The sequence below is a fragment of the Hemicordylus capensis genome, chromosome 2 (assembly GCF_027244095.1).
Source record: "Hemicordylus capensis ecotype Gifberg chromosome 2, rHemCap1.1.pri, whole genome shotgun sequence".
NCBI lineage: Eukaryota > Metazoa > Chordata > Lepidosauria > Squamata > Cordylidae > Hemicordylus > Hemicordylus capensis.
In genome coordinates, this window is record NC_069658.1 from 343637572 (window position 1) to 343708910 (window position 71339).

General features: G+C 43.4%; 2 protein-coding genes across 11 annotated transcripts in view; one reads left to right on the top strand and one right to left on the bottom strand.

The window, feature by feature from the left end:
- HNRNPH1 (heterogeneous nuclear ribonucleoprotein H1) overlaps positions 1–5830 on the top strand; it is a 17276-nt gene extending 11446 nt beyond the window's left edge. For 6 of the 8 annotated variants that reach the window (XM_053293779.1, XM_053293780.1, XM_053293785.1 and 3 more), the window contains 9 exons: positions 1207–1345; positions 2229–2404; positions 2496–2567; positions 2625–2758; positions 2881–3016; positions 3233–3316; positions 3435–3485; positions 4435–4527; positions 5084–5830. In XM_053293779.1, coding sequence (XP_053149754.1) covers positions 1207–1345; positions 2229–2404; positions 2496–2567; positions 2625–2758; positions 2881–3016; positions 3233–3316; positions 3435–3485; positions 4435–4527; positions 5084–5202 — 1004 coding nt within the window. In that variant the 3' untranslated portion in view covers positions 5203–5830. The remainder of the gene's footprint in view (positions 1–1206; positions 1346–2228; positions 2405–2495; positions 2568–2624; positions 2759–2880; positions 3017–3232; positions 3317–3434; positions 3486–4434; positions 4528–5083) is intronic. The other 2 variants (XM_053293781.1, XM_053293784.1) reach the window with 2 other exon arrangements.
- A 4648-nt stretch (positions 5831–10478) lies between these two features.
- RUFY1 (RUN and FYVE domain containing 1) lies at positions 10479–42023 on the bottom strand. Of its 3 annotated transcripts, none has more exons than XM_053300816.1 (18): positions 41494–42023; positions 35786–35959; positions 34476–34593; positions 33179–33280; positions 32848–32971; positions 31401–31462; positions 30450–30515; positions 29925–29994; positions 27722–27823; positions 26375–26491; positions 24366–24533; positions 19302–19399; positions 18384–18503; positions 16648–16777; positions 14856–14950; positions 14127–14175; positions 13611–13688; positions 10479–11266 (listed from the first exon to the last, which is right to left on the bottom strand). In XM_053300816.1, exons 1-18 carry the CDS (start codon positions 41765–41767, stop codon positions 11123–11125), a joined length of 2091 nt encoding a protein of 696 aa, XP_053156791.1. In that variant the 5' UTR covers positions 41768–42023; the 3' UTR covers positions 10479–11122. The 3 variants fall into 3 exon arrangements, with proteins under 3 accessions (XP_053156791.1, XP_053156792.1, XP_053156793.1); XM_053300817.1 differs by lacking the exon at positions 41494–42023 and adding an exon at positions 36615–36705; XM_053300818.1 differs by lacking the exon at positions 41494–42023 and adding an exon at positions 36147–36374.
- Between the last annotated feature and the right edge of the window lie 29316 nt (positions 42024–71339).

Here is a 71339-nt window from a genome sequence, read left to right on the forward strand (position 1 = left end):
AGCTGTATTGGTAAAGATTAGAATTCTAGTGGCACTGAGACAGTGCCCAGTAACAACAATAAACCATTCTTAAACTGCCAATCTCGAAACTGGTTGTGCTTTAGCTATTTTGTTAAAAACAAAATAATAGTTTAAGCTATTCTGTAGTCTGGAAACTTCCTCCAAAATGTCAAATATCAACTAACTCAGTTCCACTCCAACCCTGCAAAGGTTTAGAGCTGGATAGTAAAGCAGATACTGAAACTGGAGGAAAGTTACCATTTTAACCTTCCCATTCTTAGCCAAGTATTTAAAATGCTTGCCTAACTTTGACATGAATGACTAGAACACCTGAATAAATGTTGTGATAATGCTTAGTTTGTGTGAAAGGGTAGAAATGAAATGCTCTTAAATTAGTGGTAGAATCTTTTTTATTTTCTGACATGTACAATAAGAGTCCAGAAGATATGCATCTTTCCTGTTTACTGTAAATATGGAATAGCTTTAATATTTGGCCTGTCTTAACAGTTTTTTGCTTCATAAATGACTTTGAACTGAAGTGCTGTTTATTCATATGAGAAACAAGGATTAGTCTAAAGCAGAAATATAGAAGTTAATTCTATACATCAGAATGTTTGGAATGTGTTACAGTGGTTCAGATAAGTTTGAATGTACTCTTTGTTGAATTGTGATGAGATCAACTTGCATAATCTTAGATTGTTATTGAAAAGTGCCTATTCCTAAGTTTTTTTCTTTTTCAAATCTTGATTGTGTACATATGCAATTTCTTAAAATGAGTGTGTCTATAAATGCAAATCCTTGATTTCATTACTAAAGTTGAATATTTGCATGAAGTTGTCTTTGAGTTTAATTAGATTCTTAAGATCTATAGATGTGATCTTGCTGTATTTTTTAGGAATTTTAATTGATAAATTGAATTTTTTTGTAAAAATGGCTGCTTTAATGTTTTCTTAACACTTCCTGCACTACTTAAGAGAATATTAATTTTAAGTGCTGCAGAAATGTCCTTAAACGAGCAGGCTGAGTTAAGAATCTGTCTTATGTGATGTATTGACATGTTTCTGTTATAGTATTAATAAGAATGGTATGCTGATTCTAAACTTAAAGTATAACTTCTGGTGTATTTTAAAGCTATAAGAAAATCATGATTGGGCTTGTGATGTTAATATTACCCCCCTACTGGGGTTATTTGTCCTTGGGTTGAAGGGTTGGAAATCGTGCCAAATGGGATAACATTGCCGGTGGACTTCCAGGGGAGGAGTACGGGGGAGGCCTTCGTGCAGTTTGCTTCACAGGAAATAGCTGAAAAGGCTCTAAAGAAACACAAGGAAAGAATAGGGCACAGGTGGGGATGGATGGTTGGTTGGATATGTCGCTCTTCTTATGGTAAACTGTAATTAAATCCATATTCTCTCTTCTCAAGTGCTCACCTCACTATGTAATATGCCCTACTAACATCTCCAATTTAATCATAAATGTTATGCTTTTTTTAGTTTTGTATTTTTTTTGCAAATATGCAGACTGGATAAAATACTAGTTCTGCTGTTCTTCCCTGAATAACTCAAGGCTGTTAAATAGCTAAACTGTTCAGAATTAAAGTTGAGAGACTATGGCTTTAAATTTCTCTAATAGCACCAATTATGCCTCTAGCTCTAAAGACACCTAGCATCTTATTACCATAAGAAAATGTGATTTCTAAACTTGTTCTATACATTGATGTAACATTTTCTTGTATAATTTTTCACTTAAGTATAATTTCCAAAAATGTCACAAAGGGTTTTTTTCTGTTTTGTGACTTATTAATTGGAGCATGCACTTTATGCCTATGCTAACTTGCCATGCAAATGCATAGGAAGGGCTAGTGAGCACACAAAGCTTTTGGAGTGTATTGATGGGTTAAATTTCTGGCGGAGGCTGGTTTTATAACCCTCCATGTGTATATTGCCATATGAGCAAAATGTGGGTGCTGTTGAGTGGACATGTTTCCCTCCAGAGTGTTCTGATGAATCAGAAGCTACATTAGTTTGCTCTCCCTAGCCCTTAAGGTCGGGATATCTTAATGAGCACACAAGTCCTCACCTATTTTATTGTATTCGCCTTGGAATATCTGACTGTAAAGTAAAATTCTGGCTTAAAATTGCCAATTCCAAGGCTATGGTTTAGAATGTATTGTGTGTCTAGTGTGCAAGCTTAAAAAATACTCAACTAGCTTTGTGTAAACCTTCTAGGTACATTGAAATTTTCAAGAGTAGCAGAGCAGAAGTGCGCACCCACTATGATCCTCCTCGCAAACTAATGGCCATGCGACCAGGTCCATATGACCGGCCTGGTGTGGGAAGAGGCTATAACAGCCTTGGTAGAGGAAGTGGTTTTGAAAGAATGAGACGTGGCGCTTATGGTGGAGGTAAGTGTGCAGTGTTTTTTTTCCAACTTTCGAAACATGTTCCTGTAGCAAGTATACTATAAGTTTCACTTCAATGTGCATTGGTTTTCAGGCTATGGTGGCTATGATGACTACAATGGGTATAATGATGGCTATGGCTTTGGATCTGATAGATTTGGAAGAGGTAAGGATTCTTAATTGGGGCAAATGATGCAATGCTTTCTACATTCAAAAGATTTAGAATGGACTCTGCTTTCCACAGGGATGTCAGATCACAGATATGGTGATGGATCTTCCACTTTCCAAAGCACAACTGGTCATTGTGTACACATGAGAGGATTACCTTACAGAGCTACAGAGAATGACATTTACAATGTAAGTAAGACTATCTTGGCTTCCATATTTTTGGTAGACTTGACTGTTCCAAAGTTTTTAAAGAGAACAAAGAGTGAGAAATGTCATATGAATTAATGTCTGTCTTACGTTCTCTTATCTAGTTTTTCTCGCCTCTTAATCCTGTACGAGTGCACATTGAAATTGGACCTGATGGCCGGGTAACAGGAGAGGCAGATGTTGAATTTGCTACACATGAGGACGCTGTTGCTGCAATGTCCAAAGATAAAGCAAATATGCGTAAGTCAAGCTGCTGCATAACAAACAAAATAAATTTATCTAGTCTTTCCTGTAAACACTGCTGGGGAGACAGTAAGTACTTGCTATCATTTGGCATTTAATAGCGTTCAGTATTTATCTTAAGGAACCTACATATATTGTACAAGAACTTGATTAACTCAAACTGGCCTTTAGTGTGCGTGTGTTCAGAGTATTACTACCTTTTTGTTTCCTTAGAGCATCGATATGTAGAACTTTTCCTGAATTCTACAGCTGGAGGAACTGGTGGTGCATATGGCAGTCAAATGATGGGAGCAATGGGTATGTATAAGCAATTCAGTTTAAGTGCTGACATCTAGCAAAGCTTCATAACTATACAGCACATGCTTATTCTAAGTGTCCTAAAACTGAAATTCAACACTTTTTGTCTTAATTGCAGTCAAGGAAACGGAAGGGGTAGTTCAAGATTGGAACACTAACACATTGGCAGGTATATACACTTTCCAACCATTAGGCTATTCAAATGAATCTATGAGTGGTAGCTCGAGTGGTTTACAGGGTGGCAGTGATGGTTCTTTTGTAGCAGTATTTTTAAACGGGGGAGGGGGATTGAGGTGATGGGAATAAGGGTGGTATTACATTTTTGTAATTATTGCAACAGTGGTCATGGCTACTGTTAAGTAACTGGCCCAAAACTTGTTCTACACTAGTGAAAGTCACAGATGGAAGTAAAAACTGCAGAGATTTTGGCTTACTACTTTAAACTGCTTGTTTTCAAAGTGGTGTGCTGTGTATGCGCGTGCACACATGTACTGCTTTTATTGCAGTTCTCAGAATGGCATACTCAACCGCAAAAAAGTATTTCAGAGATGTTGAAATAGGTCTGTAATCAACCATATCCCATGTGTAATTGTTTGTAGAAAGCTCTTTGGGATGGAGTATGTTAACAGAACTTCAATAGTTGATTTGGAAAGCTGACCTTTTTTACAAGTTAGCGTCTCTCCAAACAACTGTTGCATGAGTTCTGAATTGACATAAAGAGGCTGTGCAAGCACCAAACATCTAGTTTCATAATGCTACTTAAGATTCATTTAAAGTATTGTGAGCCATCCTGAGTAGTAGTGTTCTTGGATGTGCAGGGCATAAAATTTTTTAAATAAGTATTCACCAAATCCAAAACCTTTCATGAATTCTGATTGCAACAAATAAACATGGCATTCCTTTTAATCATATAACTGCAAAATTAATACCAAAAGAACAGGTAATTGGAACAATGATCTTTCCCTAGCTACAAAAGGAGAATTTGGAAGAATCTGCACATTCTTTAAACTGCATATCTTAACTCTTAAGAGCAGATCTTTCCTTTAGGTAGCATCTAGACACTCTCTGTAAAGGTGGTAGTAGTCAAGGTCTTAACATGTATATCCTTAACTTGAAAGGAAGCCAATCCAGTTATGGTGGTCCAGCTAACCAGCAGTTGAGTGGGGGTTATGGAGGAGGCTATGGTGGTCAAAGCAGCATGAGTGGCTATGGTAAGATTGTTTTTGTTGATCTTAAACTGGTGTGTTAATTGGCTAGCCATCTTATTCAGGGATTATAGCTTTGGCAAACAATTTCATTGTCAAAGTTCAGGAAACGACGTTCTAAATCTAGAGGAGCAAAGGAATGAACAGTCCCTTGATTACCACTGATCAAGCATAGACTTAATAAACTAGATTGTGCCTGTACAGTAAAGCTGTATTGGAAATCAGTACTAAAAATGGGTGGTTAGAGCTGAACCCAGTCTTTATGGAGCTAGTTCAGTGTGTCATAGTATGAAAAGTGCTGATGTGTGTTTCCCTCTGTATTAGAATGAGGACAGAAAGTTGTTTCAGGATTTACTTCACAAAAAATCTGGGGAAAATGTTCGCAGTGAGCTTTATAGACTTTGTAATATGCAGTTACATAGAAGGCAATTTTGTCTTTTTAATTACTATTCAAATTATGCAAGATGGAATAATGAGGGTGGGTGAGAAAGCAGTTAATGTGATGACATTGCTGTGAAAGTTGTGTATTTCTGTATTAAATTATCTTAATTTTGTTCATTAGGTAACCAGAGTGCAATGAACAGCAGCTACTACAGTAGTGGCAATCGTGCATCCATGGGAGTTAACGGAATGGCTGGCATGTCTAACATGTCCAACATGAGTGGTGGCTGGGGAATGTAACTGGTCACCTAACTTTTGGTCAACCTTTTTTAAGAAAATAAAACAAAAAACTAAGTTTAACAGTTTTGCAATACAAGCTTGTGATTTATGCTTTACTTGTAAGTGAAATCAGGATCATTTAAAAACATCTGGGTTCAGTATTTTTAAATATGCTGAAACATTCATTTAGGGTGTAACAGTCAAGTAAAGAATTTCCTGTTAAAACAACTTTCAGCTTTTTTCCAGTTTTTGTTGTAGGAGTGTATTTGAGCAGTAAGTGTATTTAGGTTAAATCTGTTTCAATTATGTTAAGTGTTGCTCTTATACCATATAACACCAAACCGTTTTCAGTGCATGTTCAGGAACATGCTTTTTTGTACAAATAAAGATATAGGAGCTGTGTTGGAAACTCAAAAGTGAACATTTGGCATGTTAGTTCTAGTTTTTTCTTTTAATATCCTTGTAAGGCACGTTTAAGCTTTTAAGTTTATGGGGAAACGTGAGATGCAATACAGCTACCTTTAGGATTTTGGTCTTGGTGTTCGTATGAAATTTGAGGCCTTGGTTTAATCTCATTGTATTGTGATTTATTTTTAGATGTATTGCGCTAAGTGAAACTTGTTAAATAAAAATTCCTTTTAAAAACTAACTTCTCTTGATTTGAGTGACAAGTAATAATTCTGATGTACTTTCTCCACCAATTTAATAGTTGTATCTACTAATGCATCTGAGCTTGTTCGTAACCTATGAAAAGGCACTTGATCCAGAGTACAAATTCAGTTTCTTTTCGGAGAATGCCGGCAAACCATCTTTGCTCAGCATAGTTTTTTGCATTGGGGAAAAACTGGTGTGTTAATCATTCCTTCAGTTTAGATTTAGGGATCCTACAAGTGCAGCTTTCGAATGAAGCAAGTCAAAGGCAGTCCACTTGGATTAGGCTGCTGTATTATGTCCCTTGTGTTGAGCAGGCATTCTGTTTATTAAAATAAAGCCCCTTGTTTATTTCTTCTCCCTGCTGTCTAGTCACTAGAAACAAGCTGTGGTGAAAGCTGTTCTGGTGGCTTCCTGTAAGCCTCCCAGAAGTCTTGAGTTAAACATTATGATTTCAAAGGAGAAGCAGAGGTCAGTTTAAATGTATGGAACCAGCTTAATCTATTAGTGCCCACAGCTTAGCCAGTATTCTGTCAAGTGGACACCATCAGACATTAAGAACAGCCCTGCTGGATCAGGCCCAAGGCCCATCCAGTTTCACACAGTGGGCTACCAGATGCCTCAGAAGCCCACAGGTAAGAGGTGAGAGCATGCCTGCAACTGATTTTTAGAGGTATCTTGCCTCTGAGGCTAGCCTATCGTCAACAGACTTGTAGTCACTGATAGACCTGTCCTCCATGAACTTGTCTAAGCTCTCTTTTAAAGCCATCCAAGTTAGCGGCCATCACATCCTGTGACAGAACTCAAATTATGTGCTGTGTGAAAAAGTACTTTTGTTTGTCCTAAATTTCCTGGTTGTCATGGGATGACCCTTGGTTCTAGTGTTGAGGGAGGGCGAAAAGGTCTGTCTACTCTCTACTCCATGCATAATTTTATATACCTCTATCATGTCTTAAAACAGTTAAAATATATAAAATATATATAAAAACCAGATTAAAACTAGGTACTAAAAGCCAGGCCAAACAGATGGGTCTTTAAGGCTCTCCTGAAGGTCTCCAAAGAAGATAATCCAGAGAAGTCACAGGGAGCACATTCTACAACCTAGGGGTGACAACTGAGAAGGCTCAATCCCAGTTTACCACCAGATGAATTGGTGGCATCCAAAGACAGACCCATCCTGATGGATCTTAAAGTGATGTCATGTATCTCAGCCTAGTCATGTATCTCTCAGCCTAACCTACCTCACAGGGTTGTTGTGAGGATAAACAACCATGTACAGTTTCCCCAACCTGCAGCCCTCCAGGTGTTACTGAACTACAACTCTCAGCATACCCAGCTACAATAAATTGTGGCTAGGGATGCTGAGAGTTGTAGTTCAGCAACATCTGGAGGGTTGCAGAGGTATAAATGTGTGGTGGTGTCTTTTAAAAGGGGGTTATTGTAGAGAGTCACTCTCTCAACAAGTAATGCAGACCTAAGCCATTCAGGGCTTTAAAGGTGGCTTGGACTTACCACTTCTGTATCAATGGCTTTCTTGTATTACAGTGAGGAATATTCAATAGCTGAGAAGTTTTAAAATTCATTTCCAGTATTGGTGGGATATCAAATACACACCTTACATTTGTAAGGTGACAATTCTACAGTACTTCAACACCCAGTTTTCAGTTGTAGCTCCCAATGTCCCAAAAGGATCATTAAATGAACATCTGAATGGAGAACATGATCTCTGGTATAGCTGTAGCCCACTGAAATTAGGTGGGCTACAGCTGGATCCATAGGCTGGGAGTGGAAGGAGTAACAAGCATATACACAACCCTCAGATATTTTTGGGTGAGATAAGAGTGCTTCTGGGATAAGGGGGATATTGAAATCTACACAGACTAGTCTTGCTACACTAGGGTAGATTAATCATTTACATTTAAAAATAACATTTAGATGTTTAAAATACAAATTTTCCAATTTTCATGTTAAAAAATAACATGGTTAAAGTTGAAGCTCATCACTAATGCTGCAAAAAGTTTCCTAAAAATGTCTTCTCACACAATTACCTACCAAACATAGGCTTTCATTTTAGGTTCAGCTCATGTAAATAGCTCTTGCCTGTCCCGTAAACTAGCTTTTGCTTTTGGAAATTTCTGAGCTTTCAGTTTCTAAGCCTGCTTTTCATGTGCAAAGACACAGGCTGAATAGGGTGGTGGTTTTGTGGTGGGGTGGACCAAGGCAGAAGTGTTAAGACAGCTACAGTATAGGAAAAGAGGTGAAACAGAAAAAACAAGCTAGGAAAGGTAAGACGACATTCAGTGGAGAGTTTCATGAATTGCCCCATAGGTTGCTAGTAAAAGGTTTCTGGGTGCAGGAGACACCTTATCTGTGAATATTTTGAATAAATATATTCCCTTGAGAGAAAGCGTCAAGTGTTAGCAATGCAACAATACTATAAACTGCCCACAGATGCAGGTTGTGGGCGGTATAAAAATAAGTTAAAAAAAACAAGGAGCTGTAGGGCAGCTTGACAAAGCTAATGAGAAAGGTATCAATAGTGTCTTATGTACTACTTCCTACATTAGAAGAAACTAAACTATCTAAAAAATTACCCAAAGTATATTCTCCTAGATGTTGTAAATGTTCTGTTGAGTTGTAAATTGGAATGTTTTAGTGATCAGATTTGCATCATGGTTTTAAGAAATAAACAGTAGCAGTGGGAAACTTGATTAAAACTGAGGTTTTCTTGGTGACTTAAAATCCACCCTGTGCTGCAGTGGTGTTTCCCACATTGCACCAGTGCTTCATTGGTGAGGATGTCAGTCACTGAAGTCACACTTTCTTCACTGCCAAATCTAAAACGTTACTACTCTGTCTTCATTCTTTTTGAGTTCTGCTACATTTACTAATCTTCTTTGCTCTTTCACGCATTATCAGCTGTTTCTATCATTGGGCCACTAATTTCCCCTCAACAGAATGTTCCTCAAAGAGCTCATAATATACCATGGTTTTAAGTGACACTTTCATACTGACACTGCTGTATCTATCTAAACCAATATTTCCTCTTCTGTCTAGTCCCGCACTCTCATTTTGATGTCTCAGTCTGAGATGGTGATTGGGTGTCCAGGTACTGTCTCTCACATTTTCCTTTCCTTGTCTACTAGATGTATTCACTTACAGCATCCAGGTACAGAATTACCTTCTTCTGTCTTACATCCATATTCATCCTATGTAACTTTGCAAAGTACCATGGCATATCAGATAATACACAACTGAGCAACCTCTCTAAAATGTGCAAACCCTGCATTTTTTGCTTTTAATAATGAAGTTTCCCTCACCCTCCTTCTCCATAATCTTAGCTTGACTATATTAGCTTCTTGCAGACTCCTTGCAACTCAACAAGATAGTGGCTGACATGATGTGCTTTGTTTCAGAGCTCTAATGCTCTGCTTCAGGGCTACAACCAATATTTATATACTGCTTTTCAACAAAAAGTTCCCAAAGTGGTTTATATAGATATAAACAAATAAATAATGGTTCCCTGTCCCTAAAGGGCACACAATCTAAAAAAGAAACATTAGACACCAGCAACAGCCACTGGAGGGGTGCTGTGCTGGGAATGGAGAGGGTAAGTTGCTCTTTCTCTGCTAAATAAAGAGAACCACCACTTTAAAAAGGTGCCTCTTTGCTCAGTTAAGAACAGGCACTAGCACAAGCAATGCTTCTATAGTTGTTCTCATTTGCACTGCCTGCTTTAAAAAAACAACACACCTTTATTTATGACAACTTTATGACAATTTCATCAGGTTGTGGTATCTTCCCTAAATGCCTGCCTGGAGGCAGTGATGGGCTGAGGGATAAACTGAAGTTGAATCCAAATGAGACAGAGGTACTGGCTATGGGGAGCCAGGACCTGAGAGATAGTTTAGATCTGCCCGTTCTGGATAGGGTTTCACTCCCCCTGAAAGATCAGGTATGTAGCTCAGGAGTACTTAGACCCAAAGCTCTCCCTGGTTTCTCAGGTTGAGGCAGTGGCCACGAGTGCTTTTTATCAGCTTTGGCCAATACGTCAGCTATGTCAATTTCTAGAGGTGAATGACTTTAAAACAGTGGTACATATTTTGGTAACCTCCAGGCGTTTGTACACTGCCTAGAAAGGTACATATCAGGCAATATTAAAATATGATTGAGAAATAAATATTTACCTTCAACATTTTTTAAAAAGATACATTGTAACTAATGTAATAAACAACAAAAAGTCTCAATGCATCAGGCCCTCCAGTGGTTGGATTACAACACCTATCAAACCCAGCCAAAGTGGTCAATAGACAGGAATTATGGGAGTTGTAGTCAACAGCTGGAGGGGCTGAAGTTGTGTAGCTCTGGCATAAATAATATTTTAAATTAAAAAAAACAACACCTTCCAAGGATAAACTATTACCCGCTCTTACCAACATCAGGGCTGACTTAGGATTCTGTGGCAACCCCCAGGTGCAATGTTACAGCTCGATCACACTGCATGTAGTGGCAGCCATTATACTTTAAAGCAGGTACTGTGTTTTTTGGTATTGCCTCATAGGTGACTAGAACCTAAAATTTTGCCACACTGCTTTTACCAACATGCATAAAGTCATATGGTTAAATTATTTTCAAGAAACATCATATGAAGGTGCAAATCAATTTGTTTAATGCTTTTTAACAGTATTTATTGCATAATCACTATTTTATAGGTGCTTTAGAAACACAAGAATCTATTTACTCTTTGAATACTCTATTTACCCTTTGAAATATAGTGAAGGCACATTCATTTACACATTCCTTTAAAACATTTTCCATAGGGACAAACTGTAAGATGACATTTTCATCTGACTAAATACAAATCTAGCAGAATATTTAGGTGCAAACATTTACAGTAGGTAAACATATGAGGAAAAAAGTGTTCAGAAAACTAATTTGTTTAAAGATCAAATGTACAAATGTAAAGTACAAAGTTAAATACAAACAAAATAGCTTTTTATATTTAAAAACAAAACCAGGAGTGTGACTGTGCACCCCAAAGGTGCGGCACATTGAGCACATTTTTAGGGTATGAGTTTTTCTGGCACTTGATCAATGCAAGATATTTCACTTCCATAATTTCTGTAAGATTCATTTTTATACATTAAATCTTCCTTGTCCCATTCTAACATGGCAAAATTAGTACCATAGCTAAAGTTGTATGATACATCAAGAATGGCAGCATTTTAGATTCCTGGAAAGCCTATTAAATGTTCAGTCTTACATAGTTCTCCTGAAACAAAGTAATGTCTTAGGAAGAATTTGATGAACACCTCTGAAGCAGTAAAGTGTGGCAAGTATCACAAACTCGTACAGGCTTTGGATAGGATGGAAGTGCAAGTTCATTACTGGAACAAGTGTTGCAAAAGATGTGACCGCAGTTTCGACAGTGGTGCTATAAGGCAATTAGATAGGATTAATTAAGATAACTGCCAACTGGTTTGAGCAAAGCAGTGAATCCTGCCTTCAAAACAAAGAAAGTCAGAGCTTAATCCCATTAACATCAATCCCACTAACATCAATGGGGCTAGCAAGTCATAACTAATGCCTCATTCTCAAGTGCTACTGTCTCTGGATTGAGGCCACTGGGAGTGGAAGGTCTGGGAGACACAGGAGCACAAGGGGCTCAGGTCAGGGATTGCAATCAAAGGCAATTTCTGAACAAAAGATTTAAGGCCTCAATCTTCAATCCATATATTTCCAGAGGATTTCATCTAACATAAGGAAAGTTATTCTGCCTCAGGCTAAAGGCCCATCTAGTCCAGCATCCTGCTTCACACAGTGGCCCACTAGGTACATCAAGGAAGCCCACAAGGAATCTCCCTCCTAACTTGGCAAAGAGACAACTTTTTAATGTGGTGATTCTCTTTATTTAGCAGGGGAAGAGTAACTGGCCCTTTCCACCCCCAACACTGTACCTCCAGTGACTGTTGCTGGTGTCTATCTTATGTTTCTTTTAGATTGTGAGCCCTTTTGGGACAGGGATCCATCTTATTTATGTATTATTTCTCTGTGTAAACCACCTTTTGAAGGGTGGTATAGAAATTGAATAAATAAATGAATTGGGGGGGGGGGAGAAGAGAAACTGCCCCTCCCATTGGTCTCTCTAGCACCTGGTGTTCAGGAGTATGTCCCCTTTGATGGAAATATACACCTATTCAGGCTAGTGGACACTGATAGCCCTAGCCTCCATTAATTTGTCTAACTGCTTTTTTAAAACCATCTACTGTAGATTGGTGGCTAACACCACATCTGGCAACAGTGAATCCCATAGTTTAACTACACATTGTGTAAAGTACTTCCTTTTGTCTGTCCTGAATTGCCTAGCATTTAGCTTCATCAGATAACCCAGGTTCTAATATTACGAGAGGGAGAGAAACGCCTATCCATTTGATCCTTATCATGCATAATTTTATACACCTCTATCAGGTTGCCCCTTACTTGACTTCTTTCTAAACTAAAGAGGCCCAAACTTTGTAGTCTTTCCTCATAGCGGAGTGGCTCCAGGCCTCTGATCATGATGGTTGCTCTTTTCTGCACATTTTCTAGCTCTACAATATCCTTTTAAAGGTTTATTTACACAGAACTGTACACAGTATTCCAAGTGCCATTGCACTATAGATTTATATAGGGGCATTACTATATTGATTACTATATATTTCCAATTGCTTTCCTAATGATCCCTAGCATGAAATTAGCCTTCCTTACAGCTGCCACTGCCACGCACTGGGTTGACATTTTCAGTGAGCTGTCCACCATGATCCTAAGATCCTTTTCCTGGCTGGTCACTGCCAGCTCAGACCCCATCAGTGTATATGTGAAGTTTGGGGGGTTTGCTCCAATGTGCATCACTTACACTGAACTGCATTTGCCATTTTAAAGCCCCTTCACTTAGGTAGGAGAATTCCTATTGGAGCTTTTTGTGATGCTGTTCTGTTTTTATCACACTGAATAACTACTAATGAGAAGTTCTACTTTTCTACTAATGAGAGTATTCCAAAGCTGCGGATTGTACCCATTTACGCAGTTGTAGATGCCCTGGCTTAACAAATAGATAGGGAACCAGGCTGTTTGTTCCTGTTGTAGAGCCTGAATCTTACTACAGTTGCAACTACTGACTTTGTACATCTGAAACCCAATACCATTATTTACTAAGGGCAGATTAAAACATGACATACCCTACACAAAGGCTACTGAGAATATTTCTGCCTTGCAACATTCCATGTCCCAAAATGCATCATTTGAATTGGGCTCACTGCACGAGTCGGCACAATCGTGTGGCAGTGGCTGACCTGGAGGGAAGTCATTCCGTCAGAGAGGCTTGACTTGCTGATAAAGCCCCACTGAGTGGACTGTTGCTATGCAGCAGGATTTTTGATGGCCTCAAAGACCATAAACATCTTGCCTTACTTTTCCTAAGACTGTGTGTCCACTGAAAGACACACCTACCCATATACTATAGACAGGCACAGGTGTCTGCAGACAACTGCGAAGCCCCATCCTAAGAACTGCTTTGCTGATGCAGTCTGTCTCAGGACTGAACAGGAATGCTGCAATCCTAAATTCCACAGAAACAAGCCATTAGTAGAAATACAGGGGGTGGGCCCAGGTCTACTGTTGTGCGCTTCCCCATCCCTAGCACTCTGTGTTGCAGTGCTATGAAGGGAGCTCTGGCTTTACAGATCGTCCTGCCATACTGCTTTATTTAATACTGGTGGCTACTAATCCACGGACATTACCTTTCTTCTTGAAATGGAGAACTCTTTCTCACATTGTTTACAGTGGGTTGCTTCATCATCTTTCAGCCAGGTATGGCCCTAATATTTAAACAGCACAAAACATTGATTCAGTACTCAGTGTCAAAGATCTGGGGGGCAGCAATCAGACCAAGACCTGTGTGAGCAGGACACTCCCTCTCCTATACAGAGAGAAGAGTGATTTTTGCCCATCCTGCCCTCCATAGTCCTTTGTGCCTATGGAGCCCCCGCCCATCCCCCACTTATAAGGCAGCTTCCCAAATAGATTTACAGTGCAAGACTAGGCATGTTTACGCTAAAGTATGTCCCACTACGTTTTACTGGCAGAAAGCCATTGTCACCAAAGCTTCTATTTGGGCAAGTTAATACCAAACCCCAGATAACTCAAGCAAACTTTGTCCTAGGTTTCCTGGGAAGATGCAAATAAAGTAGCAGTAGCTGCTCGCTGAAGCTTGTTACACCTTATTGATTCGCAGTATATTGTTAAATCAGGCATACCTTTAGTGCTTTATTTACTTCTTTAATATCTTCCATTTTAAGCTTGGATCTGGGGAAAAAAATAATTTGTAATACCACTACTGCTTGAATTTATATAGTGCTTATCACAAAATCTTTACAATTACCCTGAGAAGTAGGCCAGTATAATCCCCATATAGCAAATGGGGAAGGGGGGGGGGCGGATGGCAAGGCAGAGAGGCTTGTCTTAAGGCCTTCTAGTGAGCACATGGCACAAGAGAGGTCTAAATCAGGGACTTCCCGATTCACAGCTCAGTCTTATGTGCCATGCTATACCAGCTCTCAATTTGCTGAAGTGTTTATGGAAGACACACATTCCAAACTTGAGAGAAAGGTTCCCTGCCAGCAGCCCATACTTCCAGTACAGCAGCAATGTTCTAGCTTACTTGCCCACTCTGCAGCTATCTTGTAGAAACACCCTCTGTGCCACTTTCTGCCTTGTGAGCAGCAGAGCTCCCAATGTGCATGCACTGTGTTTAGGGCTGCACATCTGCTCTTCACTCTGTTTGCTTCAGGAAACACCACTGCCACTGTGACAAGCACTACTCCCACATAAAGCAGTCATCTTGTGCAAATGAGATTGAGAACCCCACTTTAAATTTTTCCAGGATGTCTAGATCCACTTTCTGGTAATTGCATACCATTCTCTCTCTATTCCACAAGTCAGTTCAATAATGCAACCTCTCTAGAAATGCAAGAAGCCATGCTTACTGGCTAAGGTGAAGCCCCATTTCTTGAAGAGCTTGATCCTGTTCTTCACAAACCTTTTCCAACTGCTGCTTCTCTTCCTGCAGTTTTCGTAACTCCTATATTAAAAAAAGAAAAGAAAAAAAAAGACAGTGTGTGCTTTTCATTAGATATCCTGTCCCCCACCCCTCATTGTGAACTGGCCTTATAAAGTTGAAATAAGGGTGGAAAGAAAATCAGTTACCTCTGTTTTCAGAAGCACATGGCTTTGCTGTAAACCTAATCAGCTCTTGACAACGATTCCATAAAGCAGTCCTGTTCCATTTTAGAGGATTCTTATCAAAAAGGCAGCGCTTGGCCCAGCATGCACTCTGAGAACAGTACTCTGAGATGCTTGTGGAACTGGTGCATAGAATGGCTCCCTAGCTCTCAGCTCTCTAGCATTGCAGCCAAAGTCAGCTTGAATGGGACTAAAAAGGGTGCATGTGACAGCACTCTTAACAGCTAATTATGCCTGAAGTTATAGTTTAGTGTGGCTAGAGAAAGACCTGTGACATTTCACAGGTGAAGGCTGAGGTGAAGGGAAAGATCAAGCCCCTTGCCAACCATCCCTTCACCCCTGCTCTCCTACACGTCTTTCATATTCTGGCCTGTTTGCTCCCCCTCCAGCAGTCCTCTGGTGCTGTCATTCTCTCCCCACTTCTACTCCTTAGCTATCTCCCTTCCCCTCCCTACTGAAGCCCTTGCACTGGCCCTCCCTCCCTCCCAATACTCCCCTGGGTCCCTTCCCCTGAACTCCAACTCCCTGCTCTTTTTTTAACTTCTTACCCACATGTGCAATGCTTTCCCCTACTGGAATGAATGGCAGTCAACCAGTAATGTAAAAGTAAGTAAAAAGGGTGAACATGGAGACAACATGGCAGTGGGGGAACACCTGTTTCCTGCACCAATAACCCCTGCTATGAAGACGCAAACCTACTCTTGCCTCCATAGTCCATTTTGGGAACTAACTTACACGTGTATGCACATGTGCACACGAGTGTCTAGCACAGACTACATAAGCAAACTTTTGCTAATAACTAATAACCCACCCCCAACCCCTGAAAACAAGTACTGGAGAAAACAGCATTCATTTATTCTTTAATTGTTCATTCTTGTATTACACCAAGTTACATTCATTTTAACATTTGTTTAAAGATGCACATCCAAGGCATGCGTGGAAACTGTCTGGATCACGGCATTAAGTAGCTGAATTTGGTATTGAAGATTTTAAGTTTCCAGAAAAGAAGTTGAAGTATTTAAAATAAGCACACTGTACATCCTAATTAAGCAATGGTACAATGGGAGATGCACCAGTGCTTTTAAAGAGTGTTCCAGACTAATACTGAACTGGTGCATATGTGTGTGTAATTTCAACAACCTCCCCTTCACCCAGAAGCCCTCTGTCACCTTAATATATGTCCCTGAGGGCTGGCCAACCCTCAGGGGCATATTTTTGGGTGGTGCAGAGTACTCCCTTGGGAAAGGGAGGTCATAAAAATTTCCCCGCACTGGTGAGCCAGCAGTGGAGCTCAGTTAGATGAACTTTTCAGATGTACCAATGCTTCTCCCATTGTACTGGTTAGTCAGGATGTCAGCCACTGATCTGATCATTCACTGTTTCAAAATTGTTATTGTTACAAACAAAACTCTAGCAGCTCTTCCCTTTTCCTTCAAAGGAAAATAACTTTCTGAAAATTGCCTACTAGCTGAAAGGCACCCAAATAAGTTCCCCATTTCTTCCCCTAGATGCAAATGAGGTTTCCAACTCACTTACTTTTTTCAGCCCTTCCACTTGCTGCAGTTTTGTTTTTAACAAAGCTGTCATGTCCTTCTCTTGATGCAGCTCTTGTTGCAGAGTCTGCCTCTGTTCTTTCTCAGATTTTAACTCTTTCTCAAGAACCGAACTGTGAACAAAAAAAGTTTGTTTTCCAACAGTATTTGCCTTATCAAAAATTGTGAACAAATTATTGATGAACGAGAGTAGTATGCCCTTTTCCTGAGGTCACATAAGGAGTGGTGTGTATTTATTTCTGTATATATTAGATCCACAGCCTTGAGAACTACTTTAAGCATGCTCTAAAGTTTGCAGGCACCCAATCAAACTTTAGGTTATATTTTCTTTATACAGCACCTCCTCATGCCATATCACATTCTTTCGGAGCTTTCTTCCATTTCAAGAGTCCCCCATTTCAAGAAAGGATAAACATACTGTGTTTACCCAAATGGAAGAGGACTCTGAGGCAGTTCTCATGAGCAACCAAGCCCAGGCTTAGGTAGCCAAGCCTGGGCCGGTGAGAACCGCTGGGATCCATGTGGATCCCGGTGGGGCTGCGGTGCCAAACCCAGCGCTGAAGCCCAGCTCTTAGCTGAGGTTAAGAGTGCAAATGTGCCCTTAACCCAGCTGCCGGGATTGTAGTATCAGAATGAGCTGCTTGCAGCTCAGGGGCAGAGCCACCATTGGGTGAACGGGTTCAAAGAACCCGGGTCATGCCCAATCAGGGGCCGCACCTCACGGCCCCGACACCCCCCCCAAGTCTGACGTCAGATGCGGGGGAGCTGGTTTAGCTCCCAAGCTGGGGCCGCGCGGCCCCTTCGGGAGCTAAATGGCCAGTGTTGCATTCATGGCGCGGCCAGGAGTGGCTCTTTCCTAACTTAAGGCAGGGAAGAGCTACTCCTGGCTGCGCTGCAAACGCAGCGCCAGCCCCAGTCTAGTTCCCAAAGGGGCCACATGGCGAACGCAGTGCTGGCTGGACTCCAACTGAGTCCCAAACAGCTCTGTTCGGGAGCCAGACCATGCCCCCTGCATCTGACGTCAGAAGAAGGGGGCAAGGTGAGCAGGGCCACCGCCGCAGTCACACACGGGCCGCTGGCGGTCAGGCTCCGCACCTGTTGCAGCTCATGCTGACACAAAGATGGGCACAGAGAGCACCTGTCCTCTGGTAGAATCCCCCAGTACACCACACTCGGTGTGCAGCAGTGTTCCCTCTAACAGAGATTTCCAGCTGTTGTTGATTACAACTCCCAGCATCCCCAGCGGCAATGGCCTTTGACTAGGGATTATGGGAGCTGTAGTCAACAACATCTGGGAATCCCTGTTAGAGGGAACACTGCTGGGCAGTGTACTGTGGGATACCCAGAGACTGGAATAATGAGTTCCAGCCTCAGAACGATCCGCTCTGCTCCACGCTGCACAGAGCAGTGCAGATCATGTGAGAGCGCACTCCACACTCCCACCAAGCACAGGACGATCATCTGGGGGGAAGGCAAGGTTTGTGAAGCCTTCCCCTACACTCACCCAGAAAGTTACGTGAATGGCCCCTCTGAGTTAAGACAACTCCCTTAAAAACAGAGGTTTAATTCAGATTCTGCCTGTATTTACCCAAAAGGAACAAACCTCTGAATTTAGATGACTCCTCAATTTCTAACATCAAAGAACTTGGAAAAAACGTAGTTCTGGATTCAGGTAAATATGGTATCAGTTATTTCCAATGCTATATAATGCAAGAGTACCATTTGTTATCCAGTTGGATTAGTTGTTGCTTCATGGTCTCAATTTTACCACCCAGCTCTTGCTTCAGCTTGACATTTTTCTCTTCTGCAGCCTTCCTTGCCTTTTCTGCATGTTGCAATCTGAAGCAAAATAATATCTTTTACACACACACACACACACACACACACACACACACACACACACACACGTTTGACTGTTTTCCTCCTTCACCTATGAACACTCCCTTATTGTACATCATCATAAAGATGACAACTATTGTATTTTATATCAGGTCAAAGATTACTGCAGGGAGGTATAGTAATTGCTGCAGGGAGGTCAACATGCTGACCCACAGATGTGCCACAAATACTGCCCAATATGGTAAGGTGCTCAGTCTACCAATCTTGGCCCAAACTCCCACCTTACCCACAATTCATGAATTCTCCCTCCTTCTTCCAAATTCACAGGTCTCTCTTGTTCCAGGTCAGGGATTTTTAAGTCCTGTGATTCTCTTACTTTATCTCCTTGATTTTCTACTTTCTCCACCTATACCCAGGAACTTGACTGCTTCTCCTCAGTCCCTAGTTGGCTGAGAAGAAAGCAGGCAAGTGGTTCTGATGGAAAAGTTTGCTATATAGGCAGTTTGTAATTCACAGGATGCCAGCTAGTCACACTGAATTACTACATGGCATTTCTCTAATCTGCACATGCTTTAGAGTGGTAGGTGTAGTACTAAAACAGATCAGGAAGATACTTTGTCAGGTCTTTCTTTTCATACTGCAACAATTTTTTAAACAGATTGTACACAGGTACAAGAGAAGGGTCAGGGATTATTTACACCTTTCCAAGTCACAGCCTGTGCCCTTAGTAGGATGGTCAATCTGGAGTTTTGGAAAACTGGGTCAGTTACAGGTTGATCATTGCTGTAGATGAATTACCTGTCCTCCATTTGCATCACAGAAGACATCATCTGATGCGTTTTGCCCTCAAAGGATGATATTGCTTCTTCTTTCTGTTGCAAAGAGCTCTCTGCATTCTGAAGGAAAAAGAATTCAAGCAGCTCACTTCAAATTAATTATTCCTCAAGACTTCAAAAACCAAACCACTAAGCAAAAGGACAAAACGGATCCAAGACACACTTTGTCAGGTCTCTCTTTTCATACCATTTGAATAATACATATACTTGGTTCCTCACCCCTCAAAAGACAGAGTATAAAGCTGCCTTACTTCTGAAAAACTTCAGCAGGTAGATCTGGTGGCAAGAATCAATTTACATGTTTTAGTGACCATGGTTTTAAGAAAGATGTGAAATAGTACCAGTGGGAATCTTGATTTAAATCAATGATTTAAACTGAGATGTTTTCTTGGCGATCTAAATCTATCCATCCTGTGCTACAGTGGTGCTTCCCCATTGCACCGGTGCTTCATTGGTCAGGATGTCAGCCACTGAAATAATACTTTCTTCACTGCCAAATCTAAAAGGCAAGGAGCATGGACCAGTGATGGCCCAAGATCTCAGTGCACCTGAGACAGGGTGCCTAATGCTTCCCCACAGGCATTCTTCTCCCGCGCCAAATCCCACTGCCACCCCCACTTGCGCACACATCTTTGTTTCAATTTCTTCCCTTGTGGCAGCAAAAGTTGCCATGCAGCATGCCTCCTCCCTCATGTGCTGCTGGACTGCTAATGAAAAAGGGAGAGGAAGTGGAAGAGGAAAGGGCAGTAGAGCATTGACGATACTCTCCAGAGCCTCTCCAGCTCTTTCAACAAAGCACTGTAGATGGCTTGTCAAGTGATTCCCAGGGCTGTCCTTAGGGCATGGCAAGCAAGGCAACTGCCCCTGGCCCCGGTCTTTTGACCCCCATTAGAATTAAGTGGAAGGGGCCCCCGCACAGGTTGATTTGCCTTGGGCCCTGCACCCTGCCAGGGCTCTCTAAGGACAGCCCTGGTGATTCCAGTACTCTACTGCTCTTTCCGCTTCCACTTTCTCCCCCTTTCATAGCCAGCTCAGCACAAAGAGGTGGTGGCAGCAGAAGCAGTGAAGAAGAGGAAAAGGGTGTTTCAGCTGTGGCTGCTGGTTCTTGTAGTAGTGGCAGGCTTGATGCAAGTAGCCCCTGATGTAAATAGCCTAGTGGTGATTCTACATTGTAGGACTGTTGTGAGGACCCCATAAGCTAATGATTGTAATGCACTGCACACATTCAAGCTACTATACACATTGGTCAGCATCCAAAGTAGTCAGTCGTAAGTTATTTAAATCTTTCATTCAATGAGACTTAGCCATGACTAACTTAAATCTGGATACAGTACATGATTAATAAATTGGTTACTTACTGTGAAGGCTTCTTCTTGTTGCTGGATTTGAGAACATCTCGACCCACTCATGCGGTGACCCTGGTCTACTGAAAGGAGGAACACTTAATTTTATTTCCTTTCAGTAGACCGGGGTTGCCACATGGGTGGGTTGAGATGTTCTCAAATCCAGAAGGAAGAAGCAGCCTTCACAGTAAGTAACCAATACTCCTTTCTCTGCTGCTGAAGGAGGACATCTCATGTGGGACATACCACAGCCTAGAAGTCCCAGGCGGGAGCACCCCAATCTACTGAGGACGGACCTGCTGTAACACTCTTCTGCCAAAGGATGCAAGAGTGGAACAGTCAGAGTCCAGCTTGTAATACTTTGTAAAAGTTGATGGCGAAGACCACGTTGCTGCCTTACAGATTTCAGATATAGGTTTGATTGCAGAAGGCGCTGCTGAAGCTGCCGCCACTCTGGTGAACAGGCTGTAATGTTAGATGATGGCCGAATACGCTGTGTCTTTGTATGCTAAAGAAATACAAGCCTTGATCCACCGGGTGATAGTGGAAGTGGACACTTTTAGGCCCACGGAAGTGGTCAAGTAGAAAACAAACAGTGCATCCATGGAATGGAATGAATCAGTGCATTTTAGGTAGGCTTTCAGGCACCTACATAAGTCCAGCTTGTGCCAAGCTTGTTCTGAGGGGTGAACTGGCTTAGGGCAAAAAGAGGGCAATATAATGTCCTGCAACTGGTGGAAGATGGAAGGCACCTTGGGAATGAAAGATGGATCCGGAATGAAGTGAACTGAGTCAGGAGAGAAGTGTTTGCTGACAGACAGAGCCTGTAACTCGGACACTCTTCTGGCAGAAGTGATGGCTATTAAGAATGCTAACTTGAACAAGAACAGCCTGAGACAGATTGATCGAATAGACTCAAAGGGAGATGACTGAAAGGCTCTTAGAACCATATGATGATTCCAGGTTGGGAATCGATGTACTGTCAGAGACATGAGAATAGCCTTTCTGACGAACCATTTGAGGTGAGGGTGACCAGATAAACTTCACCTGTTGTGTATTGATAAAACGCTTGTCAGGGAGGCTGCTTGAGCAAAGAGGCACCTTTTAAAAAGTGGTGATTCTCCTTATTGAGGGGGAGAGTAACTGGTCCTATTCAGCCCCAGCACAGCCTCTCTCAAGTGGCTGTTGCTGGTGTCTATCTTATGTTTTTTTAGATTGTGAGCCCTTTCGGGACAAGGAGCCAAATTTATTTATTTTTATTTCTCGATGTAAACCTCTTTGGGAACTTTTGTTGAAAAGCAGTATATACATATTTGTTGTTGTCATCTCTTTAGGGTATTGGCTTTTAATCTCTTATCCAAATTCTCCTTGAGGAAAGCAAGAAGTTCTCTGATCCCTCATTTCTTCTTTTGTATCTGATGCCTAGAGCAGCATCTTAGGAAAGCCCTCCATGGGTTAGTAGACTGCTTTCTTGACACTAGGATGGTATCAGTTACCTTAGAGGAGTAAGCATGTTGACTCAGGAGGTTCTGCTCAGTCTCCAGGAGGCTAACTTTAACCACGCTGGATTGTGATGGAGAATGGGACCTTGATGGAGGTGGTCTGGAGTGATCGGTAGAAATCATGGTTCTGATATCGCCAGATGTAGAAACTCTGGAAACCACACCCTCCTTGGCCAATATGGTGCTATGAGGATTATCTTCGTTTGACGAGATGTACTTTGTGTAGGAGACGGCTGATTACAAGAACTGGAGGAAATGCGTATAGCAGAACTGGTGGCCATGGTGCTAACAGGGCAAAGACCTCTTCTGCGCCTTTGCAGGGGATGCAGGCGAAGAATCTGTTCAGCTTGGCATTGTTCAGGGCAGGAAAAATATACACATGTTGCTGACCGAAATGTTCTATGATTAGCTTGAATGTCTGTTGTTTGAGCCAATCTGCCTTGGTGTTGAGGGCTCCCATGTCATGGTGTGCCCAAAAAACTCTGGAAAAGGATTATTACTGTCCCTGGTATTTAATTTTGGAAATACTAATGCCTTTTTAGTTGTTGGCTGTTCATCTGGGGAGTAGAGTAACTGCAACCCTAGTGTGGAAATAGCCTTGTTCAGAAGAGTGGTGAAGTCCTCTGACATAAATAGCCTTTGGGAACAAGCAAAGGAGTCATTGTTATTTGACTATTGCTCATCAGAATCATGTCCATGATCTGCATCTCCCAGGGGAGAATCTGGAATAGGGTGGGTATCTACAGGGTGCTCTGGAATGCGAGGGTCTGGGCTAGAACCCAGATACAGGTTCTGCATTATCTGGGACCTCAGGAACTTTGGGGTGGGGAGTCATAGTTTGAGATTTTCTGAGGAATGAAGCTTGGAGTTATCCTTTCCAGTATTTCTGGCTCTAGCTGTCTTATGAGATTTTGATGTATGTCTAGAATGCTTCTTTCTTTTAGATTTTTTTTGGAAGCAGGGCTGGAGGAGGATGAGGATGAGGATGAATGCCTCCTCCTCCTTTTGCACTCTGCAAAGACTGAGATAGCATGGTTTTAAACCATGTCTGCCAGGCAAGTGGGACCTCTTTGCTTAAATCTCAAGGGGGAGGGGCTGGATTAGGCCCAGGGGGAGCAGGATTTGGCCCAGAGTTTGTCAAATCTATCTCTACAGGAGAGGGACTGAGCGGCTCAGGTCTCACCAGTACTACAGGTGCCTCTGTGGAATGGCTTTCTGCATCTACTGGATCACGCTGTTCCTTACCACTCTGGCTTGTGTGGAGAGAGTGAGAGTTCCCTGCTCATTTTGCATGGTACAGGCCTCGTGGCTCTGGGCAGTGTGGGCACTGAGCTGGCTCTGGTTTCTTTCTTGTTGTGGCAGCCGCTCTCTGCCTTGCTCCTCAGTCAGCCGCTTTTGACCCTGATGTCCTGGTGGCTCTGCAGGATGCTCTTGGGCCTGCTCCCTTGCCGACCGCACAGGCCCTGGGTGGAGACCAGGCCCAGTCAGGGCCTGACAGGAGAGGCTTTGAGGGAGAGACTGAAGCTGGAGCCTCCACTGAAGTGCAGCATTCTGAAGCTATGGCAAATGTCCCTTCTATTTGAGGGGGGTGAAAATCAGGCCTAGGCCTAGATCACTGGGCCCTGCGTCCACAAGGCGGGAGGCTTAAGTATCCCTCTTTGGGACTGGAGAGTCCAGGAATGTGCAGTGGCGACGAGGACCTCATGGTGCTCGGCACACAGAGGGTCTTTTGGGTGGCGAAAACAGTGGGATTCTTGCCCTTAGGGACAAGAACGTTCATGATTTTTGGCCCCGGATGCTGCATCTTCTTGACAGAGCTGTTAAATAAAGGAAAGTAGTAATAGGGAATAATGAAGAGCAAGAAATAAAGATCTTTCTCTCTCTTTTTAAAAAAAGGTTGGAAGAATAAGGAGGACTCAAAATAAAAAGTTAAAGTTAAAGAGAGTAAATAAGAAAGAAAAAAATATAGGCCTTGGACTAGGAACAAGAGAAGTCTGTCTCTGGAGCTGGATCACAGGACTAAGGAAACTGGGTTAGGCTATCCTCCTCAGGCTCTTAAAAGCTTCTATCTAATTTATATAGTCCTGCCTCTGGAGCATGTGGGAAGGATAACTCACATGAGATGTCCTCATCCAACCGTAGAGAAAGTTCAGTTCTTTTCATTTAACTTCACATGTTTACCTGAGATTTGTTAAACATCTGCAAATTGATAGCTTTAACTTCCTCCAGCTGTTGCCGCAGGGCAACCAATGAGTCTTGTTTTTCATGAGTATCTTTCTCCAGGAGTTTCATAGCAATTTCCATTTCTGTTTTCATTCCAATCTGCAGTTCCAGCTCTTTTTCCAGCTCCTTAAAAATCACAATGCAAAGCTACATAAATAAAAATAATATCTGCTGTGCTATGTAAAACATGAGCCATGCTTTGGCCAAATAAATAATAATAAGATGTGGCTTTATAAATAAATTATGTAACAGATTTTTTTGAACAGATGCACAATGGCTGAGGTTGATTATGCATGCATAGGGGTACTTTCCAAGCTCCCACTTGCCAGAACAGACCCCTCAATTATGGTGGCCAAAGACCCTCCAGGGCAGAATCCAACCACGGGAGGAGTTGCAGCTGGAAGCAAAGTGTTGGGATGCTGCCTTACCTGGTTGCCTGCATGGCCCTGTGGAGTCCAGCAGACAGCGTGGCATCCCTCCTTTGGGGCTTCTGTCTTCCCCCAAAGGGAGCAGGGGCGAAATGGTTTCAGTCTAGTCGGGTCCCAGTGGGGTCGAGCAGGCAAGGCAGGGAACAGCTCCAGTGGGGCAGCCATGTTGGGTGCAGCAGGAAGCAGAAGTTTGACCAGGGAGGGGCAGGGTTTAGAGTAGACTTTAAGCCCTGTCAGCTCTGCACTGGGGCATTTAAAGCCAAGGCAGCAGTTGATGAGGGCTGCCCTTGAGCATGGAAGTCGGAAATTCCCCTGGAGAGGGAACTGGCTGGATGCAGCAAGACATTAAATGCCCCAGTACAGAGCTGACAATAACCTCCTCCCCTGGCCTGCAGACAAGGCTGACCTTGTCTGTTCCCATCCTGTAATTCTGGGTTTAAGAAAGGCCAGGAACACACCTCCTCCCACTAGGAGCCTTCCACGAAGTCAGCAGAAGCCTGTGTGTACATGAAAGCACAGCATGTACAAGCAAAGGGTTCTATGGATCCTGCCCAATTGGTACGGCTCAGCAGTATATCCCCCCGCTGGAAAATCAAAACCTTCTTGTTTTCAGAGTCCTGCTAGAAAAGTTAATTAGCTATGTGCACAATCAGTTTCTTACCTCTCAATGCACAGCAGTCTAAAAAGAGTTGAGTCCAAAAACTCACTCCTGATTCATTATAGATATATCCAGCTCCATAAAGCAGAAGTGTGATGAAGTGGAGAACATAGTATGTGCACACACATTAAATGCAGCTCTGTGCATTAGGAGCCCCCTCCCACAATGTTCATCCTACCTTCCAGTTGATCCTTCCCCCAAAGCTGTACCAGGCTTAGAGTACTCTGTGCCTGGTACATACTGGAAAGGAAGCCAAGCTACTTTTTGGGTAGCCCTTCCGCCAGCTGGGCTGGGTTTAGAACACCCAACCCAGATCCTGGTGTACCTGAAGAGGGGTGTGTGTGTGTGTGTGTGTGTGTGTGTGTGTGTGTGTGTGTGTGTATAGACAGGCACCTCTTAATCTTAGGAGAGTCCTTGCCCATGTTGATGCTACATGTGGAAATGTAATAGTTAAAGCTCTTTACCACATTTACAGTCCCAACTGTGTGTAGCATTTGCCTGCCAGTGCTGCAAGCTATATGCCTGGGGGTGCTGCAACTGCTATATGCCTGGGGGCTGTGGGCATGGCAAAGTGCTTTTTAATGTTATGCTCCCCATGTGTAGCACTGGCACACTTAAGGGCTTTCTCTGTGAACACATTTATGTCAAGGCTGCAACTGGCCCAAGGTCACCCAGTGGACTTAATGGCTGAGTAGGGCACATGAACCCAGGTCTCTCTCATCCATCACACTGGCTCTCACTTAACGTCTAAACCTGTCCTGAGATTTCTATTTTAAAAACTTCCATTGTGCAATCTAGACCTTTCCTTCCCCTACTCATGGAACTTACAGGATTCCAGGCTTGAAATATCATCAGTTTGTCAACAAAATATGGTATCTCACCATTCGGATTCTTTTCTCTTCCTTCAGTTGCTTCCAGACATCACTGTACATTTCATCCAGGCCTTGGCGTGACTGCTTATATGTTTCCAGTTCAACTTTGGTGTCCTGTTTAGTTACCTGGAATAAAAGGAGATTTGAGAAATTTGCCTGCTAGTACCGTAGGTAGGAGGAGAAATGTTTCTACATATGCTTTTTCTGAGAACACTCTCCTTTTACGCCCAATTAGAAGTTATTTTATAATTGCAGAAAATATTAGCATCAAGACAGATTTTCAAAGATGCTTATACCACAATTGGACAATAATTTTCAAAAGCTAAAGTTTTAAAAATTCACTCACTGTAAAAGAGACAGAGCTGTAATAATAGGTGACTTCAATTATCACCTATTATCACCTAGACTGGGCAAATTCATGTTTGGGTACTGACAGAGAGGCCATATTTCTAGACATGCTAAAAGATGTATAAAATTATGCATGGAGTGGAGAGAGTGGACAGAGAGAACTTTTTCTTCCTGTCTCACAACACTAGAAATGGAGTCATCCCATGAAACTGAAGGCTGGGAATTTTAAGATGAACAAAAGAAAGAACTTCTTCACACGGCATGTAATTAGGATTTTAAAAAATAAATAATAAATAATCTATGGAATTATCTGCCATAGGAAGTGGTGATGGCCACTAGCTTGGATGGCTTAAAAGGGGCTTAGACAAATTCACAGAGGATAGGTCTATCAGTGGCTACTAGTTTGGTGGCGATAGGCCACCTCCAGCATCAGAGGTAAGATGCCTCCAAATACCAGTTGCAGAGGAGCAACAGCAAGAGAGAGGGCATGTCCTCACCTCTTGCCTGTGGACTTCTCAGAGGTATCTGTTGGGCCACTGTGTGAAACAGGATGCTGGACTGGATAGGCCTTGTGCCTGATCCAGCAGGGCTGTTCTTATGTAATCCACCCACTTCAATGAAGAAAAGTCAGCTTGGCATACATACAGCCTTTCCACTGAAGTGAATGGGAAAGCAACACAATGTCTGGATTTAGGACAATATCTGCAGTCTGCAATATGCAAGTATTTCAGGGTCCTGCCTGCATACTAAGACTTTTTTTTTAAAAAAAGTTATGTACATTTTAAAGAGAACAGTTTCTTTACCACAAGAATGCATCATAGTAATATTGCCTCATACAATAGATAACATATTCTTAGATTTTATATATTGTTTTACACATATTACACATTTATTTTTATAGACGTGACCAGTTTTTCTTTTGAAGGAAAAGTAATTAACTGTTGTTGTTTTTTAGAGTCAGGTTTCCCAAATAGTCCCCTTACATATCTACTACATAGTATAGCTGACCTCAACATGCTTTTCACTTCGTTCCCGGATTAAATCATTTTCCTGCTTCAACTCCTGCTGTTCTTTCTGAAGAGCCCTGATCCGATCTGTTGCTGCTGTCAGCTGGCAAAGTGGAGGGGAGCAGGGGGAGAAGAGAGAAGGTAAAGAAACACAATGCATCACCTAGAGATGAACTTATAATCTGCCTCTCAGCTATGGAATGAAATTGTCACAACAAGGTTATATTTCATAACGCAACTGCTAAGAGAGATATACTTGATCACACTATTTCCAATACTGAAACTGGTTACCATGTTAGGTTTTTATATCAAGCTACTATTTCTGTCAGAAAGACCATAAGAGAGGCAGAATAGTCTTCACCTGTTTAAGTTATTTAGTCCAGATAGCATGCATGCAGCCTCAGCTTGTATTTTAGAGCAGGAGTAGGCATTCAGTAGCTTGGGAGCTAATGGTAGGCAGGCTTCCCTCGAAGGTGTGTGACAATGAACACCAACCCCCACGTCCCCATGCAGCCATTTCTGGCAGGCGCACAGTCTCTGCTGTGTGCGCCATCACCGCTCATTTCCTCCTCCCTGGCCAGACTGCTGCCACCACGCTGCCTCCTCCTCCCTCCCGCTGGTCTGCCACCACCACGCTGCCTCTGCCTCCTCCCCCTGGGCCGCCACTGGGCCGCCTTCTCCATCCCCAGCCGGGTCTCCTCCTCCTCCAGTCCTGGCTGCAGCAGAGGAGGAAAGAGGGAGGGAGGACAGGCGGCGGCAGTGGCAGCTCCCCCGCTACCCCCCAGCAACCCAGAGAGACTGGAGGTAGGGTTAAAAAAAAGGTTAGAGAATTTGATGAGGAATTGCCACTTGTTTGCTAATGTTTTACCAGGCATTTGCATGACATTACAAACAAAATGTGCCCCTCCAGTTTCCATCCCACACCCTAGTTTTCATCTATTGCTTTTCAGATCTGAGAAAATTCAGCTTCTTTTAACCCCTAGAACCAGTGTGCAAACTCTTCCATGTGTAGATCAAACATAGCACAGCTATCCCTCTGCTTGCTCTAGAGGCATTTCTGGGGACAGCACTCTGTATATCACTATAAGCTTTTCCAGTTAGGGCTGAGGCTGAAAAACTCAGTCGCAACCATCTGCTGGAATTCCAGCATTACAGTTGCAGCTGACAGTGGGTTGGAAGGAATCCCTGCAGCTTTTGTAGAGGGGTGTGTGTGTGACAAAAGTCACAATGGAATTTGAGGAGGGTAGGGGAGCTTTCCAAGAGCAGTGGTGGCCTACTTGCTTTTTAACTATAAAAAAAAGCTCTTAGGAGAAATGAACAGTGGCAGATGCCACCCACTTCCTTGCTGTTATCATTTCCTCCTTATCATTTCTTTCCCAGGTGCATTCCTTCCTAGGTTAAAAAAAGATTTTAAAAAATTGTGCACATTTTTTTGGCACATTAATTATTTCTAGGGGCCTGGGGAAATTAAAAGGCATTAATTTTGGGGGTGTGTGTGTGAGAGAAAGAGAGAGAGAGAGAGAGTGTGAGTGTGAGTTATGTGTGCACACTGCCTTGATACTGCCTCCCAGAGCAAAACTCTTTCTGCTCACTGGTGATAAAAATTAGTGGGAACATTGGTGGTAGTCTTACCTGAAGTAGCTCTTCAGGCATTTGGGCTGGCTTCTCCAGCCCTTTTAGTCATACTGCAAATCTGATTGGTTAGCTGAGTGGGGCACGGCCATGCCGTTTTTACTATCTCTCTTTCTGAGTAATCAGGTTGCTTTTAGTTTCTCTGATTAATTTCTTTCCAATGTCTTCTCTCACAAAACAGCCTCTTTGCTCCCGCCTGTCCTACAGGAAAATTCTCCTGGAATTCAGGGGTTTTGATGTTACAATCCCTTATTCTGTTGATTTAAATTTTTGCACAAGTTGCTATTTTGTGACTGAATCCACCTCCCCAAGTTGCCATTTTGTGCTGATAGCTTCCAAAGCACTGGCCAAAATAAAAGGCTCTAGAACCTTAAGTCTGCCTGCCCTTGTTCTAGAACAGGTGAATTGTATTGCTCTCCCTACCATCTTTTTAACTTGCACATGCATACAAGATTTCACTCTTGGATACTAGTCAGATACTTGGATACTCCTACTTTCAATTGCATGGAAGTTACTCCAAATTTACGTATGAAAAACTGAGAAATTAACATATAAATGTAATAATCACCAACCTCATCTTGGAGCTTTGAATTGTTTTTTTCCAAGCACTCTACCTTGCTCTGAAGGTCTCCAACAGTGCAACTATGGAAAAAATTTACAGCATCCATTTAACACTAATCACTCCATGTCAGCCCAGATGAAATCTAAGAAGCCAACATTTCTTATGTTTTTCAGCTCCATCTTGCCAATGTCTATGATTTTTCACTTTATTTATTCAACTCTAGAAGAACATAACAATATGTTTTTTCCAGGCACAGGGCAATGGTGATTCAAGTTTTTAATGATTATGGGTAGCAGATGTGGTTGGATGCAAAACAGTGCTATTAGGCATCATGCAGAGAGAGAATAAGGTATTGGGGAGGGGGAGGGATAGGAGGCTGGCAGAATCAGGTGCCAGAGGACAATCCAAGACAGGAGGAGAAAAAGTGGGAGATCCCTCAGAAGATAGTGATCTTTGTATTCATCAAGGTGACATTGCTAAATTTTGATCCTCATATAGTTGGGAAAACAAAGAAACATTAACCAACAAATCCTACCTTAGATGACGGTTAAGTTCTTCTACATAATGCTTCTGATCTAATACAGCAGTAATTCCTCCATCTCTGATTTAAAAAAAAAAAAAGAGGGGGTTTTCTTCAGTGGCAAATTGTCACTCAAAAGCTACACATACAATACAAGGTTGCATATGCCATTCTCTTATTTGAGAGTGTGGCCTTAACAAAATGAGACAAGATATTAAAAAAAAGAAAAGGGATGATTCACTTAAGTATTAAAATCAACATGACAAAACATTCTGGTCTTCAACATTAAATATTACTTTGTCAACACAGCTCAAAAAAACTTCCTTCAAAAACAAATCTGAGTTCTGCTCAGAGTTCTACCTCATGTAGAGCCTCCACATGGTACAGGGCCTGCTCTGTGGAAGTCTTAATGGTCTGGAACTTTCCCACAAGCAAGTTTTGCTTGATGACTCCTCTGTTTTGGAGACAACTAAAGACTTTCAAAGAGCCTTTGATCTTTTTTTTTTTTTTAGTTTAACAAGACCAAGAGGTGTGTGTACAGGTATGTAAGATTTCTAGGAAGAAGGACACAGAATATGCCCACTGCAAAATGACTAAACCCCAGTTCCAGCAGGGTGAAGAAGACACAGAATCCTGATGTTAGGAATCTTGAAGCTAGGACTGGTGTCCCATATGATAATACTACACCAATGACTGATTTTTCTTCTAGATCAGCACTGCACAACTTTGGACCTTCTAAAGATGTTTGACTAGAACCCCCATGATCCTTGACTAGTGGCCACTGTGGCTGGGGATGATGGAAGATGTGATCCAACAACAGCTGGAGGGCCAAAGTTGTGCAGCCCTGCTTTAGATCCTTCAGAGAGAACACCCTAGGATCAACTGTGCTCATCAACTACAGTTTATAGTTTCCCATTAAACAAATAAATCTATCGCTATAAAGAATGGAACATAAACCATACATACTCTTTGCCATCATCACTGCTTTGTGGATCCTTAAGGTATAAGGAAAAATCTATTACTGCAACCTGCAATTTGTTAAAAAACAAAGCAAAAACAGAAATTATATTTACCATCAATTTACAATCTAATTAACTTAACGATGTTGTGGGCTGCCCTGATATAGTTTGCTATGCTTTACTGACTTTCTTACCCCTCTTCTGCATTAAAATAAATGTAACCACATGCTTCCTTGGCAGGTATTATTATTTGAGACCCTTCCTGCAGCTAATTGATTTTCCAGGTTGAACTTAGTCACTGGGTTCTTTCCTTCCCCAATACCATCTGACACTGAAGGCTAAGCAAGCTGCCCTCTTCTTAATTCTCCCTGCCCTATCTAATGAGTTCTCCAAATATATTCAGCAACAATCACTAGAGGTTGCACAGATCAGTTAAGGACTGTGGATATATGATCAATCTTGGCAATAACTAGACTCTCAACCTTTCTATAGCAGTCCAATCTGCAACCTAGAGCTAGATTTTAATTGTATCTTGCGTCTCTGCACTAAGATTTTTAAAAGGTGAGATTTTCAGTTGCACATAAGATAGGCTGCCAATTTTAAATACAAAACAGAGCTTCTTTGCTTTTAACTACTGACTGCTGGAAGAGTTCACCAGGTGCAGTTTCTTCCATAACAGTCCTGCAAGGACAGGAAAAGCGATATGTTAAACCTCTCCTAGCCTTGCTGAGATTAAAGACCTAGGAGACTCTTTAGCATAAGTACCATCACCTCCTAAACCAAAAACCAGTTACACAGGGTAAATTCTCACTTTATATTTAGGACTTGGGTATGGACATGCGAGTACAAAATATATGAGCCTCACATTAAGTCTGAAGCACAACCCTACACCATTAAAATACTTAAAAGCAACACATAGGAAAGTATGAAGCCCATACTTCCGAGAGACACACACTGAATTTCATATGTTATCAGACTTGACAATATTTTGTACTTTGGTATAAGTACAATATGTAAAGTTAGAATCAGCTCCATTAATAGCACTTCGACTCTTAATTCACATAGGTGCTAAGGCCCAATTCTCTCACATACACACAATTAACGTGACTGCCTCTGCAATCACGTCACAAGCTGTTTGTGTACAGCCTCCTGCCACACTATTTGTCAGTTTTCACCATTCCAGTGAATGTTTTTCCTTGTACGTACTGACCCACCTCATAGGGTTGTTGTAACAAGATAATATACGGGAAGCACTGAACATGCTGACATTTTAGAAATATGCGTATATCTATATAGTACATATTATTTTTTCCACAACTGTGCAAACCTAAGGTGTTTGAGAAAGTTTCAGTCCAGCTGACTACAACAGGCTTGAGCCTAGTATAAATAGTTACTTCAGCTTCATGGGGTTGTGACTCAGAATCTCATTCCTTAGTTTAAACGGTATTTTTCACCTGGGAATCCAAATCTTCTCCTTTCAAGCAGAGATTTGCATCGATTACATTCAGTCCCACTAGAAGACCTACAATCACTGCTCCTTCCTCTTCCATCATCAAGGCATCAGGCTCATAAAATTCACTAGAGGGAGAAAAGGTAATTTAAGTAGTAAATTGGGAATATTTTGTCATCTACCATGACAGAAGGTACACCTAAGGATACATTTAAGAAATATTATATTCAGGTTAATACATCCTATCTACTTTATTTAAAATATATGCATTAGCTCAAAAAGATTCCCATTCAGTATAACAAAATATGTTATTCTGGGGGGAAAAATTAAGATACCTCAATAGATTCTTGTGGTCCAGGAGTACTTTCAGGTAGTCTGCCAGCTTCTTTTGCATAACGGCAAGATAAAGCCAAGCTCTGCCCCTTCCTACTGGAGTCCTACAGTTCCACAAAAACAGCAGTCAAATATGTTACACAGCATAATGACAAACTTTCTTTGGACAAATTAGCATAAACTTTGCGCCCCGCTCTTGAATAATTTCCCGGGTCATCAAGATGAATTTTATTTAAATTATCTGCTCACCAACCTAAATTCTGATGTTGTAGATATGGTGGCTAAATTTTGCTATATAATATGTCAAATGCGGACTCACATGGTGTAATGAACTTTTTATTGTGGTTCCTATTTTCATTTTTATCTGTTTTTATTTTATTTTATTTTACTGGTCTATGACCGAAATAAATATATACACTGCTAGCATGAACTTTGCTTACTAAAAAAGATGGGACAACAGCCACAGTGGCACATGTGGAAGGACTTTGTGGTGTTCCACAAAGTTGTGCTACTGCTAGCAGAAGAGGAGGAACCACTGAATGAATGTTGCACGAGTTCCCCATTTGCACACATAAGGGTGTCAACAAGAGGTTGTGCTAGAGCAAGGACCAGTCTGGGAAAGAGATGAATTTCTTTGCTCAGTGTCCTTATGCTCTTGCATAATATCAGTCTGGACACTATACATAGTACATATTTCCAAAAGGAAGTAACTACTTATTGGAAAAGAGCCAGAAAAAGTTAAACATTTAGGCCTGTAGCTTATTACTGTCTTATTTTAACTCATTAATTGGTTAATGACCAATTAATATAAATACAGTAATATGTTTAAAAGACTATTTAACAAAGGGAATATAAACCAACTGATAACTATTTGCTGGGGAAAAGAAAGCCATCTGGGCAGGGCTGAATAGTCCTTGTTTAGGCATGTATACTCTGAAGAAAGTCATACACAGCATTTTCTAATAGCATCTGACTAACCATTATTGGAAACTAATTAGACTAGACAGATTTTTGGTCATGTCAGCAACACAATTCCTACAGTCTTAAATGTAAAATAGTACTGTACCAGTAAATGCATCACATAACATAGGAAAACATATATAGGTTGCTACAATATAGAAGTATGGCATCAGCACTAAATACCCTTCACTAAGGGACAACAACATTGAAAATGTTATCTTTAACCTGAAATTAGCTAATCTTATTAATAAAACTAACCCATACTTTATTATGAATACTGGTTCCTTGTAACCCTAAAATGGTTCCTTGTAACCCCAATCTGTATCCGTTTCAACTCACCTTAACTCTGGTAGATTTCTGACACTTGTTGCTAAATCTGATGCTTCTGGACAAAGTTTTTCCACCAGTTCTAAAGGTCCAAAGAACGATTTGTTCTGACCCATAAAACTCTTTTTAGCTAGATTAATAAGAAACAGGCAATAGATGAGAAAATATTACTATTTTATTTCAATTCAATGCACAAAAACTAAATGTTTGAAAACAGAACAAAGAGCATTAAGGTGTTTTTATACCTGTTACTTGAGCTCTTTACTTTTAAAGCCTGTTACTTTTAAATACCTGTTACTTGAGCTCTTTACTTTTAAAGCCTACTGTAAAACCTATTGGCCAATATAACATACACTCCAATGCCGACGTTTCCAACCTGCAGTGGCAGCTGCAAATGTGAAGGCAAGCCCCTGGGCTGTTGCAGAGGTGGGCAGTTGTACAACTGCTTAAAGAGTGTGCAGGCATTTCTGCAGTGCTATTTATTTATCATATTTTTACATATATTTCCACTGGAGTTGATGGAAACTGCACGATGCAAGGGCTATATGCTGTTTTAAGTAGTTGAACAATACTGCAATATTGCAATACACTGCAATACCCTCAGGATTGACATTCATGTGTGCAGCAGCCCCAGCAGGGTGCATCATGTTGGCCAACGTGTCTAGAATGAACATTTAATTTAAAAGTGACTGTCTCCAATTGTGTATCCAGCATTAACTACATTCACATGTACACAAAAGTAGGAGAAGTTCAAAAAGCACCTTGTGTGTCATGTGAGACAAAGCGCTTATACTTTTCAACTTGCTCCAATTTCCACCATACAGCATTCCAGAAGAACTAGGTCCACTCAGCCAGCTTTTCCCATGCATGCAGAAATTAACTTATTTCCCTACCACTTCTGTTTCCTTGTCGAGCAGAGGTTAAAGTGAAGAACAAGAAGTCAAACCACTTCAATTTGCAATCTTCCTTCCTTTTTATCTATTACTGTACTATTTCTAAGCATTTTTGTATGAAACGTTTACAGAAGCAGGGCCCCGATTTTTGTTGATAACTGTTAGACATACCAGAAATTATTGTCCTGTTTACAAGAACATAATTAAGATTTAAAAAGACAGAAAAGCTACTCTTGTGCTGCAACCTTATGCACTCTTACCTGGGAGTAAGCCCCTAATGAACACAGTGGGACTTGCTTGCAAGCAAATATGCTGAAGATTGGGCTGTTAGCCTCCTAAACTTATAGGCTGATAAACTACTGTGAGCAATTTTATATTTGAAACAACACGATGGCAAAGTCTAAATGGTGGCTCTAAGCAAAAACTCACCTTTAAGCCCATGCTTGAGACAGTGTTCTGTCACCACAAAGAACTGTTGCAGGGGAGGAAAGTCAGAATCCAGAGTCCTACCCAAACTCAGAGCTGACTGGATCAAGACTTTAATGCTCAGCTTCATCATATTCATGAGATTTGCTCGTTCTTCCATTGTTTGATATTTGGCCGCTAAACATATTCAGACAAAGAAAGAGAAACTGAAGTAGATGTGTAAGATTTATTTTCAAAACACCAAACTGCACAGATAACGTACTGTTGTTTAAAACCTGATTAGGCAGTGTCTGAAGGAAGGGGGGAAAGCATTCTTGTAGAAAAACCAAAATGACCCAATCATTTTAATATTATATGCAGCCACCTTTTTAGCAATTGAGCATGAAACTGGGACAGTCTAGAGAGGTATGACATGCTGTGATTGGTGTGTGTGTTCATGGGTGCATAGCAGCTGTCACTGAGTTTCAATTTCTAAAATACTCTATAATCATTAAGGCAATGCTAAGTTCTGTCCCAGTCTCTGAAACACTTTGGTGCTATGTTTTAATCCCAGTCCCATGCCCTGTGTGCATGTCTGTCACAGCTCTTCATAGGGCATGGGATTAAAACACTGCATACGCTGAATGGCAGAGTTACTGGGCTCCTTATAGATGATTTGTCTTTTGCTCCCCTCTATAGTATCACACTAAAGCTATAGAGGTACTTGGTAGCTCAATCATTTCCCAGTGAGAGGTTCCCCGGGGAGGCTTATCTTCTCCCCCCAACCCCCCAAGCAACCCCAAAGCGGAGTAATCAACATCCCCTCCCCCTTTATTCCCCATTGGTTTCTCACCTTCACCTACGTTACCAGAGCAACACTTCCCTCCCCCTCTACTTCCAGGGACAGGTCCCCTCATTGGATGACGTATTCCAAGTCGCTGACCTCCTTTATGCAAACCAATCAAAACTCTTAGATGCAGAAGTCCGGCGCACCGGATTGGTCACACTCACTAACCTGCCCTCTCAAGTTCCGACTGGTTACAAAAAGCCTTACGCCCCACCCTCACTTCGATTCTCATTGGGTGTAGGAAGAAAGAGGGTCGAGCAAAGAGGCAAGAAAGTGTAAACAAATCGGGGGATGGGTTGCCATTTTAGTTGCTCTTCCTTCTTGTGGCCGCGGTGTGCGAGCTCTTTTCCTTCGCGCCTGTTGTCCTGGAAACACCGCTTCCTCATCTTTCCCCTGCAGCTGCTCCTGGGGATTTTTCTCTTGCTCCCTGCAAAGTGGCTCTCGCGCTCTCTTTTTTGGGAACGCGCTCCGCTCTCTCCTCAATTCAAGTCAATTGCTCCTTCCAGCTATGTTTCTCCCTAGCTTTCAAATGACCCACCTTACAGGGCTGTTGTAAGGTTTAAAACAAGACAAGGCTCGTTTGAACAATTTTAAAAAATGCTGCGTAAATGCTAAGCATAACGACACTTCCAGTTTGCTCAGCTACTCCTTCAAATACAAACTTCACACCGATCGCTTTCTTTAAAAGCATATGAAGCTTGGCAGTAAACCAAAACAAAACTACGTGTGTGTGTAAGGGGGCGGGGGCGCGGGCGAGATAGGTGGTACTCTGTGTACAGTGTAAAGCACATTCCTCACACCTCTCAATTCCTTTATCACTGCCATGAAAATTTCTTGGTTCTTACATAAGAGAGCATCTACTGACTATTGTATATTTTCCCCTCCTCGTATTCTGGTGGACAGTTGAAAAGGCTTATTATTACTTACTATTTCCAATAAGCAATGATAAACTATTATGAAGAATTGTAAGGATAATTATCCAAAATTTTAAGCCTTGCATGTTTTCCACTTCCAACTTTCCCACCCTTCCTGGTTCATCCAAGGTGTTTCTGGTTTGGTATCAATTTCTTTCTCGTTTCTCCCCACCCAAAGAGTGTCAGATCAGATGAAGTCAATCAACTAGCTTGCTAATAAGTTATAGCTGCTTTTACAAGATGCTGCCAGACAACTCTGGGTTGGTGCATTTAGGAGTACTATGCACTGTTCTGAATGAATTATAAATGGCAACTCTTAAAATGTTATTAAAACACCACCCACCAACAAACTTTTAACACTGATGAAGTTTAAATATTTTGCTTTTCTGATCCTAAATAATCCCTGAGCAATCCTGCACATATTTACTAAGAAGTAATTTCCACTAAGTTTAGCCTTAGATGGCAGCAAGTCTGATTGGCTTCTTGGGATTATTTATAGTAGTTGTGTGCGTAGGACAACTGTCTGAAACTCTCAGTTATGTATTTCCTCTTTCATTGATAACTCTAGAGAGGAAATCTTTAAAAACATGGTTGAGTGTTAACTTGATGCAACAGCCTCAATATAAACCACATCCCATACAATCAGAGGTGCACCTAGGTAATTTTAGAGCCTGGACCTAAAGGCCTTTGGAGGGCCTCCCTCCCCTGCAAATTAAGCATCCCCATGCTCGGCTGGATGATCACACCACCTGGGACAGACTAAACAGGATTTGGGGGGCCCTAGGGGCTGTGGAGGCCCTGGACTTTGGCTCCAAAGTCCAGGAGTAAGAACACCTCTGCATACAACTCATTGTCAAAAATATGTTATTTGTTACAAGCCATCGACAATACAGGATGGTAATATTAATATTACAAAGCATGATTTTTTTCTTAAAGTGCATTAACAATAAGCAACTTCTATCTGGAAGATTTATAAAATGATATTTTCTGCATATAGTGGTTCATACACTGCGCAGCAAGCTGGGGTAATCACAGACCACGGTTCGAGGATGTGCATGTGTAGAGGCCAGGTTTGTGACAGAGCTGTGCTCCTGTCATGCACAGGCTGCTGGGGGGAGTGCTGCAGTAGCAGGAAGCTGCCTGGAGTGGCGGTCACACTGGTATGGACCTGCAAATTTACTTTTAAAGGTGCCGCCCACCCACCCCCCCTTGAACCACCAGACTGGTTAGTGGTTCAGCCAAACTGGATCAAACCAGTTTGCCAGACCACGGCCTGGTCCAAATTCAGCTTGGACCTCGAACCATGGCCCGTGCACACCCCTACAGCAAGCCACCTGTCTAAGTGGCAAGCAGGTTTTCTGCTTCCAGGGCACTTAAAACCCTGCTGGCATTGCTTGCAAAGTCAGAAGCCTCTGTGCCTACTAAGGAGTGTGAGATGCACTCCTTAGTAGGCATGGAGCCTCCTGTCTTCACAAGCTGCGCTGGTGGGGTTTAAACCACGGTGGTAGCAGACAATACAGCTGCCACTTAGACAGGCAGCTCGCTGCATGATACATGGGCCAATATGTTTTTCCTCACTTCTGGACATCCCTCTGTCTTTATTCTTTGGTACTAAAGAGGCCCCATTGCAAGCTTTGTATTTATTACAATTTAAGATGTAACACCAATATTTGGCAGTACACAGAATATTGAAATGACATGGTCCATGCCCAGAATGGATCACCATCAACAGAAAAACAGGATAAACATTCTAAGAAAAAACAATCAATCAGTGGATAAGCATGATGGCATTAGCAGAGACATTCTAAATTGACTGAAGGTAAGAGAAAGCAGAAGATTAAAAAAAATTTTTTTTTGATACATTAGGTAATCCAGAGTGTCCCTCCGTTTTGGGTATTGGTACAATGTCATTGGGTTATGTAGGCTCTATCAAGGGCCCATTCAACTTCATACTGTATCCACTAAGGTCATAAATGCAGTTATGTCAGCAACAACCTTAAGCAATTGGCTAAACAGAACAATTACTACCTATAATGATGAAAAGAAATGAACTGGACATCAAAAGTGTGAGTGCATAAAAACCAGTGGGAGCACATTTCAGTTTCAGTGGACATTCTAGCCGAGACGTAGACTTCCAGCTTAGACTACAACATTTTTCATGAATTCCACATTTGAAAAGGAAGTCTTAATAAGTTCGATGCCATCTGCATTTCTCAGAAGCCTGGACAGAGCAGTTTTGTTTCATACTGCACAGATGCAGTGGCTCCCATCGGGGAGCCTACTATATTTATGAGTTTGTGCTTGAGGTCAGGATGTGTTAACATATGTGTGTGTGTGTACACACCACCTATGCTCATCTCAGCTCATAACATGAAGTACATCTGCCTATGAAATGCTGCCTATTAATTCTGTATCCAGGATGGAAAAGAATTTAAGACTGGTGGCAGCATTTCATTTTTAGAAGCAAGAATCAAGTGTTTGGTTACCTTACCCAACTATTGCTGGGAGAGAAAAACACGAAAATTCTTATAGTCCCACTTCATCCAGTTTATTTGGAAGCAAGTCCTACTTTCTCAGTTTTTGAGAAATGCAGATACTTAATTCAAAGTAAAGCTACAGTCTTTTGCACACTGACATGGGAGCAAGGCCTATTGATTCTAATGGGACTTTTCCATTCAACATGTGTATGCTCATATTTTAAGCTTGCCTTAGTGCATTTACTAGCAACAAGTTTTTAGGAACCTGAGTAACTGCACAGGAGTTTCTTACAGAGCTGGTTTGGCACTAGTACTAGATCAGAAATGGGTAGCATAAGAGGTAGGAGATATCACATTGTATGGTCTTTCCCACAAGACTTCTGCATGTTAGAATGCTCTCCATTCCAGTTCCAGAGTACTCCTGATCTGCTGTGTCTTCTAAATATCAAGCAGTTTTAATAGCAGGGACCATATTCTCCTCTTGCTAATGTTTTCTCTATAACGTATCAGGCAGCCAGCCATTGCGTCACTGCTGTCAGACTGCTCTTCAACGTGCTTGTCTCCAAGTAGTAGCAAGCTTATTTTTTTCAGGAAGAGATATGTAATTAGTTATAATATCATAGGAATTTTTTTTGATAGACTGAGGCAGAGTTCTCAAAAAACGATTCAGCTAAATATAGAAGTACTGCGCCCCATGTTTTCCTCTCATAATCTCAAAAATCTTCTTTTGAGATTTTATTCTTGTTCGATTGAGTTAAAAGAGTTAGTTTATCTATATTGGAATATCTCAATTTCTGTTTACCTTTGGGTTGGATTTTACTCTAGTGGAAAAAGTAACACTAGTACCACTAGTTATATGTAGGCATACACACAATAATAAGCAAGTTATAATTTGATTTCCCCCATCCTTATTTAGAATCTGATGGATTCAAGATGCTTTCTTACACAAGTTCAGTTGCCTCTGTTTTAGTAATTACAACTTCCTTCCAACATTCTACAAAATTGTTTTCATATTTTCATCTAAATCATTAGTAACTAATGAAGGGAAGCAGTGCAGTCATATTGCAACTGAGCTGAACTTTTCAGAAGTGAGTTATAAGCAGAACAAGCCCAGTTACAAATATCAGCAGAATTTAGCTCTTGGACTTAATTTTCAGAGCAAAGGCTTAGTGCTGGAACGGGTAAAAAGGAGCATATCTGAGCATGTGCAAATGGCCTTCTCTGTCTTACTGAATATCCATAACCAACCCCTACAATCTGGAATTTACAAGCAGGGGCTTTTAGGTCGAATAAAGAGTATCCTATCAAAACAGGTTTGCGCTCAGCACCTCTCCTTTTAGCAATTAAATTCTGGCTATAACGAGGTCGTACTTAAAGCTCCTTTCAGAAGTTCTAAGTAATCAGGATTTTCTCGGTGCTAAACAACAGAAACAACAAACCACTTGCTGTACCCCAATCATTATTGTATCGTGCAAGCAATAAACATAAGCATACTTTGTTTTGCTGTGCTGTCATTGCTGACTGGTTTGGGCACGAGTCCTGCCAAGGCTGCAGACTTCAGAGCATTTCCATAGCTCACTGCTAAGTTTTCGGATGCTTTCTTGGCCAGTGAGAGGATAGGAGCGGACCATCCGGAGTCTTCAGACGCCTTTTCTTTGCCATCGCTTTTCAGTTCAGAAGCGCTGGGGATCTGAGTACTATCAATGACTTCAAAGTCCTCTTTCTGTTCCACCACCGCAGGTAAGTTGCAACTCTCCCCTTCAGCCATTTTTAAAACCTGTCATATGACACTAGTCATGAGCGATCGCTCGCAACATTAACTTCCTCTTGTCCTGCTCTACAACTTGCGAATGCGAATCTAGAGAGTTGCGTTTGAAGACGTCGTCTGCTGCTCAAGCCCTGGGACCTCTTGCGATGGTCTTTTTGGTTTTCTGTATAAAGAGAAACGTGGTCATCTTTATATTACCAAAGCTGGAGATGAATTGTAAGGAGAAGGAGAACAGCTACCGGCCCTAAGCGCTTACACTAGCTCTGCACTGCAGACAGAAAGAGCTCAAAAACTTAGTTGCTGGTTTGAGCAATATAAACCATGAACTATGGGCGTTCACTGCCATCTAGAGAATTATCTGGTAAATGACACCGTTTATGTAAACATCGTTCATGGAAACTAGAAGAACAAAGGGCAGTGGATTTCACAAGAAAGTTTTTGCACTTCTCTCTGTGGGCATAGCGGCTTTAAGGCTCTAGTAGGCCTTGGGGAAGGTATTCATTAGTGTCCCCCCGCCCCCCTGCTTTGGTCCTTAATGTTATCATTTTTCATTTATCAAATTGTATGCTTTTTAGAAAATGCTTTACAATTTGATAAATTTAACATAAAATAAAGCTAATAAAAGGAAATATTTGTTGAAAATGTTATATGATACACTTAATATTTTAATAAAAAATAAATATTTTATTACTGTTATACTCACAACTTTCCCCTGGCTTTTAGTCTTGCAGACTCATAAATGATAATTCATTTAATGAAGATTTAGGCAATGGGGTCTGAAACAGCATTCAGACATAGTGGCTTGCTTACCACCACCCAGTGTGTTCATGGTAGTGCTGAGTCTTTCACAACATAGCTCACAATCACCCAAGCCCAAAGCAGCCTGCCTCTGAGCATGTGCAGAGTACCTCTGTTTCCAACAGAAATTAACTGGTGCTAGAGCATAGTCTGCCTCATTGCATAATATAAACCAGTGTGGATTAATTTGGGCAAAATCCATCATCAATTCACACAGCAAACACCAACTTCATTCAGAAGGGCTTGCAGGCAGGATAGATTGTGACTACTGGGGAAAAAGGAAAGTGGGCATAACAGAGGCAGACAGCACTGCTTGAAGGTGTGATGACCTTTCCTAAGCATCCATAGGCTGCCTTTAGCACCATAGTATTCAGGATGGGGCTGGCTCCAGATCTGTGGGCCTCTTCACCTCTGTGGGGGACCAGCTTTTACAGGGGACCAGCATGACAATCCTTCTATTGGTGAATGAGAGGCTATGATGTGGTGATGGAAGCGCCTTCTCCCATACTCTCTGCAGATGAAGAGAAGGGAGATCTGGTGCCTCTGCGCCCGCCTATTTGCAAATGGGAAAGAGTCACCACTACGTTCCTCCTTGGCATGGCAGCTGCTTGCTGTTGGCCGATTGGGGCATGTGGTACCATCATCAGCTTCTCCTTCTCTCACCCTTTGAGAGCAAGAGGAAGAGAAGGTGCCATCATTGCGTCTGTCCTTCACTGATGGGGAAGAGGAGCTACCAAGGGCCTTGGCTGGGGCTCCTCATCTCCATCAGAGAACAGGGTGGGGCAGGAATATGGTAGCAGAAGCCTTCCCTCATCCTGAAAGATGGGAGGAGGAGCAGCAGCTGCTGTGCCCCCATTCACCAAGGGAGGAGCCACCAGCGTCAAGAGACTTGGTGGTGGCTTCTTCCCTGGTAAGTGGTATCGACACAGTGGTGGTAGCTCCTCCCCATCAGTGAATGGGCTTTCCTCTCAGAGACCCCGGCCAGCATCATGTGGGCCTCAGCTCTGAAAAGAACACCAATAGTGGGTGGGGAGGACAGGAGGAGGCAGCAGTGCCATGAGTCTCTTGTGCTGCCATTGCCTTCTCTCCCACCCACTTTCCCACTCACAAATGGAAATATTCCCCAGAGGTGTGGAAATGTTCTCATTTTTGTGGGTGGGCAGGCAGATGGGAGAAGGAAGCAGCACTATCTCCTCCCCAGCATCTCCCATGGGATGAGCCTAGGGGCTTCAGCTATGGGCCCTCTGGTTGATGCTCAACTTGGAGAAGCCCTCTTGCTGTCCTTCATTCAAGATAATCTCCCTTTCCCATCCATTTATCTCAATCCTTGCAAGTTAGTTTCATTTTTCTCCCTCCATTTTCTGTTCCAATTTATTTCCTTTATTCTATCCTCATCTCATTATTCCCATTCATTTCTTCTCTCCTCCCCACATTTATTTCCTTGTAATACCCCTCCCACTTTTGTAATTAGCACATTATTAAATCACATGTTGCTAAAGGTAAAGTCAAGTCCGTGTCAACTCCTGCTGCCCACAGAGCCCCATGGTTGTCTTTGGTAGAATACAGGAGGGGTTTACCATTGCCTTCTCCCATGCAGTATGAGATGATGCCTTTCAGCATCTTTCCTATATCGCTGCTGCTTGATATAGGTGCTTCTGGGAAACATACCAGCAGGGATTGGAACTGGCAACCTCTGGCTTGCTAGTCAAGTCAATTCACCACTGTGCCATTAGGTGGCTCAGCTCACATGTTGCTACTGTGCTAAAAATCAACTCAGAGTCAAAGAGGTTTAGCAGCCAGCAATGTCCAACACTTTTGTCCCCTTACCAGGCAATAAAATTTGTTTAAAGAAAGGTGCCAGCCAGCCTATGATCTACTTAATAAAATAACCCAATTTTAATGCAACCTATCACTGAAAGCCTCTCAGGTAACTGACAAATGAATCAGAAAAAGTTCACTGCACAGAAATATGCTGCCCCACTCCTGTCCCTGCCTTGCCAAAACTAAGGGCAAAGAGACTAGAGACAACAGGCCTGAAACCACTGAGGAGCAGTCATTTTGCCAATGAGATTCGAGAATCTTTCAGTTCAGCTCATTCTACAGACATCCAAACAAAAGGGAGTGGTTTCAGTGTGATTGACTAACTGTGGGTGGAGCACAATAACATGCATGCCACTGCACTGATCCCATCTATGGAGGAGGAGCCCTGTCACACCCCAGCCTTTAGAAAGGCAAGCAAGTAGCCTATTACACAAGAAATAGAAACAAGTTTGCTTCACACTGATCGGATGCTGAAGGTGAAGGGAGATGGGGCAGATACACTTTCTGTTCCATATTTATAAAAACACACAGGCCACAAAGGGTTTCTGCACTGAGGAATTGTTAACAACATGCTCTTGCATACCTTCCAGCATTTCACCAGTGAAAATCAGGACATGCTTGTGAATGTGTGGGGCGGGCATGGCCAAGCAATCTGGAAGGTGGGTGTACAACAACAGTTCTGACTACAAGCATGCCACAAATGAAAAGCAGGTAGTGAAGTGCAAACAGAGCGCATTATTCCAGATGAGCCAGACCCATACTCTCCCATTTTGCAGATTAAAAATAGGGCTGGACTTGTAACAACCGGTTCTCATAGCCAGGATTACTGCTCATTAACCCGCCCCCCCTTCTCATAATGCTGGATTCCACCACCTGCTATATGCTGTGTACGGCATAGTGCCTGCCTGAGTGTTGTGCAGGTGTGCTAGGGACACAATACATCTGCATCCACTTGGAGACTCAATTTCAAGAGCTTCTGGAGAGAGAGCTGAATCCTGAAGAATGACAACTCTAGCAACTTACATTTAAAAAGTGAACAAAGCCTCCCCAAGAGGCAAACACTGGGACAAAATAAGGCCAGTGTGTTACCTGCGATGGATTCCAGAAAACAGGGACTGTTCCTGAGAAATAGGGACAGAAGGAGTAGTCTTGGAAAATTTTTTTCCTAGGGTAAGCTCTGATATTACTAATCTCTTAGGCCTTTTCTTTAAAGGAAAGCTGTAAAATGTATAATTAAAGCATCCACATCCTAGCAAGAGCAATAAATGATATCCAGATCTGGTCTCTACAAACTGGGGTGGATTCTGTGGCTCCCACAGAGTCCTGTGGGACAAAGTAATCAGGGTGCTATTTAGACACAGTTAAGAAAGGATGCAATATTTATGTTTGTTTATCATCATTGTACATTGCCCCAAATGTCCGTCTCTGGGCTGTATACAGCAACAAAAAACAAATTAGAACAGAAATTAAAACCTTAACTATTTAAAACCACAAGTTTATCAAAAAAATTTGGAGGAATAAATGTGTCTTGCCTGCCTTTTAAAAAGAGATGGGGAGGCTCTTATTTCAGCAGGGAGCTCATTCCAGAGTCTTGGGGCAGCAACAGAGAAGACCTGTCCCTCTGTAGCCACTTGATGAGCTCGTGGCAATTGCAGACTAACCTCTCTGGATGATCTCAGTGGGGCTCATAGTGAAGAAGGTGTTCTCTTGAATATCCAAAATACAATAAGTATTTTGCCCAGAAACTTATTGGTAGTAAGTGTAGTTCTTTTAATATAGGAGTAATATGGTATCTTCAAGATGGCTTGGAGACCAACCTGGCTGCTGTATTTTGTACCAACTGCAGTTTCAAGACTGCGTACAAAGGCAGCCCCACATAAAGCACACTGCAGTAGTCAAGTCTGGAGGTTACCAGCATATGTACTATTGTTCCGAGGTCAATTATCTCAAGAAATGGATGCAGCTGGCGTATCAGCTGGAACTGATAGAAAGTCTCCGTTTGTTATCCCTCCTCCAGCCCATCACTGCCTCCAGGCAGGCATTTAGGGAGGTTATGCCTTCTCCTGATGATGTTGACATGGAGAAATAGATTTGGGTATCATCAGCATATTGATAACATCCTGCTCTAAATCTTCTGATGATCTCTCCCAGCAGTTTCATGTAGATATTAAAAAGCATCGGAGACAGTATGGAGCCCTGGGGGATGCAATATAAAAGTTCACATTTTGGAGCAACAGTCTCCAAGCAATGCCATCTGAAATCTGCCCAAATGTTAGGAGCGGAACCTAACAAAGCAAAGCAGTGCCTCCCATTCCCAACCCTCTCAGATGGTCCGGAAGGATACTATGGCCGATGGTATTGAAAGCCACTGAGAGATCCAAAAGGATCAACAGAGTCACACTTCCTCTGTTCCCCATTGGAGATTATCCAACAGGCCAACCAAGGCAGTCTCCACCCATAGCCTGTGTTGGGATGCTGAGTTACCTGAGTTGCCTGCGTGGCCCTGTGGGGTCTGGTGGACAGTGGCACTCTTACCCATGGACTTCGGGTCCAAAGTCTCCATACCCCCTGCCCCCAACCCCCCCCCGCAATCCTCTTTAGTCTGTCCTGGGCAGTGTGGTGCTGGTAGCCCACACTGGACGGCAAGGTGTGATTATGACCTGTGCTGAGTGCTTTAGAGACAGTGGGGGGAGTGGGGAAAGAAATATGTGGGATATGAATAGGGGGATGATGGTCAAATTGGAGGGGCTCCAAGGGGGGTGGGCTCCAAAGGCCTTTAGGTCCAGGCTCCAAAATTACCTTGGTGCACCTCTGCTGGCAGAGAGTGCAGCATCACTCCTTTAGGGCTTTTGACTTCCCCCGAAGGGAATGGAGGTGAGATGGCTGTTCCAGGCCTGTCAGGTCCTGGTGGGGTTGAGCAGGCAAGGCAGGGAGAGCTGCAGGGAACAACTTCATGTTGGAGTGGCATGAAGCAGGAATTGAGACCAGGAAGGGGGTGGGGCTTGGAGTAGGCTTTAAGACCTGTCTGCTCTGGACTAGGGCATTTAAAGCCCTAAAGGAGTCGGAGTTCCTCTGGAGAGGGAACTGGCTGGATGTAGCAAGACAGAAGTGATGTGAATTTGGTTCGTCCCTGGGTCCGCCTTTTAGTCAATCAAACAGACTCAGTGGGAATCATTTAGAGGCTTTTATTGCTACTGCAGTTTAGCAACAGGTAATCAGTGGGCTTACACTCTCAAACTGATTACAGTTTGGTTATAGGTGCATCTTACATTTATACAAACAATCTGAATGATGCTGACACCCTAGACACAGTATACGTGACAACAAAATGGTGGTCTAAGTATCTAGTACGCATGCAAATGATTCATTGTTCATCTGGTGATTACTCTTTATTTGGTTAAATCCTGTTTCCTTAACTGTCAGCAAAGAACAGTGAGAACCTTGTGAGAACCAAGTTTCATAGATACAATTTAGTGGAGAGAGATAATGACGTTGGTCATGAGAGGCAGTGATGTCCCTGAGCTGGGCTGGGGTTACTTTAAGTTAGAATGAGGTTTTCTAAGTAAAATGGAGTTGCTTTGGTTTTCTAAACACATCAGAAGGAGGACTAAGGTGATGAAGTAACCTTCTTCCCGGCTTATTCTGAGGCTGACCTTGGCTGTTCTCACCTGACATTCTGCAGTAAAAAAGGGCCAGGAACACACCTCTTGGAGCATGACAGCTTGCCTGAAAGCCAGTTTGAAATGGGTCTAGGTAATCAGTTTCCTCCAAGGCTGTCTAGAGTGGGGAGGCCCCACCCTCTCAATTACCTTGCCCAGCCACGGGAGGTTGGAGACAGGCCTGTAGTTACTCAGGTCTGAGGGATCCAAGGTAGGCTTCTTCAGAAGCGGTCTAATAATTGCCTCCTTAAGACTAGGAGGCATCCTACCTTCCCTCAGAGCCGCATTTATAATATATACCAAGCACCAGGGGCGGATTAATGCATAGGCATAGGGAGCACCTGCCTACGTTGGCAAATCTGAGCAGCAGGATGGGTGGGGGGTGGGTAGGCGAACACCGCAAAGGGACATTTCCCACTTATGCCTTTAAAAAATGCCGCTGTATGATGGGATGGGGTATGGGGGTGGCCACAGGAGATGTGGGTGTGAAGGGAAAGTCCCCCCCTTTAACCTTCTAAAAAATGCTGCTACACGGTGGGATGGGGGGTGGCGGCGGCTGCAGGGAGGGTGGGGGAGTGAGGGGGAAGTCCCCCTTACACCTTTTAAACTATGTGGCAGGAGGGGGGTGGCAAGGGCAGCGAGCTCCTTCCAGTTCCCCTCCTCCCAAATGACTGCACGGCCCTCTCTTCAGCCTGTTTTGGGCCTTCCTCCACACGTGCATGCGGAGGAAGGCCCAAACTTCTGTAATGTGCTCTACGTGGGGCTGCCTTTGTATGTAGTCCAGAAACTTTAGTTGGTTCAGAATGCGGCAGCCAGGTTAGTCTCTCGGTCATCTCAGAGAGACCATGTTACTCCTTTACTGATGGAGCTACACTGGCTGCCAATAGGTTTCCGGGCAAAATACAAAGTACTTGTTATAAAGTCCTAAATGGCTTAGGCCCTGGGTATTTAAGAGAGTGTCTTCTTCACGATGAGCCCCACTGCCCATTGAGGTCATCTGAGGAGGTCCGTCTCCAGTTACAGCCAGCTCGTCTGGTGGCTACACAGAGACTGGTCTTCTCGGTTGCAGCCCCGAGATTGTGGAATGCGCTCCCTACTAAGATATGATTCTCCCCATCTCTGGCAATTTTTAAAAAAACATCTGAAAATCCATCGTTTCAACCAAGCTTTTAAAAATTTGTTGGTTTTAATTTTGTGATTGATTTTAAATTGTTGAATTGTTTTAACTTTTTATATGTGTTTTAATTGTTTTATGTTAACTGCCCAGAGACTAAAGTTTGGGCGGTATATAAATGTGACAAATAAATAAATAAATAAATAAATAAATAAATAAATAAAGTGGGCTGCAGAAAGGCCCATGCAATCATTTGGCAGGAGGGGAGCTGGAAGGAACTTTCTGCCCGTGCCACCCCTATCCCGCCGTGAAGCGGCATTTTAAAAAAGTAGAAGGGGGGACTTTCCTCTCACCCCCACCGCAGCCACCCTCATCCCGCTGCACAGCAGCATTTTTTAGAAGGCAAAAGGAGGGACATTCCTCTCACTTCCCTCCTCACAGCCACTGTGGCTGCCTCCGTGCCCCATCCTGACACACAGCAGTGTTTTGTTTTTGTTTTAAGGTAAAAGGGTGGCATAAGCCTTTTTGCCTATGGATGGCAAAAAGCTTAATCTGCCTCTGCCAAGCACTCTACAGCAACCCCACTGCCAGATAGTATAAGTCATGTTGGACAAGGGTTGAGAGAACAAGTGGTAGGCCGCACCACTCCAGGCAGCTTATCCACATGAGTCACAAACTGAAAATGACCCAGCATAACCACATAAAAGGAGTTGCTGGACATCTCCGCATTAGACTCGGCAATAATTGTGGATTCTGTGTATTAGTTGGCCCAAATACAGGAGATTTTACCCACAAAAAATTCATTTAAAACATCACAATGGGTAACTGAAGGATCCTGTATCTTCCCTGCCACCAGGGAAGATACAGTGAGGAGCTTTAGTGGTGTGGTCACTTTTGTCCCTCTGTGCACATCGGATGTTGTAGATTCCCTATATTTCTACACATACAAACAGCCAGCAAAAACTGTATGAAGACAGAAAGTCAGCAGGGGAGGGGGCACTTCCCAGTGTATTGCACAGAGTGCCCCATGTATGACTATTTGCCCCATGGGCAGAAGTCATGGGTGTGTGCTCGGTGCAAGGAGCTCCTGGCTCTCAGGGAACAAGTTCGTTCCCTTGAGACCAAGGTGGCAGATCTGGAGAAGCTCAGAGTGACACAGAGGCATGTGGATGAGACCTTCAGGGACATGACAGAGGCATCCCACTCCAGGGCTGATAGCTCCTCTGCTGTCAGGGAGAATGAAGGTCTTGGGCAAGGAGGACATCAGTCTGAGGAAGAGGGAAATGCTCCTTTAGAAATGACCCCTTCTGTGGATGAGGAGCCCATATCCTCTCGCACAGGGGATACTCCTCTGGGGGGTGGGGGCCTCCTTGTAGTTGGTGATTTGATCATTAGAGGGATAGAGAGATGGGTTTGTGACCTGCGTGTTGACCGCACGGTGACTTGCCTGCCTGGTGTGAAGGTTGTGGACATCACACAACGTCTAGATAGGCTCTTAGGCAGTGCTGGGGAGGAGACAGCTGTCGTGGTGCACGTCGGCATACACCAACGATGTGGGGAAATGTAGTCAGGAGGTCCTGGAAGCCAAATTTAGGCTGATAGGTAGCATATTGAAGTCCAGGATTCCCAAGGTAGCATTTTCAGAAGTGCTACCTGTTCCATGCACAGGTACAGTGAGACAGGCAGAGCTGAGGGGTTTCAATGCGTGGATGAGACGTTGGTACCAGGAGGAGGGGTGTAGATTTGTTAGGCAATGGGATACATTTTGGGGCAAGCAAGGCCTGTACAAAAGGGACTGGCTGCACTTGAACCAAGATGGAACCAGACTGCTGGCGCTTACAATAAAAAAAAGGTTGCAGAGCAGCTTTTCAAATGACACCTGGGGAATAGCCAATGGGAGCTGGGCAATATCTGGTTCGATAAAAGCCATCCTTTCAAGTGCAAGGGTGCATAAAACAGAGCAGAACTGCATAAGGAGCAGATAGGAGCCTGTGCCAGCTGGTCAAAGGGTCAAAAGAAAAATAGCATATTTCAGTTGAGAGATTCAGTGCATGCCAGTGCCAGAAGCCTCCAAGCCAAGATGGGTGAGCTGGAGTGTTTGGTTGCAGAAATAGATATAGTGGGCATAACAGAAACATGGTGGAACAGTGAGAACCAATGGGACACTTTTATCCCTGGGTATAAACTCTATAGAAAGGACAGGGAGGGGCGCCTTGGAGGTGGAGTAGCACTGTATGTTAAAGAAGGGTTAGAATCTAACAAGGTAGAAAACCTAGGTGGACTGGAGTCCTCCACAGAAACCCTGTGGGTGACAATACAAGGCCTGAAAGGGAACGTGCTACTGGGGACGTGCTATCACCCTCTGGATCAAAATGCTGACAGTAACTGGGAGTTGCAGGAGGAAATCAGGGAGGCATCAAGGAGAGGCAGGGCTATACTAATGGGTGACTTCAATTACCCACACATAGACTGGGGAAATTCACAGTCAGGTAATGACAAAGAGGTCAGATTTCTAGATATGCTGAATGACTGTGCCCTAGAACAGTTGGTCTTGGAACCAACCAGAGAGATGGTGACCTTGGACTTAATTCTGAGTGGCACCCAGGACGTAGTGTGTGATGTCAGTGTCATCGACTCTTTAGGGAACAGTGACCATAGTGCAATCAAATTCAGCATACATGCAGGGAGAGAATCATCAAGGAAGTCTAACAGACATTTTGAATTTCAGAAGAGGATACTTCTCCAAAATGAGGAATATGGTGAAAAGAAAGCTGAAAGGGAAAATCAGGAGAGTCACTTCGCTCCAGAGTGCATGGAGTTAACTCAAAACCACAATACTAGAAGCCCAGTTAGATTGTAAACTCCAAAGGAGGAAAGGTACCACTAAGTCCAGGAGGATGCCAGCATGGCTAATGGGTACCATCAAAGAAGCCATAAAAGGAAAGAAGACTTCCTTCCAAAATTGGAAGGCCTGTCCAAATGTAGAGAACAGAAAGGAACATAAACTCTGGCAAAAGAAATGCAAGGTGACAATAAGGGAGGCAGAAAGAGAGTTTGAGGTACATTTAGCCAAAAGTATCAAGGGGAATAACAAAAACTTCTTTAAATACATCAGAAGCAGGAAACCTGCCAGGGAGGCAGTTGGGCCATTAGACAATGAGGGAGTGAAAGGGATTATTAAGGAGGATATGGAGGTTGCAGAGAAGCTAAATGAGTTCTTTGCATCCATCTTCACGGCAGAGGATACTGAGCATATACCTGTTCCTGAACCAGGCTTTTTGGGGATGGAGGCTAAAGAATTGAGTCAGATAGAAGCAGAGGCGTCACTAGGGAAAATGGCGCCCGGGGCAAGCACTGAAATGGCGCCCCCTGCGCGCCCCCCCCCCCCGCGCCACAACATACTACATTATACTTAGGTTTTTCCTCACAAGCGCCCACCGCCGCCGCCAAGCCAGGCCACTGACTGGCCGCCAGGCGCCAGCAAAGCAATGGGGGGGCGCAGGCGGCGCGGAAGGGACCGCTCGTGGGGGATGGGCTGCCTACGCGCTCCCTTGACTGCTGCAGCACTGCTGCACTGAGCAGGAAACATTTGTATTAACAAAAAATTAAAAAAAAAAATAAATTTTTTTTGTCATGTCGGCGCCCCCCATGTGACCAGAAAAGATGGCGCCCGGGGCACGTGCCCCCCCTGCCCCCCCTATAGTTACGCCTCTGGATAGAAGTGACAAGAGATTATGTTCTAGACTATCTGGAAAAACTGAAAACCAACAAATCGCCAGGGCTGATCCATCCAAGAGTCCTCAAAGAACTCAAATGCAAAATTGCTGACCTCCTTGCTAAAATCTATAACATCCCTGCAATCAAGCTCTGTACCGGAGGCCTGGAAAGTAGCAAATGTAACAACAATTTTCAAAAAGGGATCCGGGGCGATCTGAGAAATTACAGGCCGGTTAGCTTAACGTCCATTCCAGGCAAATTGATGGAAAGCATCCTCAAGGATAAAATTGTAAAGCACCTAGAAGAACAGGCCCTGCTGGGAGTGAACCAGCGTGGCTTCCGCAAAGGTAAATCTTGCTTCACTAACCTTCTGGAGTTCTTTGAGAGTGTAAACAAATGTGTGGATCAAGGTGATCCAGTTGACATAGTCTACCTGGACTTCCAAAAAGCTTTTGACAAAGTTCCTCATCAAAGACTCCTGAGGAAACTTAGCAGTCATGGGATAAGGGGACAAGTACATGTGTGGACTGATAACTGGTTAAAAGACAGGAAACAGGGTAGGTACAAATGGAGAGTTTTCACAATGGAGGAAAGCAAGAAGTGGGGTCCCCCAGGGATCTGTACTGGGACTGGTGCTTTTTAATTTATTCTTAAATGATCTAGAACAGGCCTGCTCAACTTTGGCCCTCCTGCAGATGTTGTCCTACAACTCCCATAATCCCTGGCTATTGGCCACTGTGGGTAGGGATTATGGGAGTTGTAGTCCAAAAACAGCTGGGGGGGCCTAATTTGAGCAGGCCTGATCTAGAAGCAGGCGTAAGCAGCGAGGTGGCCAAATTTGCAGATGATACCAAACTCTTCCAGGTAGTGAAATCCAAAACTGATTGTGAGGAGCTCCAAAAGGATCTCTCCAAACTGGGGGAGTGGACGACAAAATGGCAAATGCATTTCAGTGTTGGCAAGTGTAAGGTGATGCACATTGGGATGAAAACCCCAACTTCAAGTATACGCTGGTGGGATCTGAGCTGTTGGTGACTGACCAGGAGAGGGATCTTGGGATCGTGATGGACATCTCGTTGAAAATGTCAACTCAATGTGCGGCAGCTGTGAAAAAGGCCAGTTCCATGCTAGGGATCATTAGGAAGGGGATTGAAAATAAAATGGCTAATATTATAATGCCCTTATACAAAACTATGGTGCAGCCACACCTGGAGTACTGTGTACAATTCTGGTCACTACATCTAAAAAAGGACATTGTAGAATTGGAAAAGGTGCAGAAGAGGGCAACCAAGGTGATCAGGGGCCTAGAGCGCCTTTCTTATGGGGCAAGGCTACAACACCTGGGGCTTTTTAGTTTAGAAAAAAGATGACTGCGGGGTGACATGATAGAGGTCTATAAAATCATGCATGGCGTGGAGAAAGTGGACCGAGAATTTTTTTTCTCCCTTTCACATAACACTAGAACCAGGGGTCATCCCATGAAATTGATTGCCCGGAAATCTAGGACCAACAAATGGAAGTACTTTTTCACACAACGCATAATCAACTTGTGGAATTCTTTGCCACAAGATGTTTCAGCCAACAACCTGGATGGCTTTAAGAGTGGTTTGGATAGCTTTATGGAGGAGAGGTCTATCATCAGCTACTAGCTGGAGGGCTAAAGGCCACCTCCAGCCTCAAAGGCAACATGCCTCTGAGTACCAGTTGCAGGGGACTAACAGCAGGAGAGAGGGTATGCCGTCAACTCCTGTCTGTGGCTTCCAGTGGCATCTGGTGGGCCACTGTACAAAACAGGATGCTGGACTAGATGGGCCTTGGGCCTGATCCAGCAGGGCTGTTCTTATGTCTTATACAGGGGTTAATTGTAGGGTTTGTTATTTTATTTCTCATTAAAAGCCATATAATCATCTTCCTTTCTGTACTCATGTTTTGAACACCATATCTTGGTACCACTTGTTGTAGCCAGGCAGAGACACTTGTTTACTTCAGACGTGCTCCCTAGCTGACCCCCTGCTGCAGAAGGGAGGAGAGCTAGCTGTGTGTCAAAGATGATCTGTTGATGGGATTGCCCTTGGAAGTGGTCCAAGTGTCTCTGTCTTAGCCATCACAACTGATAAGATGTGCCCACTAGACCAGTGTTTCTCAACCTTTTTGGAGTCAAGGACCACTAAATTCTTCATGCAGAGTTTCAAGGACCGCTACGTTCTTCATGAGCATTTTCCTGGACCAGCAGTTAGTAAAGGGGTTTCAAGTTTAAGTCTTTCTTTCTTTCTTTCTTTCTTTCTTTCTTTCTTTCTTTCTTTCTTTCTTTCTTTCTTTCTATTTATTTAACAGACTTCTATACTGCCCAAAACTTGCATCTCCGGGCAGTTTACAATTAAAATAATATAAGCATTAAAATCATTACATTTGGAATCTTTTGCAAACATGGAACATTAGGGGTTCTCAACCTTGGGTCCCCAGATGTTGGTGGACTTAAACCCCCATAACCCCCAACCACAATGGCATTTGGCCATTATGGCTGGGAATTATGCGAGTTGAAGTCCACCAACATCTGGGGACCCAAGGTTGAGAAACCCTGAATCTAAAAGCCTGGGTGAACAAATATGTCTCCAGTATGTCTTCAGTATGTGCGGGGTGGGGGTGCTTGTAATTACACAACGGAGAGGGGATGTTGGGCCATTAGAAAAAATCAAAAGCTACATGGGGCCAACGAAAACAACACACAAGCAAACTTTTGAATTCCCCAAAATTCTTCATCAGGCTGGATGTCAAGCAAAGCAAAAAAGAAGTGAGGAGAGGAGAGTTGGGCAAGTTGACAGTAGAGCCCGAAGTCTACAGTTTAACCATCTCATGATGGAGGTGGAGTTTTAGCAGGAGTTGTGTAGTCGCAGGGCTGGATCCAGATGACGTTAGTCAGGAGGACCACCCACTGAAACTAATTTAGTCATCTCTCATATGTGTCAATGCTGCTTGGTCATGATCACCTGGCTTGATCTGGATCCTGCTCTCAGATGTGCACTTTGTCAGGCAGACCTAATGAAACCCGCACAGCTCCTCCAAAACTCCTTAAAAACAGTTACACGGCAGGCGTTGGGAAGGTTTTTTTTTCCCAATGGTGAAAGAAAATATGAAGAAGAGTGGTGGGGACCTGGCGTTAAAGGGAAGGGGGTGATTCTGAGATGGCGGGGGGGGGGGGGGCGCGTAGTGGTGGATGCCTTGTCTTCCTCGCTGGGAGACGAGGCACTGTTTAGGGTGGGCGAGGCAATGGTACACTGGACCAAGCTGGAAGGTAGCCTGGGTCCAAGAGCTGCCACCGCCATGTTTGTGCACCAGAGTGTAGCAGGTATTCCCCCATCCTCGCTTGCAGCATGCACTCTGCACCTCCCAACTCCCCTGCATGCACTGATCACACCATCCCACCTTTGGGGCCATGCAGGTCACGTGGTCCCATATGCTGCCTGCGCGCTGCTGTGAGGTGAGCAAAGGCAGCCCTCCTCCCTCCCTCCACCACTTAGCCCTCACTGTGGCATGATTCCGGCCAGAGGTCCCCCCCCCGCCCGGCGAGGTAATAAAGGGGACCGCCGTCTTCCACCAGCGGTGCAGACCAGGGGGTTATAGGGGTCGAAGGGACCACAACGCCCCACTGATGCAAGAGGGAAATGGTGTTCCCTCTCAAGGTACCTTGGCTGCAACAGGCAAATTGGTTGGGATCGGACACGAACCCTGCTGGGCTGAGGGACCACAATGCCCCACCGATGCAAGAGGGTAACAGCGTTCCCTCTCAAGGCGCCTCGGCCGCAACAGGCAGCTGGGTTTCAATCAATCAACCTTTTGCTGCAAACAATGAGCTTTCAAGAACCAGCAGCCCTTCAAGTGGCACCCACTGCCATACCTTTTCCTCGATGCCCCCACGCCGCATACAATTTGAAGCTGTAAAGATAGGGAATAAGATAGCTGTAGGAAGATCTCAGCAGCACATGGAGGCAAGGTGGAAGCAGGGTCCCACGCCTCCGTGATACTCCTCCTCTTCCTGTTCCGTGCCATGTGCAAAACTGAGGAAGTGAGTGCCTTGATTGCAGTTGTTTGGGGAATGGGGCGGTTGACTCCCAATCAGGGACCATCACTCAACCCTTCACGGACTGGCAGCGGTCCAGGGACCGGTGGTTGAGAAACTCTGCACTAGACTATCACCATGTGGTGTTTATGAGCTTGGGGAAAGTATAAAAGCATAGCAGGACACTCCAGTCTTGGAAACTCAGCGCAGACCTGGAGTCCCAGGAAGGTGCTACACAGCAGCTGGCTTCACGGGGTCAGTCTGCCATTATTCTGGAGTTCCTGATGAGCAGAAGGGATGTACGGTCTATCTTTATTCCGTAATCCTCTCTAGATGTTTTCCAGCTCTGTTTAACAAAAACTCTTTGGCATTTACTTTGGAGTGAGCTTATTGTCCTTGAATCCTAGAACTTGTTGGACACTGGCTGGCTACTGGTGCCAATACAGTTCCAAATTCTGATTCAAGGGAGGAGGGGCATGTACTAGCTCTCTTACAACCTGAAACAACTCCACTAGTCTTGCAGATGCAATATGGGCAGAAAGGAATCACTTCTTTTCCACAACTATTGCCTGTTTATAGGTCTTCAAATGTGCTCTATGTTGTAATCTGTTGGATTAAAGTAGAGTCCTTCTCCACTAGTGTTCCAGTTGTCTACCTTATTTGTTTATATGCTTGTTTGTTTACTTACTTACTGCCCCTCCAAGATGGCTCAGGGCAGTTTACAACAAATAAAAACAATTAAAATCAATTTAACAGTTAAAATCAAAACTAAATCAATTAAATAATTAAAAACATTTAAATATTAAAAACATTAACATTAAAATAATTTAAAACCAGCATTAAAAATTTAAACCATAAATCTAATTAAAAGCCTGGGTGAATCAATGTGCCTTCAGCACCTTTTAAAAAGTTGCCAGAGATGGGGAGGCTCTTAGTTCAACAGGGACCACATTCCAAAGAGCAGGGGCAGCAACGGAGAAGGCACGTTCCTGAGTAGCCACCAAATGAGTTGGCGGCAACTGCAGGCAAGCCTCTCTAGATGATCTCAACAGGCGGTGGGGCTCATGGCGAAGAAGACATTCTCTTAAATACCCAGAACATAAGAACAGCCCTGCTGGATCAGGCCCAAGGCTTATCTAGTCCAGCACCTTGTTTCACACAGTGACCCACCAGATGCTGCTGGGAAGTCCATAGGCAGCAGCTGAGGGCATGCCTTCTCTCCTGCTGTTACTCCCCTACAACTGGTACTCAGAGGCATCCTGCCTTTGAACCTTGCTGCTTCAGCTATCTGCTTCTCACTCCAGACATCTATGGGCAAGGGGATGATGAGGCTAACTCCAGTTTCTCCTAATCACTTTCTGTCAGTATACTGATACAAAGAATCTGCCTAGGGTGGCTATGTGATTCTCCACCTAGGCCCGGATAAGGTTTTTCTTCCTCAGGCCCCTACCTTCAGAACTCCAAAAGGTGCCTACCAGGTAGAGTGCTTTTTGGGTTAATGGTGCCTGTGGTGGAATATACATAGAGGAGCTGGAAAGTGAGTGTGTGAGAGCGTGTATTGTCATAGTAACCAGGCACTGAGTGTTCGGGGGTAGGAATTTAAATAAGGACCGTTGTTTAGAAGAAGACAGTTGGAGTTGGTTTTGTTGTTGGAGCTGATTCTTAGGAGTGAGAAGTTGGACAGAGCATAGCTGAGAGATTGTTCAGGGTTTTGTGTGAGACTTGATTGGTGAATGTGTGCAGACTGTAGAACCAGCAGTACACTGGGGCAGTGTTCTAAAAGTGTGGAATGTTAAGCCTGGGAAAGAAACCTTGAGTGTGAAACGTGCCTAGAAGTGAAGCCTCCTGGTGACAGATAGGAAAGCCTGAGTTGATTCATTAAGTTTGCAAACCAAATTTTAACTCTGTCCCAGTTATATCACATCCCTAAACGTTATATGTTATCAAGAAGTAAAAACCACTCAGAGAGTTATGTAACTGACGTACTTAGCAACTTTGTAGAGAAGTTTATGTGCCCTGCCTTGCAGAGATCTTTATTTCAATCAGTTGTAAACAATACACTTATTCTTGTTTTTGTTCTACATCTCAAGTTTAGTTTCATTTGTACACTGAACATATACACCTGTCCTATGCTCATGAGGTAACATAAAACAAGGTGGTGAGTACTGAGAGCAAGATAATAAGTAATCATATGGTGGCAGCAAAAGAAAGTAAAAACTGAATAAATTCCCAGTACCTGGAGACTAAGTTATGATAAAACAACAGAAAAACAAATCATCTCCCTGGACTTGAGAGGGGCATCAGCAACAATTCCTTCCCTAAGGCGGCTGCTTTCCCAGTTTCCCCCTCTGCTTTATTTTAGGTGCCCAGCCTTCTGCTTTCAGGCCTTTTAATGTATCCTTATCTTTTAACCTTTGAACTGCTTTTAGCTGCTATAAATGCTTGTAGTACTTTTAAATGCTGCAACTTTTCTTAATGTTTTAATTCCCACTGTTTTGTTATAGGTTTACCCCCATCTTTAATACTATTTTTATTTTAATGTTTCTATTTTATACATTGCCCTTGTATCCCTGGATGAAGTGCGGTAAGAAATTGATTAAAGAAATAAAATAAGTATTTCTAAACATGCATTTCTGTTTTGCCATTCTTTGATCTTCCTGAGGCTTGAGTTCTGGTTTTCAAGAGATCTTTCTTCTCATTTTTATAAAAGTTTTTCAGATATATTAAAGTTTACAATGGTATGAATTTAATCATCTAAATGCAGAGAGACAGAGTATGACACAGATAAAAATAGACATGCTTCCTATAGACTCAGACTTTCATCATAAAAACCAGACACATGAAATTCTGGCTAGCTTCAGCGAAAGATTCTGGTTTCAGATGAGAAGAGAAAAGATTATGCATGTTGTGGAGATCTTCTCAAAGCTTCAAAAGGATGGGGGAATTTGTACAAAGATATCTATAGCTCATATAGAAGAGAACATCCTTTCTGAAATTCATTTTTTATTCTTCCATCAGGATCGTTATCTACATTCTAATAAGGAATGACACATCCACACACTACCAAAATAGTGTGTGAATGTGAGAAGACAAGGCAATTCTTAGAACCGCCCTGATTTGTTTCAGGGCTAACCACCCTGATCTGTTTCAGGGCTTAAATGAAACCAATCTCTCTCTCTGACATGCAACACAATAGTAGCTGGGGCAAAATTCCAACCCACACTCCAGATGAAACGTTCCATTTTAAAGCTGAATAACAGCTCCAGGTCTGATGTCACTATCATTGTAGGTGAGGTAAACTGCCAAGTTTCAACGTCAAGGAAAGACATTCGAGTTTTATCCAAATTACACATTAAATGCGATATCTATGATCAAATCTCCTGATGTTTTTATTTTTACTTAAAAGCAGCTGTGCCCCCCCCCCTTTGATCAGAGCAGCCACACCAGGAGGGAAATTTTTTTTTAACCCTTTCCCAGAGGTGCACCTAGGTAACTTTGGAGCCGGGACCTAAAGGCCTTTGGAGCCCCCACCCAGTATTTCTAACACATTTGTAATGCAACCACACCACCTGGGACAGACTAAAAAGGATTTGGGGGCCCCCAGGGGGTGTGGAGGCACTGGTGTGTTTGGGTGTTTGGGTGTGGACCAAAGTGTGGAGGCACTTTGGTCCAGAACTCCAGGGCTAAGAGCGCCTCTGCCCTCAGGACTTATCCTGCTATTCCCCCACCCCCACCCCCGCTGGACTAATAGTACCTTCAGGGGAGTGATTTCGATCTGGATCAAGAAAATACAATGAGAGAAAAGGGTTAAAAAGAAACCCTCTAGCACTACTGCTCTAATAAAATCTAGAATCTCCCATGGCTGCTTTTAACTAAAGATAGTTAGTTTATACCTTAGACTGCTGATGCGAAGGAGTGTTAGTAGCACGTGTGCATGTGTGTGTGTGTGTGTACACCCAGGGCCAGATTGCCCGCTAGGCCAACTAGGGTGGTTGCCTAGGGCGGCAAGTGGCTTTAAAATTTTTGTTTTGTTTTGGTGGCTTTGTTCAAAGCCACCAGCAGGGGGAGCAGTCTTTTCTATCTATTATATTAATTCTCGTAGATGTGCCTCTGTGGGGATGCGTCCCGGCAACCCAGCGGATTGGCTGGGCAGCGAACGCGCTGGATTGGCTGGGCAAGGGAAGTGTAGGAAAGGAAAAGAAGGAAAGCGGGCAAGCGGAGAGGAGAACTGAACTGAACGGACTGGGGTGGGGGAGGGGGAAGCTGTGGGGAGAGAAAGTGGTGGAGTGGCTGCTTCGGAAGACGCTCACTAGAGGGAGGGTCATGCAGGAAGGAGCCGGCTGAACGCTTGGCTGCCCAAGGAGGTGGGGGCAACGGCCAGCTGGGAAAACACAAGCAGCCTAGAAAGCTGCGGGGTGGGGCGGAAGCACGAATAAGAGAGAGAAAATGAGAGAGAAAGAGGGAAAAATGGAGGAGGCAGTAAGCTGGGGCAGAAGGCTGGTGGGGAGGGGACTGGGGCAGAAGGCTTGGGGGGAGAATGGACTGGGGCAGAAGCAGGGGCGTAGCTAGGGGAGAGGGGGCCCGTGTTGATCCCTCTCTCTGGCGGGCCCTCAGAGTGAGGGAGACAATGAAGAAAATAGGGAGGGATGGAGCTGGAGGGCCCTCAGGAGCTGGGGGCCCGTGTTCTTTGAACCCTTTTGCTCAATTATAGCTACACCCCTGGGCAGAAGGCTTGGGGGGGGGAGCGGACTGGGGCAGAAGGCTTGGGGGGAGAGCGGACTGGGGCTGAAGGCAGGGGGGAGAGCGGACTGGGGCTGAAGGCAGGGGGGAGAGCAGACTGGGGCTGAAGGCTGGGGGGAGTGTACTGTGGAGGCAAGCGGTGGGCCGCGGAGCTGGTACTTGGCCCAGCGGCGGGCCTGCAAGGTGGCGGGCCCAGCCCGCCCACGGAGGCCAGGCGGCAGTGGGCCTGGCTTGCCCGTGGAAGCCAGGCGGCGGGCCACGGAGGCCAGGCGGTGGGCCATGGAGGCCAGCTTGCCCATAGAGGCAAGGCGCCTGTGGGAGGGCAGGACGAGAGGGAACCGGGCGGCGAAACTTCCCTGTTCGCTGCCTGGGAGGAGGAGCAGCGGCAGCGGGGCCCTTTGTGGCCACCCGCCACCTGGTAAGGTCTGTGGCAGCAGAGGTAAAGAACTCAGTGCAGGGAGGGGGAGGGAAAGAGAGAGTGGGGGAGGGCAGGAGGGAGGCGCGCGGGGGAGAGACAGAGCGAGCGAGAGAGGTGCGCGGGGGAGAGACAGAGCGAGCGAGAGAGGCACGCGGGGGAGAGACAGAGCGAGTGAGCGAGAGAGGCGCGCGGGGGAGAGACAGAGCGAGCGAGAGAGGCGCGCGGGGGAGAGACAGAGCGAGCGAGAGAGGCGTGCGGGGGAGAGACAGAGCGAGCGAGCGAGGCGCATGGGGGAGAGACAGAGCGAGTGAGTGAGGTGCGTGGCGGAGAGACAGCGAGTGAGCGAGCGAGGCGCGCGGGTGGAGAGACAGAGCGAGCGAGAGAACTGTTGTGGTGGGGACAGAGCGAGTGAGAGAGCTATGGGAGGACCAGCCAAACAAATTCTCCCAAATAACCCCCCAAAAGAAGTGAACCACCGCACAGATGCTCTGTGTGGGTTCAGCTAGTTATTATTATTTCTTGTTTACACAGTCAGACAGGTGTTATTGACTGGTTTGTTTTATCCAGACATCGAGTCCTTCCCAAGGACCTGGGATGGCTGAATTTTATTGTCAATTGTTATAGATATCGTCGCAGAATATAGGCTGTTCCCAGTAAAGCTGCTTTTTGTAATTTGGCTGATGGTGATTTCTGTGATCCCTATGGTGTTGAGGTGCTCTTCAAGGTCTTTTGGAACTGCACCCAGGGCGCCAATTACCACTGGGATTATTTTGGTCTTTTTCTGCCACAGCCTTTGTAGATCTTTGTAGATTTGTAGATCTTTGTATTTGGTGATTTTTTCTATTTCTTTTTCTTCTATTCTGCTATCCCCTGGTATTGCTATGTCGATTATTTTAACTTGTTTTTCTTTCTTCTCGACTACAGTTATATCTGGTGTATTGTGTAGCAGATGTTTGTCTGTTTGTAGTCGGAAGTCCCATCATATTTTTACATCTTCATTTTCTACCACTTTTTCAATTTGATTGTCCCACCAATTTTTGGCTACAGGTAGCTTGTATTTTTTGCAGATGTTCCAGTGTATCATCCCTGCTACCTTGTCATGCCTTTGTTTGTAGTCAGTCTGTGCGATTTTTTTACAACAGCTGATTAGGTAGTCTACTGTTTCATCTGCTTCTTTACAAAGGCGGCACTTGCTGTTTGTTGTGGATTTTTATACTTTTGCTCTTATTGCATTTGTTCTTAGTGCCTGTTCTTGTTCAGCCAATATTAAACCCTCTGTTTCTTTCTTCAAGTAACCATTCTTAAGCCATTGCCAGGTCTTGGTGATGTCTGATTTTCCACTTATATTGTGCAAATATTGACAATGCAGGGGCTTATTTCTCCATTTTTCTGCTCGGTTCTTGACTTGTTCTTTCTTGTAGGCCTGCTTTCTTTCATTGGTGTGATGATAATGATGATGATGATGATGATGATGATGATGATGATGATGATGATTGTTTCTAGCTTGCACAAACTTAACTATTCCTTGCCATGGTTGGCAATTAGTTTTTAAACTAATTAAAAGCTCACTGGCGGAGGCTGAAAGAGGAAAGGAAGAACAGAAAGAAGTATAAAAAGAAATATAAGCACAATGGGTTTAACATTAGTAGAGAAGGGCGTGAAAAGCAAATTAGAAGGCAATTGTACTGATGCTCCATTGCAGCTTGGCACAACAACACGGAGCTGAGCGACAAGCTAATAAAAATAAAAATAAAATTGAAGCGATGCACCATTGCAGAAGAGCACTGGCAAAAGAAAAATAATTATTTCAGAAGCAGGAAGTGGCAATATCAACAAATCATCCCCCACCCCCGCTGAATGAACCATCCACACCACACCACTTACACCGCCAAAACAGTGTTGCAACCCTCCTAAAATGAAAAAAATATTGCTTTTTTCCTGCAGTGCACATGCAAAGTTGTAGCACTGTAATGTAGCAATAAAATTTGAAAGAAAGCATCAGAAATGTGAATGGCACCTTGCTGACAGCACAGGGACTGCGATGTTGGAACACAGGCAGTACAGAGGCACACTTAGCGGACACGTAGCGAAACTGCTGTGGCGTGCAATCTGGAAAGCACCCTGGCCACTGCCTCAACCTGAGGTGCCAGGGAGAGGTTTGGGTCCAGAAGTACTATCTGACCATGTACTTGTTCTTCCAGGGGGAGTGTAACCCCATCCAAAACAGACAAATCTAAATCATTTCCTAAGTTCCAACCTCCCATAATAAGTTGGAACAGATCATTCAACAGGCTGACCAAGGCAGTCTCCACCCAATAGCCTGTCTGAAAATAGGTTTGAAATAGGTCCAGATAGTCTGTTTCCTTCAAGACTGTCTGGAGTTGAGAAGCCACTGACCTCTCAATCACTTTGCCCAACCATGGAAGGCTGAATTGCCTAATTTTGAGGGGTCCAATGTAGGTTTCTTCAAAAGTGTTCTAACAATTGCCTTTTTAAGACAAGGAGGCATCCTGCCCTCCCTCAGAGAGGCATTAAAGGTATTATCTCCAACGCCCTTGCTAGATCGTTTCAGCCATGTTGGGCAAGGGTCAAGAGAACGGGTGATAAGGTGAATCTCTCCAAGCAGCTTGTTCATGTCCTTGGGAGCCACAAATTAAAACTCATACAGTCTAATCACACAAGGGGAGTAAATATATTATCATCTAGATAGAAACACATAGGTGGAAACTTTTGCATGTTACCAGAGTGGTGTGGGAGTCAACCACATTCAAATCTGTTAACATATAGATCAGACCTCACTTGATCTTTCTGAGATATTCTTGTAGAGGGAAGCAATAAAATGATTCTGGAAATTATTGTTTGCCAGAATTTAACATTAGGTCTCTGTTAATGTTATCTTAGTATAAAAATAACTTTTAGTTCAAACATTCAGAATCCAGCATTACTCTAAGGAACACTAATGAATGATTAGCCCAGAGAAAGTTATAATGAACTAGGAAGTTATTTGTTAATTACATCTAACAAAGGAAAATCAAATCAAGAAGCAAACAAATAAGATATTACTGGATTAATGTTGTGAATTCCTTTGCCCATTTCCCTACAGTTCTTTGCAATGCACTGTACAATATTGATAAAATACAAGGTTCTCCAACAGGTGTCACTGTAGTACTTTTTTTTTAGTGGGAACTGAAATCTAATCTTATTAGTATTTCTTGGAATAAGCTTTACTTATTCAGGCCCTGAGCAAGTTTACTGACAACTGTTTAACAAAAACCACACCATTTTCAACGGCTAAGTTGTCCCATCATGGTTTGAACAGACAGTTTTAAAAAAAGTTTTATTCATTTTTCTTATTATTATTTTACAGTAAAAACAATACAAGAAAAAATATGCCCTACCTCTCTACAATACACAAGCTACACTTATTCCTCCTCATCCTCCCAACCTACAATGATACAATCCTATTATTAGTCAAGCTGAAGAATTTTTTTTAAAGGGGAGGGGAAAACATTTTAAAAGGGAGATGAACCACAAAATGGGACAAACAGAATTCTAATCTTGTAATGAGATATCCTAATATACTAATTCTAATCTTTTAATGAGATTGATTGATTAAATGCTGTGAAATTGATGTTGACTCTTAGCGACCACATAGATAGATTATCTCCAGGATGATCTGTCTTCAACTTGGTCTTTAAGGTCTCTCAGTGGTGCATTCCTTGCTGTCGTAATCGAGTCCATCCAACGTGCTTGCTGGTCGTCCTCTTTTTCTCTTTCCTTCAACTTTTCCCAGCATTATGGACTTATCAAGGGAACTGGGTTTTCACATAATGTGTCTGAAGTATGATAGTTTGAGCCTGGTCATTTATGCCTCAAATAAAAATTCTGTATTGATTTGCTCTATGGTTCATTTGTTCATTTTCCTGGCTGTCCATGGTATCCTCAAAAGTCTTCTCCAGCACCAAAGTTCAAAAGCGTCAATACTTTTTCTATTTTGCATCTTCAAAGTCCAGCTTTCACATCTATAGAGTGCCACGGGGAAAAACATTGTCCGAACGATTCTAGTCTTTGTAGGTATAGACACGTCACGGCATCTAAATATCCTTTCCAAGGCCTTCATTGCAACCCTACCAAGTGCTAATTTGTGGTGTATTTCTTGACTGCTGGATCTTTTACTGTTGATGGTCGATCCTAAAAGGACAGTATATAACATCTATGGCACATAACTCTCTTATGTAGTGGTAACTTAACAGTGTGTATTCTCTCAGAGCATTTGCTTGATTTATGGGGGGGGGGAAAGTGCAGCCTGCCTTCTTTTGGTACTTAGCCTTTTCAAGCTCACTGTTCAGTGTGCTGTGCCATTCCGATGAGCCCCAGTTTTACAAGGGACCATGAGATGAAGTGGCATTGGAGGGGCTAATGCTCTGTACTTTTATGCAAATGTGTTTGGAACCTTGCCGAGCTGTCAGTCAAAAGAATCCATTGATGGGAGTTGGAGTGTAATATAGTTAGCTGAGAGCTTAGTTGGGGTTTGGATCTGGTGAGGGACAGTCTCAAAGGGGAGATGTTCTGTGACTCAAAGAATAAGGCAGCCTGAAATAAGGGCTCAGTTTCTGTGGAAGTGCCTGGTTTGGACTTTCAATTAAAGCTTAAAGAGTACCTTGCAATGAAGTAAACTGTAACCTTGTAACATCAACAAGTACCATACCCTACAGCCTTGAAGAGATAAACAAAACCTCAGAAACATCCATTAGAAATAAATTTATTCTTGTTTGTTTTTTAACCTCTGGTCTGTGTGAGTTTTGTCACTTCCCTACTCACGCTATGCAAAGCAACGCTATCCAACATAGTGAGAGACTGAAAGGAGTCTAAAGTATTATGGAGGCTTTGTAGATTATTTTTCCTGGTGGCAGCATGTGGAAAATTTCAATAGAGCCTAAGAAATTCCTACAAGGTTGATTTCCCTCAAGACACTATATTGAGTACTATACCTTCCCCAAACCCCACAGACCATAACGCAAAAGTTCTACAGAGATCAGCTGCCTAAGGGAAGAAACATGGTGCTCTCTGCTGCCCACTAGTGTTATCAGCAGCTCACTAGAAAGCAGATACATATAGAAAACTGCCTAATGCTGAGCAAGACCAAAGGTCCATCTGGCTCAGTATTGCCTACAGTGACTGGCAGTAACTTCCCACAGTTTCTGATGAGGGGATGCCTTCCCTAGCTGGAGATACCAGAGACTAAACCAGGGCCCTTCTGCATTCAAGGCATGTACAGTGGTCCCTCGACTTACGTAGTTAATCCGTTCCGAACGGACGTTCGTAATTTGAAATTTTCGTAGGTCGAAAAGCGCACCCACGGAGGTCTGGAAACACTCGTAAGTCGAGGAAACCGCATCTAAAAATTCGTAAGTCGAGGAAGCCAAATCTAAACCGCCAACTACTTCCGGTCCTTTTTGGCGTTCGTAAGTTGAAAACGTTGGTTGTTGAGTAGTTCGTAGGTTGAGGGACTACTGTACTCGACTATTGAGCTATAACCCCTCCTCTGCTTGGACAACGCTGTCTTGTGAGAGGTTTTTTTTTGGGAATGCTTAGGAGTGAAGAGCTATGATAAAACAGTTCATGCAAAAGAAGCTTTACAGCTATCAAGACGATGAGGCACTTCACACGATTAGTGTGAAGCATCGGGAGGGTTAGTGTGGGGAGAGTGGGCTTAGCCCACTCTCCCTACACATGAGCAGAGTGCTCGCCCTGGGCGGCTGGATCGGACGCCCACACAACTACCAGCTCCGTCACAGAGTTGGTAGGGACAGCGGGGATCGGGGTCTGTCTGGCCCCCGGAAGTCCCAGCATGCCCCACATGAGTGCACGGGGCATGCTGGGGAGACCCCCAAGGTCAGGGGGCTTGATGGAGCCTCCCAGTTGGGGTCTTCTCGTGAGTTGCCGTGGCGCAGAGATGCACTGTGGCGTCTCACGACTCGAAAACCCAGGTTACCCAAGCGCCACTAACCTGGTTTAAGGGGAGGGTGTTTTAGGCGGGCTGCATTAGCCCACTTTTGCACAGTCGTGGGAGTAGCTTCTATATAGAGCCAGTGTGGTGTAGTGGTTAGAGTGCTGGACTAAGACTGGGGAGACCCGAGTTCAAATCCCCATTCAGCCATGATACTAACTGGGTGACTCTGGGCCAGTCACTTCTCTCTCAGCCTAACCTACTTCACAGGGTTGTTGTGAGGAGAAACTTAAATATGTAGTACACTGCTCTGGGTTCCTTGGAAGAAGAACGGGATATAAAATGAAAAACAAACAAACAAACAAACAAATAAATGTTTAAGTTAAGGTTTCCAGTTTTGTCAATGGAATGCATGAAGTGTTAATAAAAAGGTTTCTCTAGTCTGTATTGGTTGGCTAGGAAGAGTTTGGCTAAACACCAACTCAGATGGGCCTCTTTTCATCTGTTCAGAAGTAGATACGTGTCATGATATGCTTTTGGTGAAGTCTTCTAGCACTTTGACATCACAGCACTAGGCACTCAAAATCCTGCAGGTTTTCCTTGTATTCTCACTAAAAATACTCATATTTTATGGGAGTACCTTACATTTTGACCTTAAAAGAAGTACTAGCCTGCTTACCTAAGGAGTCTCTAAAGCCACCTTCTCCAGAGAAATCAGTCCTAGTTGGAGAAGCCACTTTAGGAGAATGAATCAACTGTTTGTCTGACACATATAGAATTGCCCGATATGTGACTCATCTCTGATCATGGGGTACCTAAATCTGCCCTTTTGTATAAATCAGTGATATGCTGGACTGAAGGCTCATGGAACTGCTGGTTTTAAACAAGGTTGGGGTTTTTTTGGTGATACTGCTTCAAACCACGCTAGTAGTGGCAGGAAGCCCAAAATTCTGTTTTCAAATCTAGCTGTGTTGTTAAGGCACTGGGCTGTATGCCTCAAATAATTGAACTAATGTTTAACTGAACTTAGTAAGGCTAAAAGTAAATAGGGTGAGGAACACAGATCTATTTATACAGAGAGAGTTGCAGGCCTTTCAAGAGGTAGTAATCAAGGAGGTCAAAGTAATTAAGTAGAACTGCCAACTGTCTCTGAAAATAAGGGTAAATGTTTTAAAGCAGCCTAAAGAAGCAAACAAAACTAGGGAAGGAGAACAAAATTTGTATTGCCTGACGTATTGGTAAGAAGCCTATAAAGAATTGAGACTTAGGGTTTCAAAAAAAAAAAAAAAAGGCTTTCACTAGGATGGCCAAGTCCAGACTCTGAGAGGGCTTCTGTATCTTTAAGAGTTCCATAGAAGGGAGACTGTCATTATATGTGACTGTTCCACCACTACAATAACTGTGATAAAAGAAGCTGGACCTGGTGGAATTTCCCCTTCTATCCAACCCTTAAAGGCACAGAAGCATTCTGAAGCTCTAGACCAGGGATTCTCAAACTTGGGTCCTCAGGTGTTATTGGACTTCAACTCCCATAATCCCCAGCCTCAGTGGCCTTTGCTTGAGGATTATGGGAGTTGAAGTCCAATAACACCTGAGGACCCAAGTTTGAGAATCACTGCACTTTGTCTCCCTGTTTATGATCCCATTGGGAGGAGCAGGGTCCAGAGCCCTTGACTGTTGCTGGAATGGATGCTATGGGTCTAGAGTGCTGTGAGTCTTTCATGACTAATATCCATAGCAGAAGAAGCTTCACCTGCTATATTTCTGCGTTAGGCTGCTGTTAAAGGAATAGGAACTGAAAAAATTGACAATACTGATTGATTGATTGATTGATGTTCCTACTTCCTGTTGCCATTTTAGTTCTTTGTGAGATAGCTCAGCCAATTTCTGTTCAATCTGAAGACTCAGGTTACATATTACATATATAATGTATGGGAGGAACAGTCTTGTTGCTCTCTTACATAATGGCCTTATAATTTGTCTTTGGCTAGGTGTGTAACTATAATAGGGCAAGTTGTCTGGGGGCCCACTGCCTTGGGGGCCTCCCAGAGGCAAGTCACATGACTGACTCCCCCAGCCGCGCACCCGCCTGGGCTTCCTTCAGTTCTATTCATCCTCCGAAACTGATGTGAGTGTTAAGACCTGGAGCTACCAGAACAGCATGTCTTTCTCTAGTACCATTAAATGACTTGCATCATCCACAATTTACAAAAACCTGCTTACAAAATCTTAAAAAAAAATTAAGATGATGTTCTATTGTGGCACATAGGGACTCAGAGAGGATACGATCCAGACCAGGTACCTTACCTCTCTTTAAAGCTGAAGCTAAACTAACTATATCAGCAGAAGTCGGGGGGGGGCATGGGGTAGCCTCTCCGGAACAAGGAAATCATTGCTTAAAGGGATGGATTAAACATCCATGTTGAAAAGAGACCTAAAATGGGCAACCCAGGCTCTTCTCAGTTTTTTCTTCACTAGGGGTGGCCAGTACATACCTATGGCTCTCAGAGTGTTCCGAGTCAAAACTGTAGCTCAAATGGTCTTTGGGGCTCCACTATGGATTCAGGGGATACAGTTGGAGATGGATTCTATACAGTCCAGATTTCTCAGAGCTATTTTTAGAGTGCCAAAATGTGTTTCCTGTGGCGCTTTGTGTCTGGAGTCAGGTTCCTATTGCTTACACTAACTCGCTGGCTTAATTTTTGCCTTGGGTCTCAGGGTTCATTGTATATTCCACTTATGTGGAGGAACAACTTCCCTAACCTTTGGTTATCTGTGGTTACCAAAAAAGTGCTGAGCTTGGGGCTTTCTTCCTCCAGTTTATTGTCTCTGTGTTTTACCAGTGCCAAGGCTATCATGATCCAACATCTTAGAGACATTGAGTATCAATGCCTTGTCTCCTTAGCGAATAGATGCTGCTCTCCCATATATCTTAGTATTTCCCCCCTGCTAGAAATCATCCTGCTAAATATCTCTCCATCTGGTTAAATTGAGGTCAGCCTTTGCAAGAGCCAGGCTGAATGTTTTACCCTCTGCCTTGCTCCTTAAAAGGTTCTGCAAGGATTCCCCTGTTTCGAGGCTATGGTCTTGTGGAAAGGGCTGCTTAGAAACAGTTGCTCATGTGCTTTTGTACTGCCCTCTGTTCCGTGACTCAAGGAAGGAATTATTGACCCCCCCTAATTGATCAGTTCCCAGGCAGGCCTGGCTCATTTTATCTTAATGTATGTCTTGCTGATGTTAATGTGGGTATTACTAAACTGGTTGCTAAATTTTTATATGGGGCTATGAAACTGACCTC

What these genes read in the sequence shown, in the direction of transcription:
- RUFY1 (XM_053300816.1), bottom strand. Translation starts at nt 41,767, where the DNA reads ATGGCTGAAGGGGAGAGTTGCAACTTACCTGCGGTGGTGGAACAGAAA. An exon ending in GAGAAGATTTGGATTCCCAG is followed by an intron (nt 31,463 to 32,847) that starts GTGAAAAATACC and finishes AACAAATTGCAG; the next exon opens with GTTGCAGTAATAGATTTTTC. An exon ending in AAGTGGAAGGGCTGAAAAAA is followed by an intron (nt 14,951 to 16,647) that starts GTAAGTGAGTTG and finishes TTTTTAATATAG; the next exon opens with GAGTTACGAAAACTGCAGGA.